We start from the raw sequence: 72089 nt of genomic DNA, 5'->3' as shown, positions 1-72089 counted from the left end.
GTGCAATTAACAGCCAGGGAAAATTCTCCATCTACACACCAAATAGAATCCTGAGGTCTCGCAATGATGTGATGTACACCATGAACCCATATATTATTCAAAAAAGTAATACTGTGTACCAACTTTGTTTTAACATCTCAATGAAACTTTTGAACTCACTCTGCAAGGGACTTCACACACTAGAGGAACATCTGACCTTAAGGAATGGAGTAAAAGCATGGCTCTTTCTCATATGCCGAGCTAATTCACGAAGCCCTGGGCCATTGTCGAAGAGATGCTAAACACAGTTGACCATGACACCATGAGTTTGGTTGCTCAATGAGCTACCTGCGAGACTTTGATCTAACCCTATGCCATGAAGATCGCCATCTTCACTAACCCAAAGTAAAACTCTCCATATTCAACTATGCCATGCACACATAGCATCTATAGCACCTACTCCCACTAACATTCCACCTAGAAGCAACCCCACCACAGTCATTGGTTTTCCAAACTGCAGCTACCAACACTATAGCAAACACACTCCTGCACTCTCTCTCCTCTCATCCCATTGACAAAACCCACTGCTTCTCTTTTTATTTTTAGATCCACCAGAGCACCTGGAGACCATTCAAATGGCAGCAGTGCACGGTATAAATCCCAGTAACATAACATAATGTGGTCTTTTATTCGTACAATGTCCATTTAGAAGCAACCTTTATTATGTACTTTAACAGCGAAATGTAGTGGAGGGTTCATCTGTTTTTATAAACGTATGCATTCAAAACATGTAGAGATTAGACCACCATTACTATCAAAACATCCTTTTGGAACATCACGAAGATGCGTTTTCAAAAATATATTCGAAACGAAGTTGCTGCACAGTGGTTACATTATATGTATGAATATGGTGACATCAACCACTGATTTTACACTGCAAAAGTACCTGTGAAATCTTAGCACAAGTAGTTGCCATACTGAGACAAAGGCACTTATCACAAGAAAGACATACTCTGTAATAGATACACACAGTGGCCCTCATTACGACCCTGGCGGATTTTTTCCGCCATCGGCGGACTTTTCCGCCATGGCGCAAAGTCCCTTTACGCCATGGCGGATGGCGGACTTACCGCCCCATTCCGAGGTCGGCGGGGCGGTAAGTCCCCATTGACCCATTTACCCTTCCCCATTCCCATTTCGGCCCCATAGGGCTCAATGGGAGTGGGGAAGGTGTTAATTACGCCACCGTACACTACGGTGGCGTAATTAACACCGAGGTCCCATAGCGCCATGGATTTTTACGCCCGCAAAAAGCGGGCGGAAAAATGACCATGGCGCTATGGGAACTCGTAGTTGGCGGTAAGGGGTCGGCGCAGCTAACGCTGGCGCAAACCCCTTAGCGCCAGGGTCCTAATGAGGGCCAGTGAGAGGTGATTATCGGCAGCTATCTAATACGTCATGGTAGACCAGACAGATATCAGTTGCCTTCCCATTTGATCATGCAACAGGATTAATACCATAGTGTAAACAAGTTATTTATCACCCAGACAATATTTCCTGCAATAGTGAATTTAACAAGCCAACAACTGAACCCACAGGTCGTAAGGTCATCCAAGCCACATGTCTTAGTTATTTTACTCAAATCCATATGTGCTACTACATGAATTCTTCTACAACAGAAGATTACTGTTTTGTGAGCAGTATAAACAATCACACCATTTTCATTTATTTATTGTAGATTTGCAAGGCGCTTATGCATCAAGTAAATTGTGTTTCAAATCGTCCACAGGGCAACAGGGAGGGAACATGGGAAAGAAAATCAAATATGACAATGAAAGATAGTGGCGGACCTACTAGGCCTTGCAAGCATTCAGAATGTGCAAGGGCAGAGAGAGAGAAGGGATGTGGGAGTGAGGGGTAAGTGCTAGGTGTGCCAAAGAGTGAAGTGCTAGGGAGTAAGTAGCTGTTAAGTGACTTGGTGAGAGCAGTCAGCTGCCAATAAATAAGTGTAGGCATGTGGTGGCATAGGCCAGTGGGTGACAAGGCAAGAGCTGGGAGCGGGCGGAGGCTGAAGGCGGTTGGGAGTGGGAGACTGGGACCCAGAAGGACACATAAGGGCCCTGGTCACGTAGCAGAGGATAGAGGAAGTGGAGGAGGTGAAAAGGAAGGTCTTGAGGAGCTTCCGGAATTTGAGGAGATCTGGCTCAAGACAAAGAGGAAGGGGGAGACTGTTCCTCGGCCACCAGCCCACCAGCTCACTGTTTAGTGAAGCGCTTGGCACACAGAGAGTTGGTGCCGGAGGGACAGTATTTAGTGAGAGCCAGTTGTAGATAGTGCGGTCCGTGGCCCCAGACAGCCTTATGGATGATGCAGAGAGGTTTGAATTTGATCCTTGCAGCAACCGTGAGCCAGTGGAAAGATTTTAGGGCTGGAGAGTTGCGGTTTCTGGGCTTGAGACCAAGGATAATTATGTATATATGTATCTTTATCTACTCTCCAGATGTGGGCCTATTGCGCAAGATATATGTGACCTTCCAGGATCAAGAGCTATATTTGGGATGATTAACAAATAAAGATCATAACTCAAGTAAGTCTGATTGCAAAGAATAAGGGTTATTTTTCTTCTCCTTCTCTTCCCAAACTGTGTCCAACTAATGTAGACTCTGCACTGTAAGACTCCATAAAAAACTATTTTAACTAGAGTGACAGGGTCAGTAATCTGATCAGTTCAGAGGGGATGGGGAACCCTAACAGCCTGGGATGGGATGCTCACCAGGGTGGACGCCAGCATCTGTCGTTCCCCAAGGGGGAAGGTGGCAGGTGGGTGGGCCCAGTCCTGTCCTCTTTAAATGTCAGCATGCTTGGTAATACTACCACTTTTAATCACCCCATACATGAATTGCAGGATTCTGGACAGTTTCTCTCTATATTCTTTAGAATACCATGACTACCAGCACGCAGAGCGGTGTACCATCAAGAGAGTAGCCCATAGCTGTCTCCATAGAGGAATCACATACCAGCACACCCCAACAAAAAGATCCTGGAAGATGAACCGCTGCACAGCTAACTACAACAAGTGCCAGCTTTGGTGCGGAAAAATGCAACACGCTCCGGAAAAGAAAAATGCTCACCTGGGATAGAACCACGTAGCAGCTCACCAGCAAACACTGTAATCCCACAGACATGGGAATCCTCACCCAGACTGGAATGTTTACCATAGTGTGCGCCATTGTTGAATTGGGATGGAGCCACACTCAAGAAGGGGTCAGGGCTTAGACCACCTTAAATGTACTTTGATGTTTGTATCACCTACCGGGAGGGAAAGACATGATATGATTTGCTTTGGGATTCAGAAGCAGAAAATTAAGGGAGGAAGGAGGTTCGAATGCAGGGGACCACAGGAAACTGGAAGTTGTGGATTGTTTGGAGGAGGTCAGAGGAGGAGGAAGTGGTTGACCAAGAGACCAGAAGGAGGAAGGTCACTGTGGAATAGCGTGGGGGTGATGTAATGGTGGGTGAGAGAAATTGGCACTGTGTTGTGTGTGTGCATACACATTGTATGAATGAGATTGGTAGTAGGAGAGTAGGGAGTGAGTCAAAGGGTGACTGAGAGAGTGGAAGGATGGTAACTGGGCACAAGGTGGGAAGGGGAGCAGTATTGTGGAGATGGGAGTATTAGTGGAGAGGAGTTGAGAGTAGAAGTGGTATGGAGACGGAAGCCATAACGGAGAGGAGGAGGGAGTAGTAACAGTAGTGTGGAGGTTGAGTAGCTGAAGTTTGAAGAGGTGAGAATAGTTGCAGTGTAAGAGGAGAGAGTAGCAGGAAATAAGATCAGAATGTGCCGGTAGGCCATAGGGAGAGGAAGATACAGGAAGAACCAGGGTGAGAGAGGAGGCATGGCTGTACATTAAAATAACACACACGAAAATACCGAAGCTAAACACTGCAAGGCCGAAATGCTCGCATTTTTAAAACTGCGCCTATTTTTAAAAAAGAATATGTTCTATGCTTTTGATGTTATGTAAGCAGGGAACAGCCCTGCACCCCCTGAAAATAATAATGCTGAACTGGGTGTGCCGGGGACACCCCTGCAAACCCCACTCACCACATTCAGCATTATTGGATTCACTATTGTTTGCTATCCTGAATGCGGTATAAATGTGCACATATGTGTTTTTTTCTCTCAATTATTTGGGGTAAACCCAGAGGCACAATGAGTGGAGTAGGAGGTGGAAAAGTAGGAGGAAGAATGGAGAGACTCAACGAGATATAGGGAGAGGAACATTAAAGCATGGACAGAAAACATAGAGTGGTACCTGGGTGTCTGGAAGGCACACAACCTATAATTATATAACGTTGCAGAGTCATTGGATAGGAACTCTAGATTGTTCCCTGAGGGAAGGTAGACAGATAAGGCATTACACTTTAGCCCATTATGCTGTGACATATAGCAATTAGATAGTTCGATGTACCCATCTAGAGTGATCAGCCTGGGGTGTAGGGATGCCTGCGCTAGGGCTGTCCATTACTAGACGTGAGAGAGGGATGTCTCTTAGAACCCTTTTAATGAATGAAAATAAAAACCATTGAACTATCTCTGGGAGGTGTTGTGTTTTTGAGGCCATCTTTGACAAATACACAGTTGTTTTTATTGATTGTGGAGGTTACTGTACCATCTTCTTATTCTATGCCTGGACTCTTCAATAAGAAGTTCAATGAGCACCAACTAGGAACAAAGTATTTCAGGCTTAGATTTAAACTGAAACACAAAACAAAGGAGTAGAAAGAAAAGAATGATTAGAAGGGAAGAGGTCTTCTGTGATTCAACCTTAGAAATGATCTGTTTTGTGCCTCAAGTCAGATCCTTTGGATTGGAGACATTTTACAGCAGATAATAGGAATAGGCAGAAACACATTACATATAATATATAGTGTGGATTTTCTGTTTGTGATAGTTTTTGTATTGCAAATAAATATGTTTTTGTTAAGGTAATTGGGAGCATTATCTTAGAAACCTAGGAAAGGTCTATTGTGTTACTAGTTCTACTGTCTATGTGGGAGATTTCAATAGTATCAAGCATATGAAAACCCATGTGCTCTCCCTCCAGTTCTTCAATTCAGAGTAGCAATATGTCCCCGGTCATCCATTTTATTAGTATTTAGACTATGGGTTTATCTAATGCTAATGGAATTGCAACATGCTAAAAAATTGGCAAAACGAAAATCAAATGGTGCTAAACAGCATCGCATGAAATGAAGAGGAACTTATATCCAACCCATGTAAAATCCTAAAAAGAATAAAAGATAACGACTGGGCCTCTACATTAGATGCTGCCGCAAAGCTTAAACTCACCAGCCACTTACCAAGTAATATGGTAAAAAGAAATGAGCTACAAGCCTACGTAAAACAATGTCAAGGTAAACAGGCCCGTAATTTGATACTACGAGCACGTTTGAACGTTTACAAAACAAACGAGATCCTACACATTCGAGGCCAGGCGTTAACCAACAATTGCCGATTCTGCAAACATGATTCGCATCCACCAAAAGAAACATTAAGGCATCTGATTATGAATTGTTCAGCTACCAGTTACATCAGGCAAAGATATCTAGCATGCATGGTAGGCATCGACATCTTGGACGAAGAGGATACATGGTGGTATCGATTGATAGGAGGCGAAAAAACTGCATGGCAAATTGCAATGGCCAAAATGACTGAATATATTGAGAACAAGCTGCTAAACGATAAAAGTGATCAATAAACAGTTAAACAGTTGCATAAGCATCGCATCCAGCTGCACTGCGACTTATTACTGGGCTATAGCAAAGCCTCATAAATGTCTCACCAAAAGATTTGTAGGAACTCAACGAAAGCATCAATGAAGTCTGCCTTGTTTCATCGCGACTGCCTGACGAACTGTTCTACAAAAAGTATTGTAACATCTTATTCTTTTGATTAAACAATAAAAAAAGGTAATCCACCCTTGGAACCAACTAAATAAATGTTGTCAGGAGGGTGTAACTTACAAGGTGCCAAGGATATCGTCTTAGTAGGGATACTGGTTGCCCTTCAGATATGTACTCTCCATTCAATCACAGGGATATAGGACATAGCTAGTTTATTTTTCCAGGTATAATTTGTCCAGCATGCGTCATTGTCTAGTTTTAAGTCAGAGAGACATAGCATCAATCATGCTATTTGTAGTCCATTCAGAAGGGATCCAGTGCCCAGCTAATTGGTGAAGGCTATACCTTCCTGCTCGTCAGTTCAGGATTTAATGCTCAGTTCACTGTTTACCAGTCCTAAGTCTCCTAGGGGTTTCAGGATTTCCAGCTTCTCAGACCCTTCAGCTGTTAAGGGTGAAAAGCTTGAATAAGCTCACAAGCTACTGCAGGGTCCTGAACTCTATCAGCTCCATCAAACTCCCATGCTCTTTCACACCTCTCAGCTTAATGCAATCCTTTACCTCTCCTGGATTCTCCTCATTGTACTTGCCATTCTGGAAACTTTCTTGTGGTTCTGCTACTCATTTCCTACCTGAAAGCCCCGATCTTCTACATGGGAGTATGCTAGCATGCACTTTGCTACATTAGCTGTAAGCTTAGCTTGTCTTAAGGTCTGGTGGACATAATACTGTAAGTGATTTCAATCCGGCACTTCACCTAAATCAACACCTAGCGTGCAATGCACAACTGAAATCCTTGTTTATTTATTTGTCTAAAAGTTCTTTTATTCTGAACGATGTACCACTCATATCACACCCCTCTCTTGGAACCCCCCCCCCGTCACACTGAACCAGGAATCAGGCTGGTTTGCAAAGTTAAAATATTTATTTATGTAGTTCACAATATAATCACACTATGTTTAATGGGTATACAATAATCACCAATGGGGTGATGTCACACTCAGCAATCTCTTTAATCACAAGGAGTAATAATGAGCAAAACAATTCAGCCCAGCAATAATACTTTTGTGTGTGTGTGTGTGTTCAAATCAAATAGCAATGTGGTTACTATTTCCCCCTACACACCCCTCAACCCCCCAACAAGCAATGTAAAGAGATAGGAGGAGAGAGATCAGGTATTCAAGAATGCAGAATTCAAAGTGTCAATCCCAATTTCCCCCCAGCAAACACAAGAGAGAAACAGAATTGATTGGCAAACTGTCAAAATGGTTTAAAGTTATCTAGAGAATGGATTGGGTGAAAACACTAAATATGGTTTAAATCACTGAAATTGTTTAAATTTTAATGTGAGCCACTTTATATTGTTGTAGACAAACACTAGCAATGATCTGATAGTCAGAAGCAATGTGAAAACTTAAAACTGAGGTTGGGTGTAATTGAAAGCTGTTTTACACGTGATAGAATTTTCCTAAAACAAAATTTGCTGCAAACTTTTCCATGTGCGGTAATCATGATTGCGGGAGAACTATATGAATTTGGAATGCGGTTTCAGGTTCTATGGAAAGCTGTGGGTATTTGCTACAAGTTTAGATTAAGTTTCTAGCATAGAATTTGAAGAAGTTATGGACGTTTTAGTGGAGGTCGTTTTTTCTCAAATAGACGCAAAAATGGGAAACAGGTAGGTGCTTTTAAAAGACAAACGGGATTTTTTACACTAGATTATGACTATAGAAAAAGAGAATGCCACACATGAATCTCCATCAATCCTGGCCAGGGACCCTTCATATGGTGGATAATCAATTTCTTTCTGGGATTCAAATTATTTATTCACAACCCTAATGATTTATGAATTTAAATACAAATGAGAGACTTAACGCAAGAAAGTTCTGACAATTCAAAAACACTCCTAACAATATCAGGTTCTGAAGACCAGATAGGATGGATTTAGATAAGGATAGACTATGGATAGTACATATGCTAGTGACACAGTCCTATACTATGGATACTCACGATATATGTTTGAAAGGAACCGTCAGGGATTCTGGTCCGTCAAGATTTCTGGTCAGAAATTCTGCTGGGCCCACCGGACTGAACAGGCTGCTGGGCATAACGGACTGGACTGGGTCAGCAATGGCTCTGGTCACAGCTATCTGGTCACAGAACGGCACAATTGGATTGGATCTTTTGATTCTGGTAATAATTCTTTTAGCAGGAAAGCAGTTACAGGACAGCCCAGCTGTTTTGTTTGTTCCCCTTTAGTTTTGTGGGATTCTCTCTGGTTCTGGAAATTCAAAGCCTAGTTGAAAATGGTTCAACTAATAGAATGGGCCTTTCTGCTTGCCAAGTTTCTGGAATCTGGAGAAAGGAAGATGTCAAGTTCTCTCGCAGGGTGCTCCACCAGCAATCGGTTACTGGGTGAATCTGTGTGTCTCTCTAAGTCCTCAGCTGTCTCTATTTATGCTTATGATAAAGGGGTGTGTATGCTGGATTATCCTAAGCGCGCCCCTTTAGACAGGTTATTGGTTAGAGCCTCCTCTCTCCCGTGATTGAAGGAGAAATCAGGGTGTCACCATGATGATGTGGGTTCATGAGTCAGAGAATCCACCCCTTGTCCCTTGAACATAAAATATACTTTTAGTACAATACATATGTACAAATGTGCAACCTCTATAACCATAACATATATAGATTACATATTTTATGGAGCAGATAATCTTCCAAGCCCCGTCGTTGTAGGATCTTGGGTCTGTTTTTGACAGAATTTTGCCCTTTTTGTCCGGAACACATGGTCCAATTTCGGAGCAAATTTCCACAAATGTGCGCATTGTATATGGGCATAAGCGTGTGAAGTTTCATGCTTTTGACACAAATACATTTGGTCTAAAACCACCTTTTCCGCCGTTTCCTTCTAGAGCATGTCTCATGGTTTTGCTGCCTCTTAAAATGTGCAGCCGGGGGATCCAAGATGGCCACCGGGGTGAGGAGTCGCATCTAAACAGCGCTCCGCCCAGGCCGCCAAAATAAAGCATGAATAGAAGCAGTGACGGCCCGTTTCTCGCCCCCCCGACAGCTAAAGTCCCCCCCCACCGGCCCCAACCTGGGAGGAACGCGACGCCGAACACGGGACAAGGACCGAAGAGAAAGGAAGACCGGCCCCTCCCCCTACGGGGCCGATCAGGACTCTCCAGCGCGGAAGAAGCACAAACAGCGCGGAACACAAAGACGGCGAGGCGGCGGCCAGCGTGGGAGCAGGATCGAAGGCTCCGCTGGACCCCACGGAGAAAACCCGCCCTCCCCAGCAAGCTCTGACGAGCAGGGCCCAAGGCGAAGAATGAAGACGCCGCGACCAGGGAGAGGAGGGGCGCCGGGGAAATCAGGGCAGACCGCTGGAGAAGAGAAGCGGGGGCCGCCCTGAAACATTGCGCTAGAAGCGATAAAGGTGAGCCAACCTGGGGGGGAGGCAAACAAAAGCGCCCACCAGTGCATACAAGGACAGATACTTGCCCCAAGACACAGCATACAGCCATCAGATCGGCAGAGGTTACACCCATATCACCAAGTATACGCCACGCTACCCGTCCCAGGAACGAGGAAAGAGTGATACAGGAGCCTCATCCCCCATAAGCTAGAGGGGGAAAGCGCAGAGGGGAGTTCAGAAAAGGAGACTCGAGCGGCCGTAAGCATATTGGCACGACGAGTCGACGGGGGGAAGGAGCGGAAGTACAGACATTACGCCTAGCAAAGGCAAGAGCCCCCACTCACAAAACCACAACGGCTGAACCGAATGGGTGGAAGGCCTACCGGAGGGCTGCACGAGGGCGCAGAAGCCCCAAAGACATTCTAACTGAGCACCCCACCATGTCAAGAGCAAAAGGGAAGGGCAACCCATCCCAACAGACACCTCAGTCGATGAAACAAGGCGCAGATATACTACAAATGTGGTCAGCTGAGGGCCCAGTGCAAACGCGAGGGAGAACCCAGGGAGAGCCCATGGGTGAGGCGGAAACACTCTCCCAGAATCAACAACCATTGACTAGGGAAGACATGCAAACCTGGTTCATGGACTTGCAAGAAAAGTTCATGTCTACGGTTCAAGAACAATTCGCAACCATGAAGAACGAAATGAAACAAGCGATACAAGACATGAGAATCGATATAAACAACCTTGAAGAGAGAACAGACATGGTGGAAAAAACTGTGCAAAGCCTTGAAGAAGACACGAGACAAACAAGCGAAACACAAGAACATTTGGTGACACTCGCTCACAACTTGGAGATACAATGTGAGGATCTGGAGAACTGCTCCAGGCGCTCTAACATTCGAATCAAGAACATGGCGGAATCAGTGCTAGACAAAGATCTGAAAGAGGCGGTAAAGGAGGTGTTTAGAGACATACTGGGGACGCAAGAAACTGAAGCTATCGGAGTCGACGGGGGGAAGGAGCGGAAGTACAGACATTACGCCTAGCAAAGGCAAGAGCCCCCACTCACAAAACCACAACGGCTGAACCGAATGGATGGAAGGCCTACCGGAGGGCTGCACGAGGGCGCAGAAGCCCCAAAGACATTCTAACTGAGCACCCCACCATGTCAAGAGCAAAAGGGAAGGGCAACCCATCCCAACAGACACCTCAGTCGATGAAACAAGGCGCAGATATACTACAAATGTGGTCAGCTGAGGGCCCAGTGCAAACGCGAGGGAGAACCCAGGGAGAGCCCATGGGTGAGGCGGAAACACTCTCCCAGAATCAACAACCATTGACTAGGGAAGACATGCAAACCTGGTTCATGGACTTGCAAGAAAAGTTCATGTCTACGGTTCAAGAACAATTCGCAACCATGAAGAACGAAATGAAACAAGCGATACAAGACATGAGAATCGATATAAACAACCTTGAAGAGAGAACAGACATGGTGGAAAAAACTGTGCAAAGCCTTGAAGAAGACACGAGACAAACAAGCGAAACACAAGAACATTTGGTGACACTCGCTCACAACTTGGAGATACAATGTGAGGATCTGGAGAACCGCTCCAGGCGCTCTAACATTCAAATCAAGAACATGGCGGAATCAGTGCTAGACAAAGATCTGAAAGAGGCGGTAAAGGAGGTGTTTAGAGACATACTGGGGACGCAAGAAACTGAAGCTATCGGAGTCGACAGAGTCCACAGGGTGGGACCAAAAATTTCAGGGGCCCCAGGGGAAAGACCATGCGATGTCTTGGTGGCTCTCTCTTCTTACCTGCAGAAAGAACAAATCCTACGAAGGGCCAGGGAAATGGAACATATTAACATGAATGGGCAAGACATCCAATTGTATCAGGACTTGGCGCTGGTAACCCTCCAAAAAAGAAGAGCAATGGCCCCATTGGTGAAAGTGTTGATAAAAAACAAATCCGCTACAAATGGACCTTCCCCTTCGGGCTACTATTCACATGGGAAGGAAAGCAGAGAAGGGTGACCACGCTGGAAGAAGGCCTCAGCACTATGGGACTACAAGATGAAGAGATGGAACGGGGGGAGGCCACAAGCAGGAGAGAAAGAAGGAGAAAACCAATGGGCTGGGAAACCAGCAAACAGAAGAAGGCTAATACAGGGAGGGAGTCCCGGAGAAAAGCACCATGAGGATCTCAGGAAAAGCATATACATGGGGGACAGACATGGAAACGCCGATACTGAGACCCAGTTGGGGGGGGGAGTATGGGAACGGAGCTGAACGGACAAATCACGGATGGCGGTCTGGTCGAGACCCGACGGGTTGGAACTCGGTAAAGACAAATGGTTCAATGGGGTTTAGGAATCCCCATAACATACCCCCCGAGGGTATGGAGGGCAGGGAGCGAAGGGCGCAATGCCCAAGCATCAATAGGAACCCTCGCCCTACTCGGGGGACAGTTTGTTTGGTTTAAAGTTAAATGTTGGGGGAGAGGGGAGGTTCAAGGGAGGGGAAAGGGTCGGAAGAATCAAATAACAGAAACAAGCACAGAAGGGGACCCGAGGCAATGGCACAGGAACATAATAGAATGGGGATGATACGTATATTGTCCTACAATATTAGGGGCACGAATTACCCAACAAAAAGTGCAAAACTGGAGAAGACAGTTCAAAAGGGGGAAGGCAGATATACTGCTTCTCCAAGAAACCCATATTAGAACAAGGGATAAGCAGAAAACAAGGATAAAAGGATACAAAATATGGGCACAGGCAATGACAGCGGGAAAAAAAGCGGGGGTGCTAATTGCGGCAAAAGAAGGGAAGGACTTTAAACTGCTAGATATAACCTTAGATAAAGAAGGACGATACACCTTCACCAATGTAGAATTGGAGGGATCTCGCATTACACTTGCCTCAATATACGCACCCAATTAGGGACAGGATGGTTTTCTTAGAGACGTCCTGTCAAAACTGGAAGTCTTTGCAAAGGGGGAAGTGATCATGGGAGGGGATCTTAATATGGCGTGGAACCCACAATTAGATAGGAGTACGGGGAATACACAGGGCCAGGGGGCGCCATCAAAGCGTCTGAGACAACAAATGGACCACATGGCCCTGAATGATGTTTGGAGGGAACTGAAGGGCGAACAGAGGGGGTACACATACTTCTCACATGTTCATAATACCATGTCTAGGATCGACTATTTCTGGGCTTCGGTGGGACTGCTGGGAAAGATACAAGGGCTAGATAAAGGTGCAATAGCCCTCTCGAACCATGCCCCACTATGGTTAGACATGACTTTCCCAGGGAGAAAGAATGGGCTCTGGAGGTGGAAGCTACCACAGGAGCTACTCCAGGACCCAACTATCGGAGAATCCATCAGGGAAATGATAGAGGAATACTTCATACAAAATGACACTGGGGAGGTAGCAATGAGCGCTGTATGGGACGCGTTTAAAGCAGTGTTGCGGGGGAGGATGATAGCACTGAAAATCACGAGAGATAAACAAAAGTGGCTGTGGGAAAAGGAATTGGAAAAAACTATTGAAGATATCCAAGAGAAAATACTGACACACCCCACTAAAATTCTGAAAAAATCACTGAAACACACACAGGGCCAATTAGAGATGCTACGCACAAAGGGCGCAGAAAAGAATCTACTTTATCTGAAACAGAGATATTACATTAGAGCGAACAAATCAGATAGACTCCTGGCGAGACAACTCAGGACAAAACAGAAAGAAACAACGATCAAGGCCATATGTGATGCGAAGGGGGACATCCAAACACACACACACGACATGGGGGAAGCACGGAGGAAATACTATCAAAATCTCTACTCCACTGAACACCCTAATACAAGCGCACAAGATGCATGCTTAGAGGCCCTACAGATCCCGAAAATTTCAGAAGAGGATAAACAGTCATTGGAGACCCCCATTAGGGAAGAGGAAGTCAGTAAAGCAATAAAGGGACTCCCAAGTAACAAAGCTCCAGGCCCAGATGGGTTTACGGCTCCATTTTATAAAAAATACTCAGACATACTGACCCCGATCCTAACCAGGCTCTTGAACTCATTTAAGGTTAGCGGCAATGTGACCCCCACAATGAACGAAGCGAAAGTACTGGTATTCCATAAACCAGGTAAAGACCCAACTTACCCTGCATCATACAGACCAATTTCCCTGATTAATCTAGACGCGAAAATTTATACGAAAATTCTGGCAACAAGGCTGTCCCCGCTACTCCCAAAACTTATTAGTGAAGACCAATCAGGTTTCATTCCCGGCAGGCAAACACACGACAACACAAGGAGGCTCGCCCATATAGTAGAAAAAATAGGTATATCCCACACCCCAGCGGTACTACTGTCGGTAGATGCCGAAAAAGCTTTCGATCGGGTGGAATGGTCAATTTTATTCAAAGTCCTGAAATGCATGGGGTTCGGGGATCAGTATATTGCGAGCATTAGAGCGAACTATAACTCCCCATCCAGTAGAATAGCCATTAATGGCGAGGTTACGGACAATGTAATAATATCAAGAGGAACGAAACAGGGTTGTCCCCTCTCACCACTCCTGTACGCTCTATTTTTGGAGCCTCTCCTAATAAAAATACGGGAGTCAATTCACATTAAAGGGATAGATATGGCCGGACAGCAACATAAAGTAATTGCGTACGCGGATGATATGCTAATAACCCTAGAGGACCCCGAATCCACTCTATCTGCCGCGGTGAGGGAATTAGAAAACTACGGGACCCTCTCAGGCCTAAAAATTAATAGGAAAAAATCAGAGATACTAATCCTGGCAGGGGACAGAGCAAACATAGAAAGGGAAGCAAAGATACAGGACCTTAAGATTGTAGAAAAAGGTATAAAATATCTGGGAATAATAGTACCTCCAAAAATTGAGCAATTCTATGGGGAAAACTACCCGCCGCTAATCACAAACATTCGAAGCGAATTAGACAGATGGAATCCACTACAGTTATCTTGGTGGGGCAGAATACAATCAATCAAGATGACTATCCTCCCAAAGGTACTGTACTACTTTCAGGCTCTCCCGGTGGGGGTCCCCGACACGTTCTTCAAAACCCTAACAAAATTGGTATCATCCTTTGTATGGAAAGGGAAATCGCCCAGGATAGCTAGGATGGTACTCACGACCCCAACCAGAGAAGGGGGAATGGCGCTACCCCATTTTAAAAAATTCTATCAGGCGGCACAGCTTAAAGTCCTGAGGGAATGGGTGGGGGAGAATCTGCAGCAGATATGGGCCAAACAAGACAGAGCAGTAGCGAGAACCCCACTGGTAGAGCTTCTTTGGAAACAGAGGCAGCACAGACATGAGAACCTAGGGATTAGCGAAATAATGAGGACTACGCTAAAAGCATGGGATAGCCAAACACGAAAAGGTATAATGACCACAGCGCTGGGACCCTTTACACCCATCTGCAGAAATCCACAATTCCCACCGGGGATGGAACAAGGGGCCTACGACAGCTGGGAGGAGGCGGGCATAACCAAAATTGGCGAGATGTTTACAGGCAAGGAAATTAGATCACTAGAATCCTGCTTTACAGGCTCAAATCTCCCCAAAGGTGATAGATATAGATATGAGGCTAAACTCCCCGACAATCACTGAGGCAGCAACTAGGGATCTCACAGGATTTGAGACATACATCATCTCCTACACAGGGGATAAAAAGTGGGTATCTACTCTATACAAATACATAAACACACAAGGGGAAGACATTAAATGGTCGTATAGAATAAAGTGGGGCAGAACGCTGGGGGAGGAACCAACAAATAGACAGTGGGAGGACCTATGGAAGCAGATCCCCAAGATGACCCAATCGGCACAAACCAGGGAGATGTGGGTCAAAATTATGACACAGTGGCACTACACCCCAGAGAGGCTCCATTTAATGTACCCAAACACGCCAAATCAATGCTGGAGAGGATGTGACGAAGTGGGAACATGGAGACACATATGGTGGGACTGTAAAGGCATCAAACCCTTTTGGGAAGAAGTAAGAAGTGAAATGGGTAAAGTTTTCCCAGATGTAGGGTCGCTTGGGGAGGGAGTTTGGCTCTGTGGACTCAGAGATGATACAGCAAGGCTATACAGTAAATCACAATGGAGAAGCTTTATGGGACTTCTAATAGCGGCATGGACCACTATAGCACAGAATTGGAAGAATAAGAATACCCCACTGACCTATACCTGGCTTCAGAAAGTATGGACCCACTTAACAATGGAAAAAATCACCCACAAAATCCAAGGAACTGGAGACATATTCGGAAAGGAATGGGAAGGGACCCTGCAATACCTCCGGTCAGACTTTATGGAACAGTGGTGCCCCCACAATATCAAAGTTTCAGACATCTTCAACGCATAAGTGGAAACTGGGACAATTTGATGTCATCCGACCTGAGGGGAGGGAGGAGGGAAGGCGAAGGCATTGTTATAATGTTCAATTGCTATTTCGATTGTCATATGTATGTAAAACCAATAAATACAAGTTATAAAAAAAATGTGCAGCCAAAAATTAGATTCATAAGTCTGGGGGTTACATATTTTTCACAATTTTACACAGTAAATTATGAGTCTTTTTAAAAATGTGCTTTTTGTCCTTGTGAATCAACAAATGGTTGTCTGTCCCTGCCTCCTTCCTCTTCTTGCAGCTCAGGAAAAATCTCCTCCCATTTCCTTCTGGCAGTGGCCATTTGCGATCCTTCCTAATTAGCATCTCCTTGAGCTGGAGGAAGTCCATTGTCCCCTTCCCATAGCAGCCCAAATTCTCCTACCACCCTTTAATCATCACACATGTGTGAGTTCCTGGTGGAAAGAGAGGCCTGGCCTTTGTGGGGGGAAGTTGTTACACTGGTTTGGCTTTGAGTCAGGCTTAAATTCAAATGTCATTTTGTTGCAATTTTTTTCTTGGTTTAAAATAAACATGTAATTTCCAAACCAGCAGCTACAATACTTATTTTAGATTCTAAACCATGAAATTTAAACAGGTACAACCTAGGTTACTCTCAACAACAGGTTACTTAGTTTTCAGACATTAGATTTCAGTTGTACAAGTTAAAATCCTTATGATGCCATTTACTGACAGCTGCCATACATGCGGTCCTGGGTAAAGCGCCCAGATTTTGACAGATTTCACAGGCAGGCCCATTTTTGCTGTGAATGTTTTGATGACAAATTCAGCTTTGCAGAACATTGTCTGTTCATAATGATTTCCTGAATTAAATGAATTGTAGCACCCAGCAAGAATATTGGATGTTTGATGGTGTTTTGTACCAGCATTCTGCAGTTTCAGCAACCAAGAAAAAAAGGATTTAAAGGCAAAATTTTGTATTTCTTTCAGCAAAGCACTGCTTTTCATGCAGGCTCCATTTTTACTTGTTGGGCAGCCCAGTGACATGTTTCAGGAGTGTACTCTCTGTTCCACCACTGACAACAAGCATGGCAGATTGGGCAGCTGTCTTTTTATGTTGCAAAGCGCGATTTCCATAGGTTTTGGCGCATAAAAGGATTTTGCAGCCATTTTGATCATTCTGGCACCATCAAGTCACAGGGATGTCGCAGGGCAGAGCATAAGTGAATTAATACATCCCACAAAGCCCCCCTCACGACTTGAATTTGACCGCTCGTCAAGGGGAAGTCGGGAGATTGGGATATCGTTCTTTCTTTTTGGTCCAAGTGGAAAAATGTGTCTGCTTCTCCCATCAGTTCTGGATCGACAGGTTCTCCTCGCCGGTTCCGGATGGGAGTATGGAGCGATATTCCAGGCCCCTTGGGTCTTTCCTTCCGGTCCTCGAGTGATCCTCGTTGGTGCTTCGAATCCATGGTTTCAGTACTATGATGACAGAACAAAGCAAGGTTACGGACATTTCCCCACCACTATTCATGAAGTGGGGCAGATGCATACATTTGACATACAATTAACAATCTTTCCCGCCTGTAATTATTACTGATTTTAACAGGTGGAATGGTTTTACAATCGGTATTCTCTAGGGATCCAGAATGTCCCCCTCTGGGTTTCTAGATGGCTCCTCTAGTTGCCACAGAGTATGCCTAGGGTGGCAACACTTCAGCTGGTTGATGTGGACCCACTTATCTTCCCCTTCTGCCAAACTGCCTTTGGGGATACAGATTTTGTAGGTGACTGGTGAGATTCTGTATACAATTTCAAAAGGACCCCGCCAGCTAGGAAGAAATTTGCGCTGTTTGGCCTGGTTCCTTTGAAAATTGTACAAATAGACCCGGTCTCCTACTTGGTATTCTTTCCTAGTTGTCTTAAGGTCATAGTGGGTCTTCATACTGTCTGCAGATCTCTCTAGATTCTGCTGAGCACAGGCAAAAGCATGTTGAAGGTGTTTTCTCAGATTCTCAACATACTCATGAGTTGTGGAGGCATTTATCAAGGTCTACTCTTGGGTTCTGTAGAGCAGATGCTGAGTAAGCACCATCCTTCATCCAGTCATTAGCTCAAACAGAGACATTTTTGTTGCAGAAGAAGGGGTAGATCTGATGGCCATCAGGACAAAAGGTAGTCGAATGTCCCAACTTGGCCCAGAATCTGCCACAAACTTTTTGAATATGCTCACAATTGTCTTGTTGTATCTCCAACTCCACCACTAGAGGCTAGCCGGTAAGCAATGTGTAGTTTCCTTTTGACCCCAGTATCTCCCACATCTTTGTGAAGTGACTACCTCGGTCTGACCCGATCCTTTCGGGTACTCCAAAACGTGAGAAGATGTGATTGATCATCAGGGCAGCTGCTGTTTCTGCCTTGCAATTTGGGGCCGGGAGACATCCCACCCATTTTGTGAACAAGCATGTCATGGTCAACATGTACTTGTTCCCCCTGGAGGAGTGAATCACGGGCCCAATAAAATTGACTTGTAAATCTGACCAAGGCAGTGTCATCCCCCTCTTTTGAAGGGGAGCACAGTGTGTAAGGGATGTTGGCTGAAATTGTGCACACACAAGACACCCCTTCAAGTATTGGTCGAGGTCCTGCCCCATGTTATGCCAGTATGCAATATCTCTTAGTGTCGCATGAAACCCCCAATGACCGGCTATGGCCGCATCATGGGCATGACTTAGCATCAGGCTTCGGAATGAGGTGGGGACTCCCCACTGGATATGGCCAGCTAGGGATCTCCTCACCAAAAAAACGTCTTGGATTCAGAACATTTTTTGACATTTCATCAACACTCTGAGGTCCTCTTTCCCTATATAATCGGTATCCGTCAGGGAAAAGTTCTCAGGGTCCTCAATGTGTTGATAAAACTTACCAATTATTGGATCCCTTTTTGAGAAATAATCAAATCAGCATCTGGGGTCTCCTTACTCCATTGTTCAGTTGAGAGTTCATTGTGAGCATTTGTATGGGACCTAGTGATACCAGTGACCTGGATATCCCCCAACAGGGACTCGATCTCAAGTAGATCCCCTTGGATGGCTCTGGTCTTGGCCAGCTGATCAGCTAAGTCATTCCCAGTTTTGTCTGGTCCCTCTACTTTAGAATGACCCTTGATCTTTTTCCAGTAGAGGGTCATCCCATTCGAGGTGACCAGATCATCAATATTTTGGATTAATTTTCCATGTTTCAATGGTTTATTATTAGCACACAGCATGCCTCTGGTTTTCCAGTTAACAAGGTGCTCCACGAACCCGTTCCATACATAATCCGAATCAGTGATTATGACCAGTTTGTGGAGTTGGTGTTGGACAGCAGTGAGGATGGCTTGATGTACAGGCATCAGCTCTGCCACTTGACTACTTTGGGGACCGATTTTGTACCCAGCGGAGGGTTCTGCGGCATCATTCACCCATGCATTCCCTACGCCGGCCAAAAGTTCCTTTTCCCTGTTGTTGTCAACATGGTAGGAGCATCCATCCACATAGACAGTGGGCATTCCCTCACACTGGTCTTCTTCATAGACTTTGTGTGGGGAATTAAGGTATGCCTCCATGTTGTCCTTGATTTTAAGACTTTAATCCTCGACACAGTTTTCTCTGGCACAATCATGCAAGTCAGCCAGAGCTTGCGCGAGGGGACTCTTCTTGTTTTGGCCATATCTGACCTCCGCAGGAAAGCCTTGCATTGACAGAATCCAGGAAGTAATTCGGGAATTACTCACATTTCTGGCCTGGATGCTGTCACTTTGAAGATATTGCAAAGGTTGGTGAGAAGAGTCTCCACTAAATGTGTTCCTCCTGGATAAACGGGCGGTAATTCTTCAAGCCCACACTGTTGCCAGGAGTGCCTTCTCACAATCGTTGAATATTTCCTGCACAGAGGATAAAGTTTTACTCGCATAGGAGATTGCGTTACTGACCTTGTCATGCTTTTGATATAATACTGCAGTCAAGCATGTATTTGAGAACCCTGTCTTCAAGAAGAACTCCTTGTTTTTGACAGGGTAAACTAGACAAGGCGCTTGTGAGAGGCTTCTTTTGAGTTGTCTTACTGCCTCTGCTTATTCTGGACCCCACTCCCACTTGACCCCCTCCTTCAAAAGATCGATCAGGGGTCTTGCGATCTCTGCGTAATCCTCAATGAACTTTCTGCTGTAATTAGTTAGTCCAAGGAGGCTCCTTAGTTCCCACAGATTTGTGGGGTCTTTTATTTTCTGGAGTGTTTTCACTTTCTTTTCCTGGGGACAGAGACCCTGAGGAGTAATCTCATGCCCCAGGAAATTGACATGGGTTCTGCACCACTGAGCCTTTTGAAAGGAGAGTTTTGCTCCAGCAGCCCTCATATGTGTCAGAAAATAACAGATCTCCACTATTTGTTCCTCCACAGTTGAGCTTTTGGCTAGAACATCATCTGCATAGGCCAGGTTACCCCTTTCACCCAGGTCAGGCATGGCCTTATGTAGAAAAACCTTAAATTCATTGCCGGAGTTGAGGTATCCGAATGGAGTCGGGGTCCATGTGTACTGCTGCCCCCAAAAGGTGAAAGCCAGCTTTTATTGGTCCTCCCTACTGACAGGTACAGTCCAGTACCCATTGGTCTGGTCAATGCAGTGAATACCTTTGACCCCTGGATCTGGGCCAGCCCTTGGTCAATGTAGGGAAGAGGCCATCGGGAAGTATGAACCCATTTGTTGAGCTCCCTTAGGTCAGCACAGAGTCTCCACTGGCCGTTTGGTTTCAAAATCCCCAGCATCGGATTATTGAAGGTGCTGTGGACTGGACGAATTATCCCATGGGACTCAAGGTTCTAAATTATTTCAGTAAGGGAGTCCATTGATGCGAGAGGCAAGCGATATTGCTTCACAAACACTGGAGTCATGCCATGGTCTGTGGGAATTGTTGTTGTGTGGATGTCGGTTGCAACCACAGTCATATGAGTCCATCGCAAAGAGATCTTGAAAATCTAAGAAAACTTGTTTCCATTTTTGCCTTTGCTCCAGAGTCTCACAGGCATCAGCTAGGTTGACTCTCTCTTCAACCATCTGCCTGAAGCCTGGAAAGACTTCCGGTTTTGCTATCTCAGCGGCCTCCTCCAGCTGAGTGGAGAAGTCCCTGGTCAAAGTACTGATTTGGACTGGTGGCTTCAGGTGGGGAAGGCAGTTCTCGTGGACTTGGAAGATCACCTCATCCTTCCTGAAGTCACAGGTCACATCTTCCTTACCATAAGGGCAGGAAGTGTACACCTGGAAATTCCCCCCATGACGGGTAGAGATCCTGTCTGGTGTTGCGTCATTGTCGCTATCACTGTCAAAACAGTCCTTGGGGATTGGTCCTAGCAGTTCATTTCCTAAATCTATGGAAAAATGTCAGTCATCAACGGCCATTCCAATAATGGTGCCTGCGGCCATAGTGATACTCTTTAGGTCGCTGTTATCCACCTCGATTGGAATGGTGCTGTGTTCTATGTTGACTAGTGGTGTTGGGTTTACCCCCAACCCTTGCTGTTGGAAATGAGCATTCAGATGGATATAGGCATCAGGATTTTTCAGTTTCTGTCCTCTTTTAACTTTTACTTCCAGTGAGAATTGTCGGATCCGTTCTGGGATGGTGACTTCCTCTCCAATCTGAATTTCAACTGCATATGGCAGCAGTTGAGCTGACTTAAATGCTTTCTCTGGGTCATCACAGTCCATGGGATTACCCGCTAATCGGGACCAAGCTTTGAAGTTTATTAGGTCCAAACTAATGGCAAAGTGATTGAGAATGTCACTGCCTAAGTAAAATGCAGCAGGGACATCTTGCGCGACCCAACAATTATGGACTATGCTCTTGTTGCCTATGGACATTTTGAGCATACACCTGCTAGGCGGGTGATGTTTGGAATTCGGTGTTTCCAGGTCAATTTCCCATTTGTCTATCAGTTTAAATGTGGGAATCGCTGGATCTTTTGGGAGTTTGCGAAACATGGCTTCGCTGATGAAGCTCTTACCGTTGTTCACACATACTCAGGCGAGAACCAAGTCCTTCCCTTCATTTAACTGAATAGGGATGAACAACTGCTCTGCAATTTTCTGAATATCAGCCACGCTTTGAGCTGATTTCACATCTTTCTGGACTATAGGAGTGGGATTTTCTGATTGGGAATGTGTAAAGAATTTCAGAGTGTTTCCTTCCAGTGTGGAATGCCACCTTAGACTGGAAGGAAGGTTGATTTTCAGAAATAGAGAGGATTCCCCATCACCAGTTTGTTGTCCTACTGCAATTACTGTCACGTCTGGGATTTGATTATTCTGGAAGTGAAATTCTATTTGGTCAGGTTTTTGTTCAACCATGTGGCATGTGCCGTTTAAACTAACATGGTTGACACTCTGTTTTAATTTTATTGGTCAGCTTGTCTGGGTCCAGGAGACCTTGTTTACACAATCTTTGAGGGGAGACAACCTACGCACAATGTCATTCCCAAGTAAACAAGGGGTGCCCTCTGGAGTCACAACTATGACCGGGTGCTTCACCTTGTGTCGCCCAATTTTAATGTCCAAATCCGCAGTTCCCTCGACGGGAATTTCCGTCCTGCTGAAGTTCTGAAGTTGTCCAGGAAGAGGGGGGAGAGGAATATTGTATTTCTCCCCCCTTCCCGAATTCAGTTGATCAAAGGACCTTTTTGACAGAAGGGTAGCGTTGTACTTCCTCCTCAAAATGGGTCTTTTTAGGTTCTTTATTTCTCCTCCCCCCCTCTGCTCCTTGGGTGGCAGACTTTTGGGGACAGGGGATTTTGGTTCCGGTTCCGGGGTTTCCTGGGGCTTTTCACAAGTGGGGAAGGAAGTTTCCTCCAAGGCTTTACACCTCCCTTCCCCTTGTGCCTCCTCCCTGGGAACCGGTGGGTTATTGGGGTTCTTCCCCAGTCATTGCTCTGGAGCACCAGATCCTGGATTTGAGGCATTCTGATCTGAGGTTCTCTTGAGCCCTCAGCATGAGACCCAGATCCTGTGCCATGTTCTGGACCTGGTGCTCTAGTTGTGACACCCATTCTGGCTTATACAGGGTCCTCGTGTCTCACCTGGGTTGATCCCAGGAAGGGTAGCAATCCCTTCTCACAAAATACCCGGGTTAGGGAAGTTTGGGTACCCTTGGCCTCCCCTCTCCCAGATTGGGCTTTCTGGGCTCAGAAAAGTGGGGAAAGAAGGATGTGTCGTTTTGGGGGTTGAAATTTGGCAGGTACCTGGGAAAGAAATTTTGTCTGGTATTTGGGGGATTACCGCCAACCTGAGGAAAGTGAGGAGGGAAGTTCCCTGGGTTTCCTGCTGTCTGGTTGGATCCCCCCCTTGGGCTGGGGGAGTCCACACATAACCCAGGATGGGCCTATTAGCCTTGTAGCGTGGGATTATGTAGTCAGGGGAGCTAGGGGTGCCGTTTGTGGGGTTACCTCTCTGGCTCCCTGTTTGTGATTGGCCCGAGGGCCTTCTGGGTTTGGGGTTGTTTGGATTCTGTACGGGAAGGTTTTTAGGCCCCCCATCTCTAGATCTAAAATGGGGGCAACCTTCACCTCTGCCACTTTAGCAGCAGCAGGGGTGTTGGTTGTTTTGGGGCTTTTGCTACTGTTTTTGTTTTCCAACGGCTTCTGCACCTCATAGCGTTGCTTGTTCAATGACCCAGTATAGTGGTCTTTTGTCATGAAAGTCCCTCACTAGCTGGGCCATAATATACTTAGGGAGAGCATGAAAGAAGGTGTTTACAAATTCTTTACTGTCAGTGCGCACCCTTCTAGTGGTCTGTGCAAAGGCGCGTTTTAACTCCTGTACAAATTCTTGTGGGGCCTGGTCTTCCCCACATTGTAAGTTGTAGGCTGCCTTGCGAGCCTCCTGAGGGTTCCTGTGAATGGAAAAATGTTTCAAGATGGCCGCCCTACAGGTGGACCATCTGGAATGATTCTGATCCTCCAGCCCCACAAAGAAGCTGGAGTACTCGGGAGAAAATGTTCACTTTACATATTGAATACAGCTTTGGCTGTCCTTCAAATGGAAAGTTTCCATCATTTGTTCAAATAACTCAAGGTGCTCCCAAACCGAATATTTTGCATTCTTGTGATAGGGTGTGATGACGATCCTAATCGATTTTATTTGTTTTAGGGGATCCTTCAGCAAGGCCCTCTTGACTTTTTTGGCTTTTTTAGTTTGGGTCACCCTGGTCCACTCATCCTCTGACTCAGAGGCACTGCTACCAGAGGTGGCTGTCTGGTCTTCTAGGCTCTCCCGGATTCTGCGAGCTTGGGAATGGCTGGTCAAATGTGGGGGCCTCGTTTCTTGAGTCCTGTGGCGCTCAGAGGAGTCTTCTCATTCTTCCTTGCTCCCAGGATTGGCGGAGTACCCCCCCCACTCTCCTATCTGGGAAGAGGTTTTCAGGATGCCCTTAGTGGGCCTACTCTCATGGAGGTCCCCACCAAATGTTACCATCTGATCTCTGAGTAAGTTACATTTCTGAGGATCCATTTCTCTTATCCTCCCCTCATTGGAGTTTCCCTGATCAGAGAAGATGGCCCTAGCACTTGGGAACCCATACATAGATGCCCGCCCATCCATTCCTGGGAGTCGCTGACCTATAAGCCCCATATTTCTCATTGGGTTGAAGTCTCCCATCCCCGGAGCACTTGGCTCATGTGAGCCAGTGGATATGGGGTTGGCAGAGTCCATGGAACTGAAGAGATGAAAGTCTCTGGTGCCAGGGTTCCTGAGGTTATGCCTAGGTGTTTCCTTCTCCCAGCGGACCTCCTCTCTCTCAGCCCCCACTCCATGTTGCCATGCAAGAATCCGACCTTTTTGCTCTTCTATTAAGGCCTTACTGGTCTCTATTAATTGTTCCTGCATGGCCACATGTCTATGGAGCCTGACATTTTTCTCAAGGAGAGCCTCATTGTCTCTCTGTGCTTCCTGTCTAGTTTTGGAGTATTGGGCCAATTTTTGCTGCAGGAGGGTCACCTCCTGAGTCTGATCCTTCCCAGCCTGATCATTCTTTGCTAGAGCATCTTCCACCTTCCTGGTGTGCTCTAACAGTTTTTCATAGTCCATTTTGAGCTCATCCAGTCCCTGAAGGGCCAGGTGATTTTCTTCCACTTTGGTTTTTAAATAGTTGGCTTCCTGGCCTAAGGCATCACTTTCCTGAATCAGGGTACACCTCTGTGCAGCCAGGTCATCCCTTTGTTTTTTGAATGCGCCAGCTTTCTGGCGCTCTTCATCAAATTCTGTCTCAGATTCAAGGTCTTTAAGAATTAATTTATTGTTTTCCTCTTTTAATTTGTCTATGCGGTTCTCTAAAGTGACCATCTGTTCCACGCATGCTCTGTTAAAGGTTAACTGCTGTTCTAGCTTTTGTTGGCTCTGTAGTAGAGAGTCCAATCTTTCTGACACTCTTTTTGCAGCGCCAGTACTTTGGTATCCTGCTCTACCCTTTCTTGCTGCAGGATATCCAGATCTCCTTTCACTTTCATCAGGTACTTCTGGTTTCATTCTCTGATTCTTGGCCCTTTTGTAGCCTTTGCTATCCAGAGTCCAAATCAGTTTGTGTTTTTTCTAGTGATTGTACTTGCCTTTTTGCCAGATCTAGGATTTTGGCATATTTTTCCTGTATTTCTCCAATGTGTAGGTACAGGTATGCCGCTATTTTGGCAATTTTACATTGTTCTTCTTTTGCCCTCGGGCCATGTACAATTCACTAAGTGCCATGTGTAATGGACCCTGATCCTGCCATATATCTAATTCTGTGGCAGTGGCTTGTTTTTTGATTTCCTGCAGCCAGATATTCTCATCCTGCTCAGTCCATCCAGCCCTGACAAATAATGTTAGGCCTATTACCCTTGTGCAGTAGGTGTTCCTTTGCCATATTAATTTCTACTGGGGTCCCCATTCCGGAAATATTAATTTCCTTCTGGCTTACAGGAGTTATTTTATTTTTGCAAAACAGGCCAAATTCCTTAGACTGTTTCTATTGAAGGTTGTTTTTACAGCGTAGCACAGTGTGATAGCCCAACAAGGTTTATGTACCCCGTCAGTTAGCACACTGTATTAGACTGTCACAAGTGGTATGCTAATTCAGAAATCTCGTGACGAGCCCCCAATCTGTAAGTGATTTCAATCCGGCACTTCACCTATGTCAACGCCTAGCGTGTAATGCACAATTGAAATCCTTATTTATTTATTTGTCTAAAAGTTATTTTATTCTGAACGATGTACCACTCATATCACACCCCTCTCTTGGAACCCCCACCCGGTCACACTGACCCAGGAATCAGGCGGGTTTGCAAAGTTAAAATATTTATTTATGAAGTTCACAATATAATCACACTATGTTTAATGGGTATACAATAATCACCAACGGGGTGATGTCACACTAAGCAATCTCTTTAATCACAAGGAGTACTAATGAGCAAAACAATTCAGCACAGCAATAATACTTTTGTGTGTGTGTTCAAATCAAATAGCAATGTGGTTCCTATTTCCCCCTGCACACCCCTCAACCCCCCAACAAGCAATGTAAAGAGGAGAGAGATCAGGTATTCAGGAATGCAGAATTCAAACAAAGTGTCAATCTCAATTTCCCCCCAGCAAACACAAGAGAGAAACAGAATTGATTGGCAAACTGTCAAAATGGTTTTAAAGTTATCTAGAGAATGGATTGGGAGAAAACACTAAATATGGTTTAAATCACTGAAATTGTTTCAATTCTAATGGGAGTCGCTTTATATGGTTGTAGACAAACACTAGCAATGATGTGATAGTCAGAAGCAATGTAAAAACTTAAAACTGAGGTCGGGTGCAATTGAAAGCTGTTTTACATGTGATAGAATTTTCCTAAAACAATGCGGTATTATGTTCTATGGAAAGCTGTGGATGTTAGCTACAAGCAGAAGTTTACATTTTGTTTCTAGCATATAATTTGAAGAAGTAATGGACGTTTTTTCTCAAATAGGCGCAGAAATGGAAAACAGGTAGGTTAAAAGACAAACGGGATTCTTTACACTAGATTATGACTATAGAAAAAGAGAATGCCACACATGAATCTCGATCAATCCTGGCCAGGGACCCTTCCTGTGGTGGATAATCAATTTATTTCTGGAATTCAAATTATTTATTCACAACCCTAATGATTTATGAATTTAAATACAAATGAGAGACTTAACGCAAGAAAGTTCTGACAATTCAAAAACACTCTTAACAATATCAGGTTCTGAAGACAAGATAGGATGGATTTAGATAGGGATAGACTATGGATAGTACATATGCTAGTGACACAGTACTATACTATGGATACTCACTATATATGTTTGGATGGAACTGTCAGAGATTCTGGTCCATCAAGATTTCTGGTCAGAAATTCTGCTGGGCACACCGGACTGGACAGGCTGCTGGGCACAACGGACTGCACTGGGTCAGCAATGGCTCTGGTCACAGCTATCTGGTCACAGCACGGCACAACTGGATTGGATATTTTGATTCTGGTAATAATTCTTTTAGCAGGAAAGCAGTTACAGCACAGCCCAACTGTTTCTTTTGTTTCCCTTTAGTTTTGTGGGATTCTTTCTGGTTCTGGAAATTCAAGGCCTAGTTGAAAATGGTTCAACTAATGGAATGGCCCTTTCTGCTTGCCAAGTTTCTGGAGTCTGGAGCAAGGAAGATGTCAAGTTCTCTCTCAGGGTGTTCCGCCAGCAATCGGTTAGTGGGTGAATCTGTGTGTCTCTCTAAGTCCTCAGCTGTCTCTATTAATGCTTATGATAAAGGGGTGTGTATGCTGGATTATCCTAAGCGCGTCCCCTTAGGTAGTCTATTGGCTAGAGTCTCCTCTCTCCCTTGATTGGAAGAGAAAACAGGGTGTCGCCATTATGATGTGAGTTTATGAATCAGAGAGTCCTCCCCTTGTCCCTTGAACATAAAATCTACTTTAAGTATAATACATATTTACAAATGTGCAACCTCTATAAACATATATAAATTACATATTTTGTGGAGCAGATACTCTTCCAAGCCCTGTCGCTGTATGATCTTGGGTCTGTTTTTGACAGAATTTCACCCTTTTTGTCCGGAACACATGGTCCAATTTTGGAGCAAATTTCTACAAATGTGCGCATTGTATATGGGCATAAGTGTGTGAAGTTTCATGCTTTTGACACAAATACCTTTGGTGTAAAATCACCTTTTCCGCCGTTTCCTTCTAGAACATGTCACACGGTTTTACTGCCTCTTACAATGTGCAGCCAAAAATTAGATTCATAAGTCTGGGGTTACATATTTTTCACAATTTTAAACAATAAATTGTCAGTCTTTTGCCATTTCTTTCTGGAAGAAGCCATTTATGATCCTTCCTAATAAGCATCTCCTTGAGCTGGAGGAAGTCCATTATCCTCTTCCCACAGCAGCCAAAATTCTCCTCCTACCCCTTAATAATCACATGGGTGTGAGTTCCTGGTGGAGAGAGAGGCCTGGCCTTTGTGGGGGGAAGTTGTTATACTGGTTTGGCTTTGAGTCAGGCTTAAATTCAAATGTCATTTTGTTGCAATGTATTTCTTGGTTTAACATAAACTTGTAATTCCCAAACAAAAAGCTACAATACTTATTTCAGATTCTAAACCATGAAATGTAAATAGTTACAACCTAGGTTACTATCAACAACAGGTCACTTAGTTTTCAGACATTAGATTTCAGTTGTGCAAGTTTAAATCCTTATGATGCAATCTACTGACAGCTGTCAGATTTTGACAGATTTCACAGGCAGGCCCATTTTTGATGTGAATGTTTTGATGACAAATTCAGCTTTGCAGAACATTGTCTGTTCATAATGATTTCTTGAATTAAATGAATTGGAGCACCCAGCAAGAATATTGGATGTTTGATGGTGTTTTGTACCGCCATTCTGCAGTTTTAGCAACCAATAAAAAAAAGGATTTAAAGGCAAGATTTTGGATTTCTTTCAGCAAAGCACTGCTTTTCATGCAGGCTCCATTTTTACTTGTTGGGCAGCCCAGTGACATGTTTCAGGAGTGCGCTCTCTGTTCCACCACTGACAACGTGCATGGCAGATTGGGCAGCCATCTTTTTATGTTGCAAAGTGCGATTTCCATAGGTTTTGGCCCGTACAAGGGTTTTTCAGCCATTTTGATCATTCTGGCACCATCAAGTCACAGGGATGTCGCAGAGTAGAGCATAAGTGGGTTAATACATTCCACAATACAAATGTATGTATGTATTCTTTCCCTTCTCTACTCTATATAACTGTCTTGTCAATGTAGGTACATGCAAATTGATGATGTACCTCAGCAGATGATTAATTAAGCATTACAAATTTGGCCAGCGTGAAATGGAGGCTGAAAGGGAGGTAATTAATTTGAAAGTTTGTCAAGTGTAGAAAATATTGTGTTTTTCTTCAGTTCTCCGCAGTGTTTTTTTCCTCCAGCTCCCGGGACTAGAGGCACCTGCCAATAACCTTTTGTAAGGTTGAATGTGAAGATGATTGTGGATGTTTCCAAACACTGTATCAGTGGGCCTCATTACACGGTAGGCGGTAAGGGTTTACCGGTACCGGTAAGGGCACCGGTACCGGTAAACCCTTACCGCCTTACTACGAGTTCCCTTTGCGGGACCCGACCTTAACGGCTGGTTTTACCAGCCGTTAAAGTAGGGTGCCGCAAAGGGACCTTGGTGCTAATTACGGTACAGCAATTTGCAGTACCGTAATTACCACCTTCCCCATTCCCATTATGCCCTATGGGGGCAAAAATGGGAATGGGGAAGGGCCTTGGTGAATGCGGAATTACCTAATAGCGCCATGGTTACCGCCTACGGTGTAATGAGGCCCAGTGTGTCGATCCTTGGCATCACATACAGGTCAAACTCTTATAGTTCATTCACTTTTCTAAAATCAATGCAAAACTGCCAAGTCTTGTCTGGCTTGCATATCAAAACAATAGGAGAGAGCCTTTCATGGTGAGAATTTTCAATTACTAGTATTGCATGTGTGATGAGTTTGTCACCTCTCCCCAAGGGGGAGCCACCCCCTTTCGGACTAGGGAAGAGAGCCTGCTACGCTTAACACTTCTAGGGAACAGGTTAAGCAGATTCCCTCTTGAGGGGACCCACCACTAGTAGAAAGGAAACCCCCAGTGAGGCACTTAAATCCCCATCCCTCCAACCAGATACTGACACCTTCATGGGGAAGTGAGAGCTAAGGTGTATAGTAACCCAAAGACCCCTTTAATGCCTGGCTGTGCTTCTGACCACCACTTTACTCATCCTTATGGTAAATAGCAGAATGATGATAATAACAGCCTCCAGGAGGCACATCATATGAGAAACCAATCAGGAGAAGGTATCAGTGCAGCCCACAGAGTTCATGCGCACACAGGAGGTGTAGCAAGCAGAAGATAGAGGATATCAGACGAGGCTTCCCATTTCGTGAGTGCAGAAAAGCCTCATGGATGGGAAACCGGGAAGCACCCCTCACTGCACCAGCAACAAGAGCAGAGAGCCTCAGAGGACAGAGGAAAGGCCCCAAGAACAAACAACCCACCGGTCCTTGCACGGAGAGACAGGGAATGGAGAGAGCAATGTGGAGTCCAGTTGATGAGTTGCATAAACAGCTCCACAGATAGAGGAATGCTGGTTAGATTGCAGAGCCCTCCTGAGGATCACCACCCATCAGACATGGCTATTTGGTAGCACCAGCATAACGAGAGATGGGCCGCGTGGCACGGAAAGACAGAGGGACGGAGCGAGGAAAATACAGAAAAGGCCCAGAGTGGGGAGAGAATCAGACACAAGCCCCAGAGCATGGAAAATACAGAGAAGCCCCAGAGAGGGGAGAGAGTCAGAGACAAGCCCTGGAGCAGGGAAAGATCAGAGAAACCTCATAGTGGGGAGGGAAACAGAGACACGCCCCAGAATGTTGAAAGATTTGGAAAACTCCAGAGTGAGGATACAGATGAAGACAAGTCTCAGAGCAGGGAAAGATCCAAGGAGCCCCAAAGTGGGGAAAGAATCAGAGACAAGCCCCAGAGTGGGAAAGGAACTGAGAAGCCCCATAGAGGGGAGGGAGACAGAAATTGGCAAATTGGCCTGGAGTGAGGATAATACTGAGAAGCTCAACAGTGGGGAGAAAGAGACTTAAAGGACCCCAATAGCATGTCGGAGAAAACAGAGGAAGTCTCCCTGAAGGGAGAAAGACCATGAGAAACTCAATTTGACAAGAGAACCAGAGAGACCGGGTTGGATTGCAAGTCTGGGACTGTGGAGACAAGCATGGGACTATGGCAAAGAGAAACAGGGGCGGGGAACAAAAGCCAGCAGCCCTCCCTTTAATTGGGCAATGCCCAGAAGTATTTATTGATTATGTTATGTTTTTCTTTTGAGTAATAGGAAGAGAAACTAGGTTAGAATAGGATTCTGGATGGAGGACATCTTGACGACAAAACAAGCACCCTTTTGGACTTTCTTTTGTATAGAGTAGGGCTTACTATTGTAGGTGTAGGTATTAGATCTTTTTTCTTTGAAGAGAGAATACAATTGATACTAATCACGCCTCCTTGTCTGTCTCCTGATTGTGACTTAACACAGATGGCAGACAAGCAGGTACTTTGAGTATGTCTATAAAGAATGGCAAGAAAAAGCATTCCTATATGTAAAAAGGGATTGAGAAACAGAATGAGAAAATGATGCTCCTATGAGAGATTGAGAATAGGGAAAAGATGGATGTTAGAACAAAGCCTTGCATGATATTTGCTGTTAGTGAGTTGGGCATTTAGCTGGAGGAGCGCTGTCACAGCTAGATTTAAAGGCTGAAAAGTATAGCAATCCTAATGCACAAGGTCGATGTAATCATGAAGATGAGATTCTAATCAACAACATCAAAGTTGGCAGAGACATTATGGAGGAAATAGATGTCTCTTTTGGGGTGACATCATGAAACTAGATGTGTATGTATTTACAACACCAGTGCAATGCATTTGTCGGTGGAGGGGTAGGGGGGTCAGATTGCAAACAATTTCAGATGTGATTAGTGGTTATATTGGTAGGTCTCTTAAACAAACTTCAAACTTCAAATGGAGGCAAAGCAATAGATTGGTCAGTAATTGAAGAAGATAACAATGATATAACAGTATTGGGGGGACAACAACAGTCCTACCAAGAGGGAGATGAAGACCAGTTAAAAAGGCAAAACTGATGAGGGAAGCTTGAATTGGCACATGGTTTTAATGTTGTAAAGGACAAATGGGTCACAAGAAGCACAGAGAAAAGTATCCTACAAGAAACTAGAATATTTCTGCAAGTGAGATAGTAGGGATTTTGAGAGGGTGGGGTGGAGAAAATGAGCCATTGGCAGGGTAAATAATGTCAGAAATGGAGAATCAAAGGAGATAGCCCAGGGTGATTTTCTGAGCTGTATTCTTTTTGTGAAAATGTGGAAAAGTCATCAGCAGTGACAAGAGGTGGCTAATCCAGACAGAATAGAAAACATCACATTGTGGACTTTCAGAGGTGGCTGGAGTGTGATAAGGAGGAGGTGCTATATCATCAAGGAAAGCGTAGCTCCTCAAAACCTTTTGGGAACTAAAGTAATAGCGCAGAAGAAAAAACAACAATCATCAATGCATATCTTAATACAACATACAGTTAATTACATTGGATATCAGTAAACCTATGGCAAAAGAGATTTTGTATTTTATTTTGCATTTATTAAGTGATTTATGCCAAAGCAACAAACAATCAAGAGATATTTTTTTTTAAATTCGTGAATTTCAACCTTCCATAACTGGGAATGAATTTTACAATATGTACATCTTCTGCCATTCACTCACAACCTTCATACACCTTCAGTTTACAATCTCTTATATTCATTTATAAGCCTGCGTAAAGTCTGAAAAGGACAACGGAACATTTCTACCATTTTTTGCATGCCTGCTTAAAGAGATGTAAGCTAGGACTAATTCGAATTATCTATTGAATAATAAACCTGAGTGATATGTTATGGCAAACTGTATCATTTATTATTTTCTTCACCTTCATCATGACCAAGTTGTTTATGGGGCAAAATGTCAGCCAAGAAGTCTGTTAACCTTTTTTCCAGCTACGTGTGCTGCTCTTGTAAACTATTTTTAGACCTTCCAATTTACAGCTTGGCATTGCTTACTTTTATAAAAAGCACTCTTCTACTTGCATGTTTCTGAAATCACTTATGCGTGTGGTGTTTAGAACTTGTTTTAGTAACAAAGAGCAGTTTTAGCAGTGGTGTATATTCCTTTTGAATTTCATCTTCTTTGGCCAAGCACCTTCCAGGGGCCACAATTTTCCCGTTTTTTTTAGTAGGAAAAGCCTAAAGTCTTTTCTAAATAATATATTAGATTCCCTGTATGCTTTCATAGGAAAATATGTCTGAAACTTTGAGGATTTAGCCAGGTCAAGTTGTGGATTAAAGAAAGAGAGCTAGTGCTTGTACATGGCAAGCAGATTCTTTAATAAGAACAGGAAATTGTGTACGTGAATTTTCATATTTGGATAGGTCTGAACATTCTAAGGTTATGTGTGAGCTTTAGAGAAGGCAATGCCGAGGAGAGGGTCGGTTTCTAAGCACTTAGGGATTTGTTCCAGTTGGTTGGTTTTGAGAGGAGCAACTCGGAGGATATGCAGAAGACAGGCAGTGCTTGGTGGACGTAATACTTGTGGAATCAGATTGAAGAAGGTAAGACATTTTGATTTCTGGAAATATGGTGTGTGAGGGTGTAGAAGAGGAGACTGAGACGTAGGGTTGATCTTGTGGGCAACAAACCTTTATTAAATCAATAAAGAAACCATCTCTCCCTACTTCTAAAGGGCTTTCACTGCCTCAATCTAGGAAAACTCTAGTGAATCGTCAGAATGTCCAGCAAAATTAAATGTTACCTGAAGAACAAGGTAACGGGAATTGCGGGAAGACCAGGAGGGGTCTGGGAAGCCAAACCAAGAAGCCAGAGTGCATCAGGAGTTATCCCCCTCGTCGCAGTGGCCAAATCAATACCACTGCTCAAGCAGAGTGATTCAGGAGTCATCTCCCTAGTCGCAGTGGTCAGCCAAATACCACTGTTCAAGCAGAGTGTATTGGAAGACATCTCCCTCATCACTGTTTTGAGACCTCACGGGCCACCTTTCTGCTGTCGTGCCACCACCTTGATTGAATCTTTGTTCTGGCAAGTTGGCTCACAGCCAGGTCCTGGCAAGTGGTAGAAGTGTTCCCTTTTTGTGGCCTTTGCGTGGAGAAACAGCTTCTCTGTGTCTCTGGTCCTCCCGGTTTGAATCTCCTGGCCAGGATTTGCATGCTGCTGGCTTCCGTCATAAGAGCTGTCTAGTCTTTTCTTACTTTCTACATCATATTGTTGACTCTGCCCTCACGTACCATCAACACCATCTTGGAAAGTCTCTTTGGCACGCTTCATGCCTCCAGTGAGCCACTTCATTGCAGAACTCTGCTGGTTTTGCATATGGCTTCTCATGTTCTTCTTCGCAGTATGCTCTAGAGTTGTCACAGACATGGCTTTCATAACACATGGTTCCACTTTCAATGGTGGGAGAAAACCATAAGGGTAAGTGGTTCTGTGACAGGGGTGTAGGGAAGCTTTTTCCCAGGTGAGGTCCTCCTGCATACCCTTATGGGGACTATTGGGTAGCAGCCTCACCTCCCTAGCCTGATAGGAAAGGGTTACCACCTGGGGAGAAGTTACAGGACCTAGCAAATCATCACAGGTGTAAGAGTGGGTAGGTTTTAGGCGGGGATGGAAATCACTCTCTCATCCACATTACAGTCAATGGTACTAAAGGGAGATACTGATGAAGAAATGGTGAGTGCTTTACTATGGGATTAGGTGGTCAATGAAACACTGTTGGGGGTCATGAGCTGGGAGCATGGATTAATGTCAAGGTTGCAATGGTCAAAGAAAAGAGAGAAAATGATACTGGACAAGAGTGTCCAGAACAAGTCTGATCTCCTTTGAAGAATTCATTATGTAAGTCTTGGGAAGCCAATGAAGTGGTGGATTTGGGGCAGATTGCAACATGGTTAAATTATGTTGGAGGAATTTGGGATGGGCAAGAGTGGTTAAAAAGATTTTCTTCAGTATATTCCAAAAGTACTGTGATGTGTATTTTCATAATACATGTTGATCTTCCAGGATGGAATGAACAAAACGGATATGATTTCTTCTAACAGGTGACCATTTTGTATAGTGGACTCTGTTTTATTTGCTGCTAAGCAGAGACATTTGTTTTATGCAGGTTATCCGTATTCTGTGTGGGTATATTTCTTTTCAAATTGTTGCATTTAGTATTACGGAGGTGTTGAATGGCACCTAGTGTATGATAGTGTGCTTTTCAGGCCTGCAATTGTTGTTTATTAATATGAGCTTATACCTCCCAGGTACCGAACAGACTGCTGAATATGGATCTTTTTTTGTTGCCAGCAACAGGCTTTTTCTCGTACCCTACAGGCTATCTTATTTCACTTCATCAGGTTTCAGAGAATATTCTGTATTAGCAAATCAGCATTTCCGTATCTCAAAGACGTAGGCCTGGCATACATAAAACATTATGCTGTACTCATTACTTATGGATTAATTATAAATTAAAGAAAGATCAGGCTATGGAAAAATTAAACATGTTGATTTAAGTAGTTTTCAATGTTAATGTTTCAAAACATCTTAGTTTATGCTTTAGAAGTGAAAAATAATAAATGGGGAACTTTCCATTTTTATGAAGTGTAACTTTGGTTTTTGTCTTACACAGTCTGTGAATCTAATCACCCTTAAGTGATCAGATGACGCACATTGTGGTACTTCTGTACTTGGAAAATGCTGGATGTAGGGCACTGCCTGATGGAGTCTTCCATGACAGCAAGAACTTTCCACCCATTGTATGTTCCTTAGGTAAATCCCAGTTTTCCATATTTAAACACAACTCTCCAGACCTCACTATTCCAACCGACAAGTGCAACATTGAGCAAGCATTCCACACACAGACATAAGTGCCACACAATCTCTTATTTGCGTCAGAAAATGTTGTACTTAATTATTATCAACTACCATATACCCTATTGTTTCCAAAGATTAAGTGCAAATTCTATGGATGTTAACTCCAACATTTAGGCAGTTGGGCTTCACTTGCATAACATCCGTGACATTGCATGGACAGAATTCACAAGGATCAAACACCCTGGTATAATGGTCACGGTCAGAGGCGTTGTTAATGGGGGGCTAAGTGGGCTATAGCCCCAGGTATTTTGGTTGTAGCCCCGGATAGAAGCGCAGGGGATAAAACCAAAAGCCTAGCTAGCCCCAGGTCCCGACAGTCCTCACATTAGCGTAGCCCCAGATCTTTTCCAGCCGTAGCAACACCCCTGGTCACGGTAGCCGGCCCCTGAGAAAGGAATATCCTCCTGCCATTTCTGAGGTCCCAAAAGAACTGTGACACCTCGAGGCTGCCATGTATATGGACACTGGCCACACCACTCAATTTCTCATTTTCAGAAACTTCAAAAGTTCCACAGGACAGAAAACAGCCATTGGACCTATTCATGCCAGAATTGGTAAGGGCGTCACAATGGATTCTGAAAAAATGAATGGAGAATTTGTTGTGAGGAGCACAATGATAAGAACGTTGAGGTGCCACACGCTAACTCAAATAGAGCCATTCAGCGAGTGAATTTTATAATGAAAATACTGGTTAAAAAAGAACATTGAAGTTGACATGGTGTAACGAAGATGTCGCTAAACGCATAACATAAGGCATTTTTTGACAAGGCACTCATCCAAAGGAACATTCTGAAGGAAGATCTCTTTTAATGAACTGTCCCACAATCCAAAACGCACTCATCACTGACCTATGTTATTAGGAGTACTCTGAACTTGAAAGGTATACATAGCCTGAGAGCTCATTGTATCAATCACAACAAAGACTCAACTTTCGGAGCCACACTTACGTGATGCTTTGTTGAAAGGGTACATTTTGTGTTATTATGTTCAATGCTCCAGTGACAACCCTTTCAATGTACAAAGTCTGGATATCTCTATTTTGTCTGTACAAAGTATAATGTCCAAAGTCTGGATGTGATCTCTTTCCTCTGCTGGGGCCTCCCTCTGGAACAGCCTCCCTGCCTCTCTGAAACTTGAGGAGAACCATCTGCGGTCTGGAAGCACCTCAATACCTTCCTCTTTGCTTCTGCTTTCTCTCCCCTGCTCCCTTGCTGATCTCCTGGTTGAAACTGATACTGCACTGGTTTACTTGGCTACCCTATGATCTCCGGCCCAGGTGCCCTCCCTGCCAGTTGCACACCCCCACTGCCCTCCTGGCAACCCTGCACCCAGGGACAGTTTTTCTGTATCCCCTACCAGCACTTGACACCTGATGTCTGCCCTTACCCTTGCACTTGCACTTGCCACTAGCCGGCCGCACTTGCCACCAGCTGGCCGCACTTTGTTATTTATTATTTATTGTCTTATTCATTATTTATTGTCTTATTATTTTATTTATTTTTCATACGGTTATCTTATGGACTGCACTGCCTACCCCCTTTCCCCCACACTTCTCCCCTTCACCCCTCCCCTGCACAATCTCAATGTCACCTGGCCTAGTAAGATCGCTGTCTCTGTCTTCCCTCTGTTCCTCTCCCTTGCCTCGACGCGCCTTGAAACACTCATGAATAGGCGCGTTATTAATGCCACATCATATCATATCATAGTAGTAAGCACACCTCATAGCCGCGAGACGTAGACAGTCAAGTGGTTGTTCAACATCCCGCTTTGTTATTCCATGCTCCAAAATGATAATAGCAATTTACCTTGACGTTCCCCAAAATAGCGTCTGACAGGTTAAAGAGCTATGATGATCATTATGTGAATTAATTACTAGTTAGATCCAGCCACAGTCTTTGCAGTAGAGGGGGACAACTCCTTTATGTCCAAAATTGTTTTAATTGGGACAAATTGTTACAACTAAAAAACACTTATTCACAACTGAGCTACACAGCTCTATTATGCTTGAGTGTTTACATAATGGTACCCTCCCCCAAGGTCTGATTGTCAGAAACAAACAGTGACTATTTCTCAATAATAAGAACTTTGTTATCCAATGGAGTTATATCACCAATAAGTGCGGTCGTGATTAGGTGATGCTAATCATTAACAATGCTAAAGAGATGCCAGATAAAATCACGACAGATTTGGCCTCCATGGAGCAAGAGATTAAAAGGTTTTCCATGATAAGGCCTTTGGATATACAAAGGAAGGCTTACGATCCATTTAAAGACCAACTCCCACCACAATGACAAAAAGCCAAGAGAGTAAGATTTGGCAATACATCTTATAGTTCCATCAGCTGCAGTGATGACAGCACCAATAAAGATGCGGCTCAGGCTGAAAGTAAAAACAGGGGTGGGTACCAATCAAGGGGAAGAGGAGCCTTGAATAAAAGAACGGGCTCCAATCGAAACAGTCGAGGTCGTAGAAGCAATACACTGCAACATTTCTTAGCACAGAGCCCAGGCAGGCCAATTAGGACTACGAAACCCGGCAGACTCAGAGCAAGTAAACTTATCAATCAATCTTTCCTTGCATGCACTAAGTACAGATGAGTTTTCTGTTTTGAATAAAGGCTTTGGTTTCGTGCCGACCCCCCCTTATGACAGATTTAAACCTCAGGTCCGGAATATAACAGCTGTTGAGGAAAATCCACCTCAAACAGTATTTTATGAACAACCCTTGTAAAATTCAAGATAACTCAAGTGGGTTGCATAGTCCGTCCACTTTCTGCCCCCCTGTAGCTAGCCATATACTACACCTGAGTCGATAGTGTTTGAAAATCGGGTTTTGCAGGAACTATCCACACTCGAAATTCAAGACAGACAAAAAACCTTAACCATTAAGCATCCAGCAAGTAATAAGACAATTATTCTGAGGAAAGTGGATAAAGGAGGAGCCATAGTCATGATCACTAGACAAGCGTATATCAAGGAATGTGATCGATAGCTGAATGATATCGCTTTCTATAAGGAAATAAGTAACCATCCAACAGCACGTCTGAAACTTCTCATAGACACCAACGTTGATAAAGTACATAAGTGCAGATGGATTTCTAAACAAGAATCTATATTCATATGTGGAGAGAATCCCAGCATCCCAAAGTTTTATGTGTAACTTAAAATACACAAAACCTTGGTCGATCCCCCAGGCTGTCCAAATGTTTCAGGGACAGGCTCCATCCTCAAACCCATTTCCAAATTTGCAGACTGCAATTTGAAACCATTTGTCACTGAGATTAACTCATTTGTAAACGACACCACAGAAGGTATACATCTTATTCAAGGGTTTCCTTTTGAAGACACCCAGACCTAAAGAAGGACTGTTATGGAATGTATGGTTTGAACAAGAACTGTGTAAGTCCATTGAAGATACAAAGGAACTATTCGATAGAGAGACATTCTTGCCATGTTAACTAAGAATCGAGGGGAAGAGAACCACCCTCTGGATCCAAAGGTCTTTCATTGGAAAACACTTTTAATATTTTTGGTTATGAATACTTTTTCTAACATCCAGTCAAAGACATTTGCTTGAACCCTTTGTTGTTTGCTTTATAGTGCGAGGGGCGGCTTAGAGCTTTTTGGACACAAGGACAGCTTTTAAGTTCTTGACTACTTAACACAGACAGATCCTTAATTTTAGTTTTCTAGGTTGGAAATTCCTCTTTTGAATAGGGCTAGAGAGGCTTTTTCCAACCTATTTCTGTTTAATAAAATGTCTGACCTTGAGAATGCCACAACTTTGGGTACGGCTCTCATTTCTGACCCCTCACATATAGTGTCAGGATGGGATCAGACTTAGTTGACATATGCTTGGGATCCCACATGAGTAGAGCAAAGAGGTTTTGCAAAGTTTTCACATCTGGGAAAGAGTGGAACAACATCACCTCTTCCACCAGTGGGTCAGATACCCAAGAAATATCGAAACAGGTTATTTTTACTACCAGTGGACTGGGACCTTCGGGAAGAGACCATGAGCCCATTAATCATTTATATTCTAGGGTGGGGTTGTTTTCCAACTCTTAGCCTGCCAAGCTCTTTTACCAGATAGGAAGACTGTAGAGGGCATCATTTATCACCTTCCTGTCTGCCAGAATGTCTGGTACGGGGAAAAGACAAAGTGATAGTGTCCTTGAAATTATGGATAGAATACCCCACCAGCTTTTCCCACTACATTATACCCTGCAGAGAAGGAAAGCTACAAATCCTACCCCTCCACTGCTCCTGTGGAAAAGAACTGAAATTTATTTTCTTACATTTCTCTTCAATTCCTATGAAAATCAACATGGGCAAGATAGTGGGAAGCTTAGTATATGAGATCGTATGGGAACTATCCACCAGGATGAAAAAAAGGGAACACCTGAGGAATGACACCAGTGATGAAACCTGTAGAGTCATCACTGATTCCCCTACCAGAATCTCCTCCCGGGTTTTCCAGGTATCAAACCCAATCTCAATAAACCTATGCAAAGTCCACTGAGACAGGGGGAGTTAGCTGATTCCACTTCCAGTATTCCAATAGAGGTAGAACCAATTCTTAAAGAAGAGGAAACATTTTCCTTACTTGATCAATCAGACAAGGACTTTGAACAAGAGATTCGTGTATCTGTGGAAGAAGATCTTGGACAGTGCGACAACATGTCAAATTTAGAACATCTCAGGCTGACATTATATTTCAAGGGCGAATAGATAAGATTTCTGCATATTCCCAAAGCCTGTTACACTCACCTGGTCTCTGCAGAGGCGTTGGGGCACGGTTGCAGCCCTCCCAGGGATGAAACGCCTCTTGTCTGTTCCTCCCTCTGTGACTGTGTGGGGAACTGCAGTGATGAGCAGTGCGGTTCCTGCGTGAATATAAGCGGGTTTCTATGAGTATGCAGCCTGTGGTTCCTGACCCCTTCTCCAGACCTGTTCTCCCTGGATGTGGCTTCCCTGGGGTTGCACTACTCTTGAGGCTCACCTGCTGAATGTTAATGATGAGCTCTCTGTTCTGCTGCTTCTGACAGGTGCGCTTGTTAAAGGGAACCAAGTTCCTTCACTGGTCCCTTGTCGTGGAAGTCCAGGCCAGCTGTGACTAGTCCACTTCTCTTGTAGGTAAGTGTTTCCCTTGTTTCCACTTGCCCGCTTGTCTTCTGTCTGCTGTAATTGTATTTGGAATGTTGGTTCTCTGTCCTTTGTATGTAATGTCTCTTTTCTCTGCTCTCTCCCCTTGCAGGTGGTGTAGCGGTGCCAGCGGTAGCTGCCGTAGAAGAAGTGGAGCCGACGGTACAGAGAGGTGGGGCTGAGATGGTCTGAGATGGTCCGGCAGCTAAGTAGCCTTTAATGGTGCCCTAGGGTGCACATTAAATGTGGCGTGACCCTGGCTTGGGTGTTTTCGGGAGTTCTAACCTTGTCCTGTCTTCATTTCTCATTTCAGGACTTCGGCTTTGTGGGACAGAGAGCGCAGGTGCTGCGGTGTCGATTCGGGATCTGCCAAGAAGATGGAGCATTGCCTTGAGATGCGAGCCAAGGTCCAGGTAAGGATGCTGTTGTTGCAGGATCATGAGGTAAGTAGCTGGTCCAGGCGGCGCTGAGCGTCACGTTGCACAGAGGTGCAAAGTAATGCAAAGCGTTTGCTTGAGGGGTCGGTGGGTCTATATAGTCTTGTTCCTGGCCACGCCCAGTAGCTCTGGCCTGCCTGCTGGAATGCTCTTCCAGACCTGATGAGTCAGCACCTGAAGACCAGGCCTAGGGAGCCACGCCTGATGAGTCAGCACATGGAGAAGTTCTCTGGAATAAAGGCTTTTAGCACTTGGAAAGTTCTTGTAAAATAAAAGCACTCCAGCACTGAAGTAAAATACAAGCACTGCTGCACTGAAATAAAGTGTGCACTGAAGTAAAATAAAAGCACTCCTGCACTGAAATAAAGTGTTCCTGCTCACATCGAGGCGCCAGGACTGAGTCTAGCCAGGGCCCCTGTGTTTATGAGTCCTTAAAGGACATAAGTGAGTCAAGTGACCCATTGCCCCCGTCCCCAGATGGTGTGGTTTTTGTGTTCTGGGACCCGTGGCCATGACAAAGCCACATATTACCACATACATGTTACAACCATATACAGGAGGGGAAGATTTTTGATTTTTTGTTGTCATTTTGAATGAGTGGCCCAACAGTTTCAATGGGGAGATGAATAAAAAATCTGTTATTTAGCCACTTTGCTAAGAGGTGAGATTCAGCATTCTTATCAGTTATTGAATCCATTGAATCCATTCGGAACATCTTTTGAGGACATCAAACAGGCAATATTGAAATAAGTGGTCCAAGCTGGCAAACTGGCAATGATTATACAAAAAAAACTTTGAAACATCAGGTTAAATCCCAATGAAACTCCAGTAGAGTTTGGGTCTAGAGTTCAAAACACTGTATCTCTATGGTTAGGAAATAAATCTCTCCCAGACATAATGGAACCCCTAGCAATAGGAAAATGTATACATGCACTACCTCCTTACCTACAAAAAGCCATTCTCCAACTGAACAAACCCAGTTTAGATTTAGCTACCGAAACTGCCCACAATTTTGCAGAGGCTAATCATCATCTACGAAATGTGAAGAACCTAAGAAAAATTTAAAAGGATTCCCTTGTTTTCCCACTTCAATAGGTAAAGATAAACACAAGATAGCTCCTACACAGTCCTAGTAAGAGAACCATCTAAAGGAGAAAAAAAACACATTATAGTTAAGGAAAGGGGAGAGCTGAGCACTGAAGTGGGGCAAATCCAAAAACCCACATCATTGGTATGTTGTTCATTTGGACAACCTGGACAACTAGCTCGACATTGTCCTTCTAATAAAAAGGAGGAACCAATGGGGATTGGCTACATGATAGGATAGAAGTAGGAGGAGGAGTTAATCAAGAAATAAGTGGAAGTTATCATTAATTTGTTTCTTGCTAGTAATACTTTTAAAACGCATGACTCTGCAATAGTTTAAGGAGGCCCAGTCAGAGCCTTGATTGATTATGGGCGTAAACAAACAGCCATAAGATCTGATTTAATATCCCCCAGAGATTGGAAAAAGGGAACCCCAATTAAGGTTACTAGTGTACATGGGGTTGAAGAAATCTATCATAGTACCCCAGTCACTATTAGGGTTCAAGGGGAAGCCACTGAGATAAATCCTGCTGTCCTTCCAGGACTACCTGAAGAAACAATTGTTGGTACAGACTTCTCCAATTTTGAAAGGATTCAAAGAAATGCCAGCAAGACATCTCTTCCATATTCTTCAATTTATTCTTGGGAGAACAAAGAGTTTCCCTTAACAGGCCCCGTTTTGGATTGGTTAACCCAAACTAAGGAACCTCTTTATTATATGGGGGAGGCTATTGGTGTTCACAAAACCAATGGCCCTAGCGCAGGAGGTATGATCTTTAGGGGAAGGGTATGTGATGAATCCTGTGGAGTCATCACTGATACTCTGCCAAGAATTATCTGTCAAGTGGCCAGGGGATGGCAGCCACTGCCTGATCCTGACCCTGAGGGTGGTATTATGAGGGAGGATCACATGGGAGGAGATGACTGTCGGGGGAAGTGGTGACCCCATCAGTAGAGACACTGTGTTCTCCTCTTTTCAGAGAGGAAGACCTTAAAATTCCTAAGTTCTTAATGGCTTGTCACTGCATGAATCCCTCTCAGAAAAAGAAAACCAAATCGAATGTGCAGATTAGTTGTTTTAAAAGATCACATGTGCATGGGACATGTAAAGATGCTGTCCACACTCAAACTGAAGAACGAGCAGGAGAAGCAAGCAGTATAAGAAAGGACCATACCAGAGGAGTACAAGAAGGCAGTCAATTCCAGAGGGCAGCATGTGATTACCAGAGCTACTTACCGGCATGGCACGAGACCAGGAGGGATGCTGCAGGCACAGCTTGAGGACCGTCAGAACACTGGCAGCCGCAGAGCTACTGAAGATGCGGTTGTGCTGAAAGGCAGCAGTCTTTGTTCCCTGTCATGGAGAGAAGCCGTCAGGTGAGCTGGAAGCTGCGGGGAGAGCTGGAGGAAGGTCTGCAGAGCAACAGATGCTGTCTCAGAGAGGCAGCTTCATTGTGATGATGTGTCACAGGTCCCGAATGCTACAAAACACTAGTGGTTTTGCCCAAAGCCATAGGGTACCCCGGGACATACCGACAGGCATGTAAACCAACAATACAGATACGAATATTTGAATACTGCACAAATGAACTACAAAAGCAGAACTTGAACAAGTCTCCATATATGGGATGTCAATATGGGTAAAGTTTGAGCAAACATAACACTAAGCAAATGTTGGAAAATAAGCACAGCAGCAGAACTTGAACAAGTACCCATATATGGGATATCAGTAAGGGGAAAATTGGAACAAGTCATACCTCAAGCAAATAGGAACACAGTAAAGTAAAGAACTTTGGTGTGTTAAAAGACATTGAATCAGAGAGGAGGAGACATCCTGGTGAAAGGAACACAACACAATAACTATTTTGGGGGGAAGATACCAAGCAGAGAAGTATACCAGAGGATTTCCTTGACCCAAAAAGGGATTCCTGGCAGGAGAGTATACCAAGAGGTCCATCAAAATTGTATAAAGAAACTAACTTTTTTTACAAAGCACATGGTAGAGACGTATACCAAAGACATGTCTGCCATCCTGAAAGAATGATGGCTTGAAAGAGACACTTTTGCCAGCCTAAAGGAACTATTGCTCGAAAGAAACACTTTTGTTATCCTTAAAGAGGTATTGTTTGAAAGACACACTTTGGCCATACTCAAAGAATTATTGTTTGAAAGAGACACTCTTGCCATCTTAAAGGAACTGATGTTTGAAATATTTGTTTGCCATCCTCATGAAATAATGACTTGAAAGAGACACTTTTGCCATCCTACCTAAACATCCAGGGAAAGGGAACCACCCTCTGGATCCAAGGATTTCTCCTAGGAGAAAACAGCTTCTGTTGTATTTATTTATTTGTTTTGATCATGAACAATTTTTGCCAAGCATAAGTTGAAGATATTTCCTTACACCATTAGTTCATAATTTCTAGTGTGAGAGTCAGATAAGTATGTTTTGGACACAAGGACAGTTGATAAGTTTTGACGACTTGACACAGACTGATCTTTAGTTTTAGTTTCCTAGGTAGGGATACTCTCTTTATGATAGGGACAGAGGTGCCTACATCCAACCCTTTTGATTTAATAAATATGTCTGATTTTGAGGACATAACAATTTTGTGTCTGCCTCCCATTTCTGACCCCTCACACACCCCAGAAAATGTTTTCTATACCGTGATAAAGGAAACACATTGTAAACAAACTAAAGGCACAACTTTGTGGGAGATAGCTAAATCTTCCAGTGTTTCAAAATCTTTAATATGTGTCTCTCCATAAAAAGTAAGGCATGAGGTCAAAAAGAATGTTGTTTCACATTCTGAATCCAAAAAAGAAAGGTTCAGCCACACTATCCCCTTGTGCTCCCCTTGTCTTCCCTTACGGAATTTGTAAGTTAACCTTGATCTACGTTAAGAGGCAAGGAACAAGTGGGAAGTGAGGATGAATCAGGTCCCTCATGGGAAGAATCTGGATTCTGTGCTAACTACCACCCCCGTGAATCAGAATGCTTCCTATGTGGAAGTATAAGAGACCTCACACAACACTGTCCATCCATAGGTCAGAAAACTCTATCTTACTCTCATAGCAGAGAAGCAAATGAAATACTGTGTTCTCCTATGAGAGTAAATATTATGCCCATTATAGGGAAACAATACCCACGGAAAAGATGAAAGTCAGGGGAAATCCAACACTATCCTATCCATTGGGGACAACAATATCTATACAATCCCATCTGTCCTAAAAGGAAAGGGCATTTGGGCCCAATTGGATATGGGAAGTAGTGGATGCTCAATAAGAACAGACCTGCTTCCCCAGGGATGGAAACAAACCGGGAAAATGAAAGTAGGTTGTGTCTATGGCCATGTTGAAGAACACCCATAAACACAAATCCCTATCCTTCTCACTATCCCAGGGAAAGAATTAGATCTGGTGGTGGCCGCAATGCCCGACCTACTAGCATAATTAATTATAGGAAGTGATGATCCCCAATTTGAACTGTGGGTGTCCCAAGCGGCCCAGATAAGAATCAAAATGCCTGATGCTACTGTTATTCCAAAACTACCCGAAGAAACAATAATTGGCATCAAATCGATATATCTTCCATTCTCCCCAATTCACTCATGAAAAGGGGAAAGGTATTCTTAAGTAGGCCCTGTGTGGGAGTGGGAAGCCCAGAATAATGAAGCTCTTTGATATATGGCGGAGACAGTTGATCGTCATAAAAATGACAGCCCTAGAGTGGGAAGCCGGGTCTTTAGGGGAAGGGTATGTGATGAACGCAGTGGAGTCACCACTGTTTCCCCGGCATTGACCTCCTCCTATGTGGCAATGGGATGTCAGCCGCTACATGATCCTGACCCTGGGGGCAGCCATATGAGGGAGGATCACATGTGAGGAGACAACTACCGGGAGGAGATGGTGACTCCAAAGGATGAGACGCGGTATCCCCCCCTTTGCCCTGAGAAATACCCTCTAACACCTACGTTCTTAAGGGCTTGTTGTGACCTAATGGTTTCCCCTTATAGTAAAAGTCAGAAAAACTTTCCGCTATATCACTCTTTGCAAGCCCCCATCTATGACTCAAACACTTACAATTCACACATACAACCTCCTTTTTCTGATGTATCTTTATGTGATATTTCTGAACAACAATATCCAAGAAATCCAGTAACATATATGGACTTCAACTCCCACAAACCCTCAGGTACTTAGACGAGGAAGAGGAGACAGGAGTTTATGCAGACCAAGAGAAGCCGAAGCCTAGCATGCAGGCTGGTTGTTTTACTGGACCTAAAGTGAGTAGGACATTTAAAAATGTCATCCGCACTAATGGGAAAGGCAGTGTGGGATAGAATCGTACAGTAGAAAGCAGTGCGAGAGAAGACATTGAAACCCAGTTGGCGGCTCGGGAACGCTAGGCACACATGCCGGTGTGTCGAGAAAGGAAGGGAGGCACAGCAGGCACACCCGAAGGACCGTGGAAGTAATGAGAGCCAAAGAGGAGCTCCTGGAGATATGGTAAGGCAGAGAGGCAGCGCTCTCCATTCCAGGTAACGCAGAAAAGCCAGTGAGTGATCACAGAGCTGCAGGAAACACTAGTGGAGAAGCCATAGCAGTGAGGGAGCTTCATCACAGAGGCACGGCAAGAGTCAGAGATGCTGGGAACGACCAGTGAGTCTGCCCAAAGTCATTGGGTGCCCCGGGGCGTACCGACATGCATGCAACCGAGTGATTGAGAGACATGAGTTTGCTAATATGGACAACACTCAAAAGTGGTTTCAATGCAGCCAAAACCCAATACCAATTCAATACCTAATGAGACGAACATTTGAATGGAGACAAGACAAAGTGCAGAAACAAACCCTGAGCAAATACAGACGCATGAGATGCCAAGGTGGTGGAAAGCTGAAACAAGTGTTGCCATAGGCAAATATACCGAGCACCTCGGGTATATGTTGCGGTGGCATAGTGAAAACAACAATGAAACAAATAGGAAGTCCTAGCAGGGGAGTACAGCAGGCAGCTGACACTGTGGGAAGTTACCTGCTAGGGGTATGTACCAGGGCATCTGAGAAGCCCATGAAAGAAGTTCTGGCAGGCAAGTATACCAGGCACCTGAAGTTGTATGAAGATTCTAACATTGTCGGAAGATACCTGGCAGGGGAGTATCCCAGGGGTTCTGAAAACCCCATAGAAGGATCCTTGCAGGGGAGTACACCAGGTGATCCACCAAAGTTACAGGAAGAGCTAAAGAAAGTCTGTTATGGAATTTATGTTTTGAACAATAACTTTGTAAGTCCAGTGAAGACACAAAGAAACCATTGGATAAAGAGACGTTCTTGCCATCCTCCCTAAGAATCCAGGGAAGGGAGCCACCCTCTGGATACAAGGGTCTTTCTTTGGAAAAACACTTGTGTTGGAGTCAACTTTATACTTTTGGTTAGGAACACTTTTTGCTAACATCAAGTCAAAGACATTTCCTTGCACCCTTTGTTGTATGGTTTCTAGTGTGAGGGTGAGCTTAGAGGGATTTGGGCACAAGGACAGCTTTTAGGTTCCTGACTACTTGACACAGACAGATTCTTCGTTTTCGTTTTCAACGTAGGGACATTTCTCTTTAGAATAGAGTTAGAGAGGCGTTTTTACAACCAATTTCTGTTTAATAAAATGTCTGACTTTGAGAATACCACAACTTTGTATCTGTCTCTAATTTCTGACCCCTCACATTTCATAACACATGAAGGGAGTATCCAGATTCAGAGAATGCGATATGTCCTCGTATCGGCTTCATAGATATTACAGAAAATTATGAACAAGCTGTTTAAGTGGATGAATGGAGTATTTTCTTTCCAAGAAAATTAAATGGAACATTATGCTCTACTCGAGTGAGTTCTATAGATATTGGAATGGAAGGCAATCACATTGAGAAAAGATAAATGTTTGTAAAGAAGAAGGTGGAGCTTAGGTCATGAGATTTCAGGGTCAGGCGTGAGACCAAAGAGTGAGGTGGTGGATGTGATAAAGAAGTTGGGAGTACCTAAGTCTAAAGGAGAACTTTTCGTTCTTTTTTGGGCATGGTTATATTTTATCAAAGGTTTGTGCAAGAGTGTGCTGACAATGTAAAATAAATTAGGAAGTTACTTCAGAAAGGAGAGGAATTTGTTTGGAATGGATTGTGTGATAAGGAATTTTCAAAGATAAAGGAGGAGATTGAACTTGCAAGAGTGTTAAAATGTTTTGACACACGGAGGAACAGTGTCAGTACCATTGATGTGAGTGACAAGGGGGTAGGGGCTGTTTTGACACAAGCTAATGATGTGGGCGATGAAGAACTTGTTGCACATACCTCGAGAGTGTTGAGGGGCCCTGAAAAATATTATTCCTTATTGTAAAAGGGGGTGTTGGCCTGCCATTGGGCAGAAATAATTTTGAATTGTGTGTGGGGTGCAGAGTTTGTTATAAGGACAGACCATAAACCAGTGAAGAATATTTGTTAATATAAGGGTTTGCGTGAATTGTCACACCGGTAGGCTAGTTGAGTCACCACAATGCAAAGTCATACATTCTCCATGCTAGTTATTTCTGGTCACGAAAATGCGTTAGCTGATTATTTGTCAAGAATGGCAGGTCAACAAGAAGAGGAAGGTGGTGAAGAAATTTCTGATATGGTTTTTGTTAGTCATGATGGAATTGTAGGGAGAGAGGAATGACTGGAAGTGGTAATGGTCCGTGTTATGAGCTATGTGGAGATGGTATGGCCTGGTAAAATGAGTTCAACACAAGATGAGAGGGCCTTCTGGGACATTGTGAGGAATTATATTTGGTGGGGGATTGTTGTATCATTGGGAGCGATATCGGTGCATCTCGCACCAAAGGTGTTTTAAGGGGTGACTATTGGTGGCTGGGGTTTGAGTGGGATGTGGAGAGGAGATTAGCAGGTTGTGTGGAGTGGGGACAGATAGGTAAACAGAGTGTGCCAGTGTGCAGCCCTTGGTGATGAAGGAGTGCCTAAGAAGATATGGGAGGGCTTGGCCATGGATGAGCTAGGGTCAGTTGAGATAATTATAATGATAATGTAGGAGGCCACTGAAAGTGTATTATTGTTTTAGCGGATTTGTTGTCCAGGTTGACAGAATATTAAGTTGTTAGAGAGGCTACTGGTAATGCTGTGGTGTAATTTGTGCAAGATGTTTTTGCATGGGAAGGTTTGCCTGAAGGTATTTTGACAGATAATGGGGCACAGTTTGTAGGTGGATATGTTCAGGAATATATAAAGGTGTGGTATAATACACAAGAAGACAAAGCTATATCATCCTGAAAGTAATGGTATGCAGGAGAGGAAAATAGATGCATTATGGAGGAACTTTGCATCCTGGTGTGTGCGTAAAGGATAAGAAGGTTGCAGTTCAGGAGAGAATGTATGCCCTGTGAATGTCTCTGGATGGAGCTACAGGTGTTAGCCCGTTTGAGATAATGAGAGGCCGGAAGGCCAATACCAAAGTAGTCCCTCCCTGGCTGGGAAGGGCAATGGAATCAGATTTCCTTGTTTAGATATTGCGAGACAAGTTGGGCAAAATGAAGTATGAATGGATTGTGAAGGAGATTGAACTGAGACGTGGGAAGAAGATGGAAGTGCAGTTTGGTGACTGGGTGAGGTTCAGAGAAGGTGTGGGGAGAATGAAAGGAGATCCATTGCATTCTGAGCTGGTTCAGGTGGAGAGGGTGTTGAATGGCACAGTGAGAGTGAGGGGCATAGGTGTGGAATTTGAATTGTGTTGAATTTGTCAGAAGAAGATGCTGTTGAATGAAGGAAAGGAGATATGTTGTAAAGTGGCTTCAGAATGTGGAACCCCTGGGTAGAATGTATATAGAGAAAACAAGCTTAGGGTTCTGTGAAGGCAGTTGGAGTGAGAAGCTGAGATGTGAGAACCTGATAGAGGTTGTTACGAACCTGCATGATAAAGCTGCATTTGAGCTTACCTCGAGTGACCTGGCCTTTATAATACTTACCAACTACACAAAAACTGCTCACCATGTTTTTGCAGTGCGGACATATTTAAGGCCACTTTATTGGATTAATGCCAAGGCAGTTCTTCCGCAAACACCGGCATAGCCTATCTCTTCAGAGCGAAGTGGAGAAATGCAAAACAAGCAGTGAAAAACAAACATGGCAGATATCTACATTTCTCTACTTACAAGCAATGCTTTCAGGAAGAAACTAAAGCTAGATGTTATACCTATGGTTGTTAGGAAAGATGGGATCCTATATACAAGCTACAAAGGAAAATACGAAAAGACTAATGCAAAGTAAGCTGCTGGGGTCTTCTGTTACAGCATATAAACTCCCACACACCAGTTCTCACAAAAGATCACTGTGTGTTGGGTGGACAAGTAAAGTTACCCTCTCAATAGAAGATGATGGTGAAAAGAAGGCTGCACTTAAATTATTTCGCTGCTTTGTGGAACGACCAAGCCGATGTTTTTTTAAAGCATTTTTTCCTCAACCCTGCATCAACAATAAGGAATGTCCATTTGTCCAAATATGCATCAAGACATACAGTGGGGGTGGGTGGCTCCAAACACCCATTAACAGCATGTGGGCAAAGTTCTAATGTGGCCACGTGTGTCATTACAGAGTCGCAAAGCACTCTGCCAAGATTACAGCTATAGGTACCATGGGTGGGCAGCACAGGACCTAGCAGTAGGAGGGTACTAATAATGGCAAGCAAGCAAGCAAGCTTGCAAAAATAAAGGAAACTGAAATTAAAGGCCGGCAAGCAAGACATGCCCCAGAAGAGAGGACAAGTGATAGAGTATGAAAAGAGCATGATGCTTGGAAGGAGGTGGGAGAAGGTGTGGATGGGAGACTGCATGCTGTGAGAGCCTACACATGAGAGGACGCTGGAAAGATTAAGAGGGAAGCTGATGGCAGGTGTGGGTGAATGAATACACCATGGCCCTCATTACGACCCTGGCGGTAAGGGGTTTACGCCAGCGTTAGCTGCGCCGACCCCTTACCGCCAACTACGAGTTCCCAAAGCGCCATGGTCACTTTTCCGCCCGCTTTTTGCGGGCGTAAAAATCCATGGCGCTATGGGACCTTGGTGTTAATTACGCCACCGTAATGTACGGTGGCGTAATTAACGCCTTCCCCACTCCCATTGAGCCCTATGGGGCCGAAATGGGAATGGGGAAGGGTAAATGGGTCAATGGGGACTTACCGCCCCGCCAACCTCGGAATGGGGCGGTAAGTCCGCCATCCGCCATGGCGTAAACGGACTTTACGCCATGGCCGAAAAGTCCGTCGATGGCGGAAAAAATCCGCCAGGGTCGTAATGAGGGCCCATGTATCTGTTAAATTTGATTGCTAAGGCATTCACCACCCATAGTCTACAGAGAAGTTTCTAGTCTGTAGGGACATGATGGACCATTAGGATGATTGATTCAAAGGGCAATGGACAGGTGGTCTCAATGGCCAATCAGTGTAAGGGTAGGTAGGAGGTGCAAATTAGGGAGCATCTGGCACCAACTAGATTATTCTGAGGTGGGCAATGCAAGAGAGCATGTAAAGTTCACAAGGGTTTTCCCTGTAGGCCAACACCTGTATCCATATTATATCTTGTATGCAACCTTGCTTTCTTCTAAGGCCGCTGAAGTCTCTTTTTGGGTGTTGGTGTGAAGGACACATGAGCAGTGCATAGTCAAAATTGAGGCATAGAACAGAGTTCCTGGATCTGCACAAGCGTGACAACTTTTCCCAACCCCTTTAAATCCATCAACCTAATAGTTCATAAAGTCCATGGCACATTAGTTCATCAGGCACTAGGCCAATGGGGCATCTCAGCAACACTACAGCCTTCTCTTGAAACTAGGGATGGTGATCATATAAGCAATAGCCTTTCACAGATACTCAGTGAATTTGCCCATCATATGCAAACAGGATCAGTATATTTCTGCTCAGCACAGCTGCTTTGACACTCTTTTGGGGACTGAGAGTAGTGGCTCCTCAACACTGACCGAAACAGTCGAGTGAGCACTATCTCTAATGTTAGGATAATGGACGTAAGTAAGTGAGTAAGCCAGAAACTAAGTGCACTTCTCTGTTGGTGTTTGCCTTGATTGATGATAATAGCAAGCTGATTTCAATCAATCAACTGGAATTCTCTTTCTTCTAAACACCATCTTCATGGCCTTAGGCCAGAAATTAGCATCTTACATAATTGGTGGGGGCCAAAACTCAGAGGTCTTGAAACCTCAAAGTCACCTCTTTGTGCATCGTTCTGCTATAGTAATAGAAAAAAGATGGTATGGTTCTGATTCATGTACACACTCAAAGCTGCATATAGACAACTGTGTATAACCGTGTATAACCTATTGCTCCGGTTTATTAACCCATAATGTAACTGTGCTCTCAGCACCCCCAATATACTAACACCTACAGAACCTATAGAACATGAATGGAGGAAAATCTATGATCAACAGAATAAAATCACATACCAAAGACATATATGCCAATACAAAGCCCAAAAATAATCAAAGCAAAACAAATATGAATATGAAAAGCAATGAACGTATCACAAACGCAAGCAACACCCAGAAAGAGATGTTCAACATCATCAAAGAGCTGAGAAACCCAACAGCCTGCAACACACCAACACCCTCACGAGAAACTATGCGATGACCTTGCAGTCTACTTCAAAAACGAAATAATAAATATCCAGCAAGTTATCAAGAGTATGCCCAAAAACACCAACAACTCCCCCGACCAGTCAATGCTGGAACCAACTACAAGGTAATAAACCATTGGATGAGTAAGTGGTTAGAAACCTCTGAATATTAATGGACAACTAATTACCACTTGAACCACAAGTCAGCGCAGTAGTAAATAAGTGCTTCTTCCACCTGCACATAATGAAGAAGATACTACCTTTCTTCACCTTCCCACATAGACCACTCACCATTATTTCCCTCATCATGTCAAGAATAGACTACACTAACAGCATCTATCTCAGAATGATGGACTACCTTACCAAAAAACAACAATGAATACAGAACACAGAAACAATACTACTCCTCAGACTCGCTAAGAGAGAGCACATCACAACAGCACTGTTCTTCTTCAAAACACATATGCATGACCCACAGAGCAATAAATGGCCGAGAAGAGAAATTCATACAGGAAAAAATGTCCATCTTTAACCCAAACCAAGCACAAGTCAGCAATGTCAGAAATGGCATTCACCTCGAACCAAAACAATACTCAAAGCGGACATTTGGAGGATCAGCTTTCTCCTGCACCTCAACAACATTTTGGAATTCACTCCCGAAGGAAATACGAACAAGAGTAGAGCACCTAAAATGCTGAAAATTGCTAAAAAACATGGCTCTTGAACTAACTTAGCTAGACAGGAGACACCGTGAAAGGGAAACAGCCAACACAAGGGAAACACCCAAAACAGTGAAACCTAATCAACCAAAATATGGATATCCGAACCCTACTAAAAACGTTCTGATATCCTTCATACTCACCCTCAAATACCAAACAAAACACACACATACCTCTACCGCAGCAGAAACCTAAAACCAACACAAATTGCACATACTCAGAAACATCCAACTAAACACAACACGCCGCAGAAAACCTAATCAATTACACACAAAGCATCCCACACACACTCATACAACAAACACGACCTAACCCTTACCAACTAAAAACAACCCCAGCACACAGTGACTGGTTTTTCCAAACTGAATTTAACAGCACATCAAAACGCTCTAGCGCTTTCCCTCTCTATCCCACTATCTAAGCCCTCCTTCCTTCAGATCTGCCAGAGCACCTACAGAACATGAACATAGCAGCGGTGCACAATATAAATCAAAATAAAATAACGTAACAGAACTTCAGGCTTAGCCATATGGAGGATTTAATCTGAGTCAGTGTTTCTTTTTAATGGAATGGAGCCGGGACAAAAAGACACACAAGCTTCTTTCGCATAGTGTAACCGCGCAAACCCACCCCCCTGGGTGTGCAATATTATTTGACCTGCCCACTTCCACACAAAAGGGCTGGACCTGCACACAGACTACGGTAGAATACTGTAGACAGACTAAGCAGTTGGATGGTGTAGGGGGGGGATCACTTCCCCGATATCCTCCTTTTTTAAACAACTACATTTTGTCTCAAATCCCAGACTATGCCCTACCATCATGTTTATTGATCATTAAGTGCTGGATTAGTGTCCAATAGTAGATACTGTAATACCGGTAAAGAATTGCAGATGGTCTCCATGGAAGCCTTCCCACCCCACCATCACACACTAAGCAAGTGAAAGGCCCAGGCACATAGCCAGCTTGGCCCAGTGGGGCTGTCTGGCCTCAATGCCAGACAGAAAGACTGAAAGTTACTTTCGCTCCCAATACTACAATGAAGATTGTGCACTGCCCAGCATCGTGGGGCTCTTTGTCACTGATCACCCTACAGCAACTCCCAATCAGCCCATTGGTGTCACCTTTGCCCTCAAACTGTCAGTTCGTCTCTCGGTTGGTATGGACACAGCCCAGACAGACACAGAGACAGACATTGGTCAGATGACGTTACCTCTACTCAGCTTGGTTATAGGATTGCTTTGAAGGGGAATGTCATACCTCCATCCACTGCCATGGGATTTGATCCCCTTTTCAAAGACAAACACATCCTCTAGTGCAACTTCTTCGAGTTTAAAATGTAGTTTAAGAAGGCCCTGTGACCATGGGTGGAGTGGCCTATACTTACTCTTAACTCTTTACCACCATTTAGTCAAAGGCTTACTTTGTTTAAAAACTGCAGGTGTGCGGATCTTATCCCAAAATTCACTTCCATGGTAAAATATTTGCACTCATCAAAAGGCAACAACGATGCAATTAGTTGAGTCAATAAGTTTGAGAAAAACTGAAGTTTTTTTTTTAAAGGGATTATTTTAAAAAACAAATTAACTTTAAAAAACACAATTTGTTAAAAAAAACGTGTGGATTCGCTATTAAAGAGTCGTTCACTATTTGCTAATCTCAGTTTGATGCAAAAAAATACAATTCCCTTTCCTGTAAAATAGCGCGATTATTGGATTTTGCAATTAGCGAGAAGAAAAGATGCATTTGTCCATTCCCGTTCAAAACAGGTGTGCACAATATTCAAATTCTGCTCGCAAGGACAGCAGAACTCATATTGTGCTCGTTTCGTCTGCATGACTGTATGAATGGAAATATCCTACAGTTTACGAATAAAGCACATTTTGTATAAATACTTCAGGTGGTATAGATAAAACATGTACGTTAAGAGCCTTACAGAAACAATTAGCCAGTGCATTACCCAGTGAAGCGTGCAGGGAAGGGGCACTCAGTCACACATTACTGAGCTCTCTGGAGAACATTGTGATAGTGCGTATGGCGTTGTATCGGATGCAGCCTAGGTTTCCACTTTAAAATGGCATGGTGTGCCTGATTGGTTAAGAGATAAATGATGCATAGCTTTCTGGTACAAAGTGTTCAGAATGGTTTTGAGGCAGCATGCCTTCAGAGGAGAAAACAGAGACCTTGTTCTCCATAATCTTCAGAAACGTGCATGAATTTCTTTATTTATTTATTGTTAGATATACATCTAGCCCAGAGGCTTTGTATAGCACATAGACAAACAAAATTAATAAACAATAATAAACAAAATCTAAAAACATTTTACATTTCCAATATGCATCATTCAAAACATTTTAAAATTGCCACAATCTTCAAATAAAAAACAACAATAAAATATATCAGGTTAATATCGTTTCCTCTCATAAAAATCATCCACTGGTCAGATATGTCTGTCATCACAGTTCCATTGTTATAGGATTTAAAACACATGGTTCTCAAATCATTTAAGCTTTCACAACACATAATAAGATGATGGAGAGACTCAACAACATTAACTCCACAAAGTCGACAGTTCCTTGAGATGTGTGGAATTCCCATTCTGGCACCTTTTGTCTCCAGAGCTTCAGTAATGTTGAATTTCATCATTAAATAGGATCGAAAGGTACCAGTATTAGGATAGGCTACAATGAATTGAGGAGGCGACACTCTACTCAAACACTCATCAGAATACCAACCACTAAACCATTTAGATGCTAGATTTACTATGTTTTGTTCATGGCAATAGTCATGTACTTGTTTCTTAAGTTTCACTTTGAAAACTAATAGGGACAGAGTTCCTGGGACACACCCAAATGACCAAGTGCGATGGAGTCTTTGGATGGTCCCAATAGTGCCAATCAACACATTGCCTTCAAGACTGAGATACGCTTTTGTATCGGTGGATAATGTCACTGCTTTTTGTGCATGAATTTCCACATTTGTGCAATGTGTTTCCTGGGATTGTTCTCTGTTAAGGTTACAGCTACATCTTCCCTCAGCGATTTACACTAAGGGTGTGTTCCAGGTGTGAAGATTTGCCAACACAACACTTAGGTTGCACCGTTGTTTTTAATTCAAGATGTTTCAATAATAATCTCAAATATTGAAGTCATATTCGTGAATATTCGTAAATTCCCGCTGGCAGACCAAGGGTCACGTGGAAGAGACTCACACTAGCCCATCTCTCCAGACATCTCTAATCTCTGTAGGGCCATCCACACAGTGAGAAAGGGGGCCATCTGACCTCAGGTTAACTTTCAGGGTAGCTCCAAGGCCTTTAGGAAAGTAAGAGTAAGGCCTGTTCTCAACCCTTCCCTATCCAGCATTACCAGGCCCTGCGATTGGCGGAGTGAACATCATATGGCACAGTTCCTGTTCTCGCCACACAGGGTTGCCTTGCCCAGAAAGCTAATGAAGGATGCTGGCTATGGGTTACACCTGTGCGTTGAGATTGACTTTAGTTCTATAGACCATTGCTGCAAATCATAAATCAATTGCCATGGTAGATTGATTTTGCTAGCGCATTTGCAGATTGTTTTGCATCCATAGACAGTTGATGCCCTCAAAATTGGGTCTTATCAGTCAAGATTACTGAAGCATTTCAAAGTGGCCCCATATTAACATATACGGAAAGCTTTGTAACACATTCTTGACTTCATCCCACTCAAAAGCGGCCCATGCTGCAGTGGCCTACTGGGAAATATCCTGAGTTCCTGGTAGTCCAGCCCACCATTTGTTTTTAGCTCCTGCTCATTACATTTTCATTTCGACCACTCCACTGCACTCCAGTGGCATGTTGACGCTAAGTAAAAACTAAAAATAGATATTTGGCTACTTTCTCCCAATTCCAGCCTGTCCCTCGTTTTTGGCATGACCGTGATTCATTGCAGCTGCTTGCGTCATTTTAAACGCATTTAAGTCCTTAGCAGTACACAGTGGTTCCAGCTATCGAGGCGGGGCACAAACATGGGCAAGGCCATGGGAACTTATGAGTCGTCACCTTCCACCTCACAAGGAAAGATGTGTGCGGCAGTATAACACCTCTGACTCGCTCACATTCTTTGAATGCCAAGTGGCAACTTTAAAGAGTTTATCTCACCCATCCTACAAACCTGAATTTCTTATAAGCCTGCAGAGAATTGGAAGCCAAGAAAGGCCTTAGAATGATTACTGTGCAATTCAATTCACGTGGGTGAAATATGCACCCAGAATAGTTTTAGACTGAGGTGAAAATGTTTTTTTTTTAAATTTAACTGGGGGATCCCACCTAGAACAGGGGAAAGGGTTCAGAGCGGGGGGAGGGGGGATAGGGTTATTTTAGTCACCGCCATAAACATGTGCCTCTCAGCCCCTTGTTGTCAACAAAGTACAAAATGTGCACACATTTTAAACCCAAAAATAATGCACATCAATATTTAAATATAGAGTGCAATATTGACAGGGGATTTCAGGGCACTTTTGCTCACACCCTCAAGGGGTCTTGTTAGGAAGAGTCTCACTTCCCAACTTAGAGACCACGGTTCAAATCCTGCCCTGACAGGAATGCATAGAACTCCCCACAGCATTTGCAAATTAATGTAGAGTGCACACAGGAGTGCACATGGATTCCCCAGGATTGGGGAGCTGGTTCTGAGATCTGGGGAGACATTTTTTGCCAGATCACAGATCCAGGAAGATCCCGCCCAATGACAGCACTGGTTTTAGGTGAATAGACACTTGAACGACCAGATTGGGGCATACGATGGTTCAGGCTTCTTGGCTCCTGCTTGTAGCCATCGAAGAGCCTAGTTAGCTTGACGTCAACAGCTATCAGGAGCTACGTTTGACTCCCTAGGCTAGTGGGGCCATAGTAACATACCTACGAGGCATTTACTCTGGGTGTTTGGGATGTGTCTAAGAGAGCATTAAGATGCATTTACAAGCCCTTTAAGTCACAATGGGTCCAATAGTTCAGGTTGCCTCTCATGTTGAAGTTGTGTTTGCATCACGCAATGTACTACCTCCTTGTTTCCTGGAGGCAGCCCCTGCTTACTTAGTAATGCTGCATATCCTGGGGCTGATTTTAGCTCCAGCTAAACATATCCTTATTTCAATCCCTGCATGTCATCTGGATATAGTTTTTCCATTGCTGTACTCTCCTATACAGTGCTCAATCAACCATGCATGGTCAAGTGAGCGCTTAATTTTAGTATATTTAGCAAATTCGTCAATTCTGAGAGTTGTAGTGTGTTATGGCCGTGGGTAGGCCTTAGAGATGGCATGGCGCACTGCAAAAGAACACAGACACAAAGAGGTAACATCAACGTCTTCCTTTATTAAATTTCCAATCAACTCTGTCCCCGTCTTGCCCCCCTACTTCGTCATTTCCCTTTCTCCCGTCATTTCCCTTTCCCAGCAACCCACCTCCCTGTGTCCATGGTGACGTCAACATGACATCTCCCCATCTTAAACAGTTACCAAACAGTTCACAACAGGTGAGGGTCTGGTAGGCCATGCTAACCCATTTCCTCAATCCATCGGCGAGGCTTATTCCGAGCCCTCTGCGGACGTGCACTGATAGGAACTGGGGAGATGCCGCCAATCGCACTCTCCACGTGAACTTCTTGATAGGAGTCTTCTGTGTCGCCATGGTCCCCTTGATAAGGGTCATCAGGTGCATAGTCAACAGGGGCACTCACACGACCACTTAGCCGTCTCGATCCAAGGGACGGAATTTCCTTGAAGTGAGAGGAGTTGCGAGTAATAGACCCTTCCCGACCTTGGCCCGTGACCATGGAGCCCTTTTTTTGAGTGACCAGCAAGGGTTCCTCCTGGAATATGGACACGTGTTTGTGAGTTTGTGGATGCTTTACGGCTACAACATCACCCACCGTCATCTAGGGCGTTCTCGCTCCTCAGCGAGTATCCGCGTATGCCTTCATGCAAGCCTTTGTGGCCTCATCTCATTCCCGCACTTCCTTATGCAGTTCAGGAGAGCTATTGACCTGTCTTGCTTGTGGGGGCCGTGTTTGTGTGTTCCGCCCAAACATTATTTCCGCAGGGGTCCTCCCGGTGGTGCTGTGTGGGGTACCCCAGTAGTCTCTCATCAACTTGTTCAATACCTGTTCGTATGGCTGCCCCGTAAGCTTGGCTATCTGTAGCGCTCTCTTTAGATTAGCCATGAAGCCCTCTATCATGCCATTAGCTTGAGGCCATAGTGGAGTTTTTTTTTCGATGATGAAACCCCAGGTAGTCCGCAAATTGAGTGAACTGGTGTCCACTGAAGGGAGCTCCATTGTCCATCTTGAGAACCTTGGGAATCCCAGATGCAGAAAAGATGCGGTCTAAAGCGGGAATGACATGATGAGCGGCTGTCGACGATATTAGTTGTGATTCCGGTTATCGAGAGTATTCGTCCATCACCGCTAAGACAAACTATCCCCCTTCAATGGGCCCAAAGAAATCAGCGGCCACGGCTTCCCATATTCTCTGCGGAAATGTTCAGTGGTTCCTGGTGTTCAGTGGTTCCTGGTGTCGGTTGGGAGGAATGAGGCTGCACATGGGACAGGCCTTCAATGCAGCCTCCACCATGGAGTCCATGGAGTCCATACTGGGGAACCAAACTTTCTGTCAGAGCATGCCCCTGGTCGATACCATTCCCCTTTGGTGGTTTTCATGGGCTAGATCAATGATCTTCGCCCTCAGAGACATGGGGATTACCAGCTTGCAGTCTTTCAAGAGGGTGTGATCATCTGACAACACTAGTTCATCTTTCACTTGTATGAGGCGCTCTACCCCCGCATGTGTTGGGTCTCCTGCCGCTGTCCCTCGCTCCTTAGCCCTCCTCCACATGCCCGACTCGAGGCCCTCACATACTATATGGCAGGCCGGGTCCTTTTCAGTTTCCCGAGCTATTGCTTTGGTGTCGATTCCTTCCGGGGTGGTTTGATGTATGAGGTATATGAGGTACCTATCCGCTACTGCGGGTTCTGGTGCGCACCCTGAGAGATGGTGTGGCACACTGCAAAAGAACACGGAGCGTTAACATCAACGTCTTCCTTTATTAAACTTCCAATCCACTCCATCCCCGTCCCACCCCCCTACTTCGTCACTTCCCTTTTTCCCATCATTTCCCTCTCCCAACACCCTGCCTTCCCGTTTCCATGGCGGCCGCAACATGATATAGTGTTGGTTAACTTCAGTTGAACTAATTGAACTTAAAGCAACAATTTTGTGAAAAGAAACAACCCTGTCCTCTTGTCCTAGACCTGCATCCTTAACCCTTTAAAAAAATAAGAATTCTAGACTGTTTTGGTCTGCTGAGTTTTAAGACCTATTTTGACTCAATTCAGGGTGGATAGACATACATGTAAAGAGTTGCTCTCTGTACTTCGGAAGGTGGAAACCTGTGATGGTGCCACCCTTCTGCAGTCAGTACATTAAGTACCTTATAAAAGAGGGGAAAAACATATTGCTTAAATGGGATGAGTCTGGCATGAAGCACCATATAAGAACACATATCATTCACTGCAAAGCACCTTGCGCTTTTTGATTTCCGGAAGGAAGTTGGTGTCATAGGGACACAAAGGCTATTGGTCATCCTACACCAGTGGTATTCAAAATGTGTATGCAGAGGTCCGAAAGCACCCCCCCCCCCGAACCCCCTGAGTAAAAATGATGTTGTCGAGCCTCCACCCCACCTCCCCAGATGCCATATCTGTTTATATTTTCTGTTTGTCCTGTATACCCGGGGCACCCCAGCCAAGCCCTAAAACTTTCTGGGGTAACCTTCAGGTAAGAGACAGCAACGAAATTGAATCTAATGTAAATATGTAAATGACATAGCAGCAGTTAGGTGTTTGAAGTTCAGAAGTTGGTAAAGTATACTCTCTGTACTGACGTCAGGTGCATAACTAATCCATAGCCACCAATTAAATTCATTGCACACTTAGAGCATAGCCACCATTCCTGCTGCACTCCAAAACTAGCCAAAGTATTGTACTTTGTGGGGGTTGCTAATGTGTTGCACTTAGAAGAATTTATGGGGTTAATTAATGTATTGCACTTAGAGGAATGTGTGGGGCTTGCTAATGTATTGCACTTGGAAGAATTTGTGGGGGTAGCTAATGTTTTACACTTTAGAAGAATGTATGCGGGTAAACAATGTATTACACCCAGAAGAATTTTGAGCCAATGTGTTGTATTTGACTGAAGTGTGACGGTAGCCAAGGTATTTGCACTTGTATGAACTGTGATGGCAGTCAGTGGGGTACATCAGAGTGAACTTTGGGTGTGGCTGACTGGAGTGCATTCAGATGAATTTCAGGGGTGACTAATGTATTGCATGTAGTTGAGTTGTGAGGGTACATAATCTATCTCCTGTTTGCAAGGACTCCCTAGACCACCTCTTAGCACCCTTCCACTTAGGAGACATGCATGGTATCAAGAGATGACACAGACACAAGAGATATGGTTCAAAAACCTTTATTGTACTGGTCAGGATAATGTAACGTCTGTCAGTAAACCCTGTTTGCAATGGCTGTTCTGAGGCTGAACTGTGGCTGGATTGTGGCATTTTGATTTATTCTGCTATTCTGGTGCTTCGTTGTTGCTGAGGACTATTAAGTGGAACAGTTTTAATTTACTGCAACAGACCCATGTAGAGCTGCGTTAATTCTTCAAAGGCTATAAACCCGCCACTCTTTACACATAAATCCCATAAAAGAAAGGGTGCTCGCGCCTGTTGCGTGTGCGCCTGTTAGTAAGCCCTGTTTGCAAGGGCTGTTCTGAGGCTGGACTGTGGCTGGACTGTGGTGTTTTGATTTATTCGGCTGTACTGATGCTTTGTTGTTGCTGATGACTAGTGCAACGGTTCGCTTTTTACAGTAAGCGTTCATGAACTTTGTGGACTGTGAAGTTATATAGCAACACATGTAAGTGTTGTCTCTGTTGTTCGCAGGTTTTAATTTACTGCAACGGACCCATACAGAGCTGCGTTATTTCTTCAAAGGCTATAAGCCCCCACCTCTTTTCACATTAATCCCATAAAAGAATGGGTGCTTGTGACTGTTGCGCGCGCGCCTGTCAGTAAACCCTGTCTGCAAAGGCTGTTCTGAGGCTGTTCAGAGCTGGGCAGGGCTGGTAGGCGGTCTTTGTTATATTTAGTTAACTTTGCAATTGTGTTTTTGCTGGTGCTTTAATTTTCTATCTTAATTGTGTGGCTATAATTGCTGCATTTCATGCAGAAAACCGCAAGTGTTTCTTTGTATACCCTAAAAACAATCATGCCTTCTAAAATCAAAACGCTAAAACTAATTGAGCGCCTGAAAAGAACTCCATGCAAAAATAAGCACACTCTGCCTTCCAAGGAAAGGGCGTACTCAGCTTCTGCTGATATCTGTTCGTTCTATGCAAAAAATGATTTTGTCGTTTGCAAAGATCTGCCTCAACTTTGTATCGACGCAGCAAAACCATCAGCTGAGGCTCCTTTCATTGATGTGGGTGATCACACGATGGCATGCTTGATTGCTCCAACACATGAAGCACTCAGCTTAACACCTACAACAGACATAGAACAATATAGTACTCCTGTTTATATTCCATCTGAAATGGCTTTAAGCATAAACTCGCCCTCTTTGGGCTCCAATGCATACCAACTTACTAAATTGGCGAATGGAAATGTCCTGGTGCATAGCCGCCGACAACAGGACATTTTCAATTTCACTAATTTACCCAATGTAGAACTAAATTGTTCTGAACCAAGACATCATTTATCTATTATTCCTGGTCTAATCACCGAAACTAGTGCGCCGCCGGAAAGTCAGTAGGTCCAGGAGGACGAAACAAATTATATTATATGAGATAGTGAAGGAAACTGCACGACCAAATTTGTTGCCACAATCCCCAATTCTGTTTGCAACTGCCTCTGCTAATCTGTCTGCTTTATCTATCGTCTTCTCGGACTGTATTCAAAACAAAGTCTTGGAAGAGGATAAAGCTCATGTTCAATCTTTTGGGTCTAATCCATTGCTGTATACTGCTTTGATATCTATGAATCTTGCTTTGCCCACCATGAGTAAATTGTATGAGACGCTCAAACAAAACAAGTTTGCCAAACAGCATTGTTAGAACAAATAATTAACCATCAACGAGAAACCAAACAGAGGATTCTTGATGCTAATGCTCATCAATTCAACAAATTGCATTTGCAACCGAAAATAATGTCATCAGTTGGCGCAAGCTGTTATCCATCCTACAAGTAAAACCGCATCTGATCTAAATGGTTTACTGTCTAAACCTCTAAGAGCGGGGGTTGCCGAAACGCTTACTGAGGATGATTCTGTCGTACTTGTTGAGATGGTGGAAGAGTCTATACCAGGTTTGCCAGCAGTAAAGTTGTTAGTTACGAATAATTCTAAACCAATAACAGAGTTCGATATATTTTCAAATGCCCATAAAAAGCCAGAGCACAAACGAAAAATAATTACCCAAGTTAAAAAAAACAAAGAACATGAAAATGCCACCCTCTGCCCTGGCGTGCGGAACAAGGCAATTCATGAAAAATCTTAAAAAACCAAGTAAACAAAAACAAATGGCAAGTGCTGCAATCACTACTAAATAAAAAACAAATAGCAAAACAGAGTAGAAAGGGGAAACCTCCTGCACAGACAACCAAAAGCCAATTAATGGTATATGAGCCCCTAGATGAATTAGTAGGAGCCCTTGAAGCCCATAATGTACAACCAACTGACCAGCAAAGAAGGGCAAAACTAGATATTGAGAATAAATCTCTGCCTTTAATATATTCTTGCCCTGCATCAGATGCGGTAGTACAAGTATTTGAAACTAGACTAGCTGACATTGAGAAAGCTATGCAGCTTTTACTCATGGCTGGAGCCATGCCAATAATTTCAAAATCGCAGGGGGCACCCATAAATGGGATAGGCAAAAATCATTATGATCAGCAATCCCATAACAATACCCCCTCCAAAAAGGTTCAGTGTACTCATTCTTCTATACAAACGCACTTTCATATCATAATCGTAAACTGTCACTCGGATAAGCCTGAAAAATACAATTTAAATCAATTATCTATTCTGAACATTTTTGCTGAGATACTTTCTCTGGAAGATATATCGACTATCAATATCGACCAAGTCGAATTCCTACATGACACAGATTTAACGTATGTAAGATTGTGGATACGCTCTGGCGCTATATTGAATTTGATTTGGCAATCTTGTCCAGTGATTTATGATCTAGGTTTTACCCTGGAATATGAGTCGTCTGAGCAATATAACATTGCGCAAATGACAAAAAGATCATTGGGCATAAATTGATGAGGCAGTCAAAAAAGGGCACCCCTTGTTGTAGCTAGGAATCCTTCACGAAATAGCAATACTTGCTTGCGATATCTGCAATGATGTTCGATAAATCCTTGACCAATAGTAGGCCCTTTGCATATATCTTTAAGGCTAATCTCGTGGACTAATCAGGGCCGTTCTGACCTATTTAATGAACATAGTAACAAGCTCAGTGAGATTGACATTATTTTATCACAGAAGACCTGGCTGTTGAAATCCCCAGTTTGGGAAGACCATGCCATTCTTATTAATCCAGCAATTCATAAGGCTAAAGGGAGACCCCTTGCAGGCCTTCTTGTGGCCACGAAAAACTCCACGTGACTGGTCTTGATTGACTGGACCATGTTTAAAAGCTATGCTCAATTGGTCAACATCAGATTTCAACAACACTGTATTGCAGTTATTAACCTTTATTGGAATCATTTGAGCATGGCTGGTGAACATTTTATTGCCGATATAAACTCTATTTCGATCTTATTGCTTTAGATAAAGAAGTTACTGCTACCATCATAGCGGGTGATTTAAACTTACATAGTTTAAATGATGACAAACAGTTGCATTCAGCTAGGGCTCAGTGCTGGATTAATTTGATGCATGATCGACAGATGGTCATGTTAAATGGTTCCTTTGAAGGAGACTATCCGGCAAAACCTACTTGGCAACGAGACCAACAACAATCAACTATTGATTATATCTATACGGACCGTAACTTATTTAAGCAGACAACTACCTGTCTGGTACATAAGCAAGAAGTGAGCGATTATGAACAGCTGGAGGTGACATGGTCGTGGCCCTCTAGGGACTCTGAGAAAACACAGTCTCAATATAGGTGGGCGGTGATGGTCAGCAGTGGCCGTAATTGGCTTATTTGGTATTCAAAAAGGCTACATGAGTTGCTCACAATCCTTCAATTTCACAGTGAAAATGATATCGATTTAAGTTCATCACAGAATGATTATACTTCAATTCTGTATCTTCTACAGGAGTAATCTAGTTTGTCATATAAGCCAATGTTTAAGCATAAACATAAATTTGACCATCAGATTAAGCAAAAAAAGTGGAAGTGCAGAAAGCAATACGTCATGTGCCATTGAATGATGTGGACAGAATATTTCTAATTATAGGAATTGGGTAATATCTAGAAGATCGCTACTATATCAACATGACGGGGAAATAATGCTCCGGGCAGTTGCCTCGAGAGATTCTGGTGCCTTATGGTACATTCTTAATTCCTGCACCTTGACTTCACAAGCCTCTTTGCAGATAAATGCTGTACAGGAAAATATTTGGGTTAAACATTTTACACTTCTTAATGCAAAAGAGAGTTCTACGAAAACTTACTCCATGCTAGTTCCTCCTTTGTTTCCATTCTTAGAATTTGACAGGGACGATATTAAGATGTTTATCGCCAAACTTTCTAAATCTAGAGCAGCTGGCCCAGATGGCCTATCTCACAACCACTTCAAGGCAAACCCAGATGACTGGGCTAATATATTACTTCTAATTTTCCAAAAAGTGATGCGGTCACAGAATATTCCGGTCAGCTGGAAGAAGTCGATCGTGATACCTGTATTTAAAAAGGGAGTATGCACTAATCCCGCAAGTTATCATCCTATTACCCTGTTGGATGCTCCAGATAAGCTGTTTGCCAGGATAATATTGAGGCATCTCAGTAGATGGATCAATCAAGATAATCTCTTTGATCCATACCAGTCTGGATTCATCCCTGAGATGGGCACCTTGATCAACCTATTAACGGTGACAGCCATACAACAACAGATTAATATCTCCAAGCAACCGATATACATGGCCTTCGTCGACTTTAAGTTGGCATTTGATTCAGTAAGTAGGGCTCTTTTGTTTTCTAAGCTACGGTTAGTTGGCTGCCCAGATAACTTGTTGAATTTAATAATGCAACGCCATACAGATACTACGATTATGGTGCCCTTATCCTCTGATGGTAAACTTTCACCATCGATAAGAACTGAGACAGGGTTGAAACAGGGCTGCACGTTAGCATATATATCGTTCAATTTCTTTATTTATGATATGGCCAAATCATTCACTTCTATAATTACAGATCCTCCTCGTGTAGGAAATAGCAAGCTAGCTTGGTTATTTTATGCAGATGATTTGTTGCTTTTATCCAAAACACCTATTGGCCTGCAAAGGCTTCTGAATGAACTAGAAAAATATGCCAACCATAACCATCTTGAAATTAACATCACAAAAACGAAGATATTAATACAAACACCAGTAAAATGCAAGTGTACATTTAAATGGAAATTCAATGGAAACGAATTAGAGGTAGTAGAGCAGTATAAATATCTTGGGATCAATATAAGTCATCGAAATCCGGACCTTGTGTATATGCAAGATCTGCAGGAAAAAATAAGAGAAGCAATTTCTCAGGCCTTGATAATAAAACATAAATACTGCAAATTGTCATAAACATCTCTAATAATCTTTTATTTACAAAAAGTTACTGCAATCATTTCATATGGTTCAGATACTAAGAGTCCTAAATCGCAAACATTTCTGGGCACGTTTCGAGAGCTAATTCTGGAAGAAAATCCTGAGTTTGCCTCCTTTTGTACCAATGTTTGCCATTCGGCATGAAATGGGACTGTTGTCCTTGTATGCACTGTACTGTTGGAAGGTGCCTGGCCTCTATAGGAAGTTAATAATGACACCACCCAGTGGACGTTTGATTTGTGTTCTTGCAGAATACATGATTGCATCCGATCATATATTTCCTTCTAAGTGGCATTTTCTGGTTCCGTCTGTAATGGAAATGGCAGACATCACTATAGAGCTCCTCGTATCCAATCTTAATAAAGCAAAACTGAAGCTGTGGCGTATAGATTGGATACGAACTATTGAACACTGTAAACAGCACACTTGGTATTATGAACCTGCAAAAATAGATCAATCCTTCAAAACACCTGAACAATATCTATTGAAGTTTCCTTCATCTGAATACAGACAAATCTATCTACAATTTCGATTTAACTTAATCAAAACAAAACAAATAATGACGCAACATCGCCTAATAATAGAAGTGCAATCCTGTTGCCGTTTCTGCAAAATGCCAACAGGTAAGGAAACATTATATCATTTGCTTACTGAATGCAATGTATTGATGATCCAGCAGCATTTGTACTTTAAACCTTATTTTGAACAGCAATTCATTTTAACACCTCAAAATGTGTGGGAAAGATTGTATCGCTCAAAGTTAACCATGGTCCAGGTGGCAATAGCCAGGTTCACAAAAAACTGGCAATAGAAATATGGCCTAAATAATTAGTCATCAGCGTAGCTATTGAGTAACAGCAATATCAACAAGGGGTTGATTATGCATTATGAATTGTCATTTTTAAGAATTTTACTTAGATTTTATATGTGGAATTAAGTTTGTGATTTAATTGGTATTTTGTGGTTTATCTAGTTTTGATTGTTTTATTTTGATGTAATATATTTAGTTATTGCATGTGTATTTTTCTTGTGTCTGTTTTGTGAAAAGTTCTTTTGGAACTGAAACACAATAAAAACATTTTTTTTAAATGTAACGCCTAACTTGCCCTAGCTCCAAGGAGGGATTGTTCCCTACCTAAAAGAAACTAGGGAAAGTCTGAAACAAAATACTGTCTTTGCAATAACGTATACTTGCCCTCACTTCTACAAACTAACAATGTGAAGCGAATGTCAAAATTAAGAAAGTGTTCAAAAATAAGAATAGCTTTTTACTGGAGTTTCTCCTACAGCTCCCTTCCCCAAAGTTAAAGACACTCAGGATCACAATGTTCCACTTGTTTCTCAGGATTATACAGTCACACTACCTTAATTCACAAACATTCCTTAGGATCTTTCAAGTTTCCTTCTCATAACTCAAAACATTTTGAATCACAGGCTTCTCAAGCCTCTCTTGCCCAAGTTCAGAGCCCCTTTCTGGTTCCGTAAAGTTGTACTTCCCCATTTACTATAGCTCTTCCAGTTTGCCACAAATTTTAACAACTCCTCCAGTTTGTCTAAAAATTCAACATTCAGTTATTCTTTCAACTTGTCCCAAAGTTCAATATTCTGTTAGGCTCCCCTGATCTGGGCGCAGTTGTTAGATCACACAGTCCACCCATTACAGGTCACGTAATAAGATGCCTGGGCTTTAGTCATTGTCCTCAGTTTAAAAGTTCTTATTAATATAACATTGCTTTCTTCTATTTCCTTCTTCTTTACTTTTAAATATTTTCTTTTGGGGTTGTCAGGGACCAGGCACAGGGAAGACAGTCACCACAGTCACAAAGGCCAAATAGGCCAAAGAGAGAGCTAAAAGGTGCTGCAATACTGGTGGCAAGCACATCGCAGCAACAACATCAAGCTGGTGGGTCGAGGCATCCCTACAACTATTGTTTTGCCCTTGTTGCAGGCATAAACACTGGAGAGCTCACAGTATCACCCATCGAACTACAAGTCCCATGGACAAAAGGACTACAAAAAGGTGGCCATTATGGGTGTGCACCGAACAGACATGCACAGCCCCAGCCAGCGGTTCGCGCTCGAGAATCTCTCCAGACAAGACGTGTTGTGCTGAACACTGGCAAAAAGGAGCATAAGCAAGGGGCCACTCCCCACTGGAACAGATCACTGGCCCCTCATTGCAATGAAGATAAGTGTTAGGAACAGGGGGAAAGGGAGGTAGCACGCCCTTGGGCCACTGTGAGCACCAGAGCAGAGATCATACGCTGAGGCCATGCCCCCACCAGATACTTCTGGCCCCTGCCTGGAGTGCAGATAAGTTGCACGCATGCCGCACAACCGTGCTAAATCCACATCAGAGCAGGGAACGTGAGCAGGGGTCAAGCCCCCCACTTGATAAATCCTGTCTCTGCTCTGAGTGCCAATAAGTTGGGCCATTCTAATCCTTGCAAGCTAACATGTACCTTGATTACTAACCCGTGCCTTGACCACTGCTTGGAACTACCACCTGCTTAGCGCTACCATAAGCATCATGATCTTCACCTAGGAATCGTACATGAATGGTTCACTCATAGCTTGTACACAGAGCATTCACTAACTAGCCATGCCAGACAATCAATGCAAATTGCCAGCCACTCTGTTGTGCAATAACCTGGTAGCTAAAGGCTGCCTGTACGCTTTCTCACATAGCTCTTTTTTACAGCAGCCACTCGGCTGCATTCTGTGGGCCCAAAACAGCATTGGAGACAACCAAGGACACTCCACGAAGCTAGGTTTTCTTTCTTGCACGCATTTGCCATGACCATTTTCTATATTAATTTAAAAATGTCAATAAGCATAGTGTTGACAACCAAAGTTACAGCTAGGTTAGTAACATTATTTGGGGAGCATTGGGGGCATCAATGGACCGCCTGTGAAGCAACAGGTGGTGGAGAGTACAGTGTAGTGTGTGTGGGAGTGTGCATGCAGAGGGCATATTGTATGCATGAGTGAGAGAGGAGGGGCAGCAACCTAAACAAGAAACGCAGAAGCCATGGAGCAGTACATACCCTAAATCCCCCTATCCATCCATAACATCTTCCTAATCCTCTACCCGGTTTCCCTAACTCCCCCTACCCATCCAACCAGCAAGGTATAACCTTGGCGCTGGGCTCGTGGCATGCCAGTTGCAACATCGTGGCCTTGGCTGTGAGCTCTTGCTGGGGGCTCGTTCAGCATGGTCAGCACTTGTACTCTTGTTCTGAGAGGATTTTCATGGCAAGGCTCTTGCCTGGGTGACTCTTGCTTGCGGCCTACCCGGGCCTAGTACATGGGTGGCGGTACATAATCCATGTTATGGGGGTCTCGGGTTGACAGGGCGTCACAAGCAGTATCAGATATACATGATGGTGTCGTCATATGGGTGGGTGGCGGGAGAAGCGTCAGCAAGCATATACACAAGCTCTTCAGGCGTCTTGCGTTTCTGTGGTATTGTGAAAAGGCCTATGTGAAAAATAACAACAATGCACGTCAGTGGGTATGTCAGTCACCTGCGTCATAGCACTGTGTATGTTCTTCGTGTAGGTTGGTGTGTGAGTAACCAGTATGCATGGTGGCACGTGTGTTCTTGGCAGTTGGCTATGTCGTTATGGCATCTCTAACGATGTGGATACTTGTGGCTGTTGTTCTTAGTCGAGCTCATCCATGTCGCAGGTGTCGGCTTGAGCCGGGCAGGCTGGTGCGGGGCATGCTGGTGGGCATACTCCTCTTATGTGCAAGTTTCTGAACCAGGGTATTTTGTCATCGGGTAAATAGATGAACTCGTCTCGTGGGGGGTGTCTGGGTCGTGATCCTCTTGGCCATGGTCTGGATGAGATTGGGGGAGGGTGTTGTCCCATTCTCCCACTTCAGTCCCCCCTCTGGTAGACTTGTCGACCACAAACTCATCCTTTTCCTTATCTCCTTTTACTCTCCATAGTTTAGTTATTCCGGCCAAGTGTCCATAGTGGTTGACATGATCTTCGAACAACCAGTACATGTAGGCGCAGCTGCCACCGGGTTTTCAGTATACCCATTTTCCGACATAGCTCCTCGGGTTTCTTGGGTTCTCTACCTTCACAGATGGTGGATCCATGTGGTTGTCAAGAATCTGTTTGTGCAACCTCTCTCTTTCCTTTATTATCATGTCCGTGTGCTTGACATCGTCAGCCGGTAGTAAGGCGTGCATGCCGACCATCTCCATCATTTCGTCTGTTGTACGTGCTTTTCTAGCTTTCCAGAATTTTATCACAATCAGCACAGTTGTACCCAATATTATCACTCCTACTATTAATTTCAGTCCATCTGACAGCCATAAAGGCATCCATGAACATAGAAATGAAAACCAGCTGTTATCTTTCTGTACTCCTTTACTCTCTTCCAC

The sequence above is a fragment of the Ambystoma mexicanum genome, chromosome 12 (genome assembly GCF_040938575.1).
Source record: "Ambystoma mexicanum isolate Mex_15411 chromosome 12, UKY_AmexF1_1, whole genome shotgun sequence".
Taxonomy (NCBI): domain Eukaryota; kingdom Metazoa; phylum Chordata; class Amphibia; order Caudata; family Ambystomatidae; genus Ambystoma; species Ambystoma mexicanum.
Note: the sequence above shows the minus strand (reverse complement) of the source record.